Source organism: Enhydra lutris, unplaced genomic scaffold (assembly GCF_002288905.1).
Source record: "Enhydra lutris kenyoni isolate GAN:26980312 unplaced genomic scaffold, ASM228890v2 scaffoldscaffold48, whole genome shotgun sequence".
Lineage (NCBI taxonomy): Eukaryota > Metazoa > Chordata > Mammalia > Carnivora > Mustelidae > Enhydra > Enhydra lutris.
This window is the reverse complement of record NW_019154132.1, coordinates 10,318,839-10,389,979: the sequence shown is the minus strand read 5'-3', so window position 1 is coordinate 10,389,979 and position 71,141 is coordinate 10,318,839. Positions and strand designations below refer to the sequence as shown.

General features: G+C 46.2%; 1 protein-coding gene and 1 non-coding gene across 4 annotated transcripts; one reads left to right on the top strand and one right to left on the bottom strand.

The window, feature by feature from the left end:
- Nucleotides 1-21,729: 21,729 nt before the first annotated feature.
- On the bottom strand, nucleotides 21,730-21,802 carry TRNAE-CUC. The gene has a single exon. It is a non-coding gene; the product is annotated as a tRNA-Glu (tRNA).
- Nucleotides 21,803-38,212: 16,410 nt separating this feature from the next.
- LOC111156728 (transcription factor AP-2 alpha) lies at nucleotides 38,213-59,637 on the top strand. 3 transcript variants are annotated; one of them, XM_022517778.1, is made up of 8 exons: nucleotides 42,713-42,757; nucleotides 46,169-46,195; nucleotides 47,429-47,863; nucleotides 50,993-51,044; nucleotides 53,085-53,316; nucleotides 55,229-55,347; nucleotides 57,291-57,432; nucleotides 59,349-59,637. In XM_022517778.1, the coding sequence occupies exons 1-8, from the start codon at nucleotides 42,713-42,715 to the stop codon at nucleotides 59,635-59,637; spliced, it is 1,341 nt and encodes a 446-aa protein (XP_022373486.1). The 3 variants fall into 3 exon arrangements, with proteins under 3 accessions (XP_022373485.1, XP_022373486.1, XP_022373484.1); XM_022517777.1 differs by lacking the exons at nucleotides 42,713-42,757; nucleotides 46,169-46,195 and adding an exon at nucleotides 38,213-38,245; XM_022517776.1 differs by lacking the exon at nucleotides 46,169-46,195.
- Nucleotides 59,638-71,141: the final 11,504 nt, after the last annotated feature.

Here is a 71,141-nt window from a genome sequence, read left to right as displayed (position 1 = left end):
CATCAGATTGGTCTCTAGAGTTAAGAGTCTGTTTCTTGGTTTGCCCCGTCTCTTTTTTTTCCCTTTGCTCATGTGTTTTGTTTCTTAAATTCCTCATATGAATGAAATCACATAGTATTTGTCTTTCTCCGATTGACTGATTTCTCTTAGCATTATTCTCTCTGGCTCCATCCATGTCATTGCAAATGGAAATATCCCATTCTTTTTTTATGGCTGAGTAATATTCCATTGTATATAGATACCATTCTTCTTTATCCATTCATTTATCAATGGACACTTGGGCTATTTCCATATCTTGGCTATTGTAGATAATGCTGCTGTAAACACGGGGGTGCATGTATCCCTTGAATCAGCATTTTTGTGTTTTTTTTTTTTTTAAAGATTTATTTATTTATTTGAGAGAGAGACAGTGAGGGAGAGCATGAGCGAAGAGAAGGTCAGAGGGAGAAGCAGACTCCCCATGCAGCTGGGAGCCCGATGCGGGACTCGATCCCGGGACTCCGGGATCATGACCTGAGCCGAAGGCAGTTGTCCAACCAACTGAGCCACCCAGACGTCCCAGCATTTTTGTATTCTTTGTACTAAATAGCTAGTAGTCCAATTGCTGGGTCACAGGGTAGTTCTATCTGTAGCTTTTGAGGAACCGCCATACTGTTTCCCAGAGTGGCTGCACCAACCTGCATTCCCACCAACAGTGCCAGAGGGTTCTCAGGGTTGAACTTGGATTCTGTCTCTCGGTTAGCAATGTAATCTGGGGCAAGTTACTCCACTTCACTCTCAGCTCTGGCTTTTGCAAAATAGGGATAATAATAGCCATCTCTTAGGGTTAATATAAATATTAAATGACACCACAAAGACATATTTTTAAAAACATTTAGTGAAAGGCTTGGCACACAGTAGCCACTCAATACAGGATAGCTTTTAGTACTCATTATTTAATTCAACAGATATGTATTAAGTGCCTACTACGTGCAATATGGCTATCTTCAAGGAGCTTACATTCTAACAGGGGAAGAAAGACAATGAACTCATAATCAATAAATATATAGCATGCTAGATAGTAGTAAATGCTATAGAGAACAAAAACAAGACAAAGAGAATTAACTGGATCTAATTAAGGCTTGGGACACATTTGCAAAAGACCCCACAGACTACTTGCGGTAAAACATTATTATGATATTAATAACAGCTGTCATCTATTTATTTTGTTGTGTTCTCACCACGACGCTTAAAGTAAGGGTAAAATTATCCCCATTATGATGAGGAACCAGGCTCAGAAAGTTTAATTTTGTCTCAAACAACTGCCAGGACCAGGAATCAGACTCCAAGATCCAGGCTCCTTTAGCACCTCCATGTGCTGCTGTTAAGATGGAAATCCTCCCCTCGCCCAATCATTGACTTGTTGGTTCTTACACAGAACACAGGATGTCTGTGATATCCCGTGTGGCTTTTGCATGCTTTGTCCAAAACACAGGAACAGCATGTGCCTCAGGCTCATACCAAATCTCTAACAATGGGGCCATTTTAGTCATGAGGCTGTCTTTCTCTCTAAGGCAGTATATTCTTTGAGTCAACCTTTCTTAAAACATTAATGAAAATTTTATCAGTGGAGTTCCATGATCAAGTAAATTCTGGAAATACTAGGATAACAACATGAAACTGTTTAGTTGGTTTTTGACTGGGGACCTCTCCTTTAATACGATTAATTTACAAAAGGAGGTTACAATGGGCAGCGTTTCCAAAATCGACACAAGAGAGCTTTTTCAGGGCCCATCTGTCAGAGCTAGTGATCCGAAGATCACATTTTGAGAAACACCGCTCTTAGGAAATCCCATACCTGCAGATGTAGATACATTTTTTGAACTTAGGTTATGTATTTTTTAAAAACACCTTATTTATTTATTTATCAGAAAGAGCAGGCAGAGGGAGAGGAGAAGGAAGCTCCCTGCTGAGCAGGGAGCCCAATGCCGGGCTCAATCCCAGGACCCTGGGATCATGACCTGAGCTGAAGGCAGATGCTCAACCGACTTAGCCACCCAGATGCCCCTGGAAATTAGTTTAATCATGACTCTTCTTTACTCCACAAAGTTAATATATTTAATCAGTGAGGATGCTTTCCATTTCATGGGATGGAACTTTAACTCAAACTTGCTTAAACAGCAGGGGACTTTACTGATCCCTGAAATTCAGAGATCTACAGATAGGGCTAACTTTCAAGTAAGGTTTGATCCAGCAGTTCAAGCAATATAATCAAAGACACAATTTCTCCATGTTCCTCATTCTGCCTCTCATGGTGGCAGCTTCATTACCAGGCTATACTCAGGGGCAGGGGTGCACCCCAACCCATGCACTCCAGGCTTTCCCTTCATGGTAGCAAAATGGTTGCTGTAATTCCAAGCTTCTCATTTTCACTCTACAATATCCCAAGGAGAAAAAAGATTCTATCCTGGTATGTTATTTCTGGGAGACTCTCTTTCTTATGGGTCCAACTTGGGTCACTTGCTGATTCCTATACCAAATACTGTGATAAGAGGAATGAGATTTGCTGTGACACCTCTCCCTGGAACTACAGGTAGGGGTCAATCCTACCCAGACTCCAAGACGGGGAAAGGGAGGAGTGCGTTCCCCATATCCATATACAAGAATCTCAACCATTTACTAATCTTTGTCCCATATAGGATTTTTTTAAAAAGAATTTATTTATTATTTATTTGACAAAGAGAGAGAGAGAGAGAGCGCACAAGCAGGGTGAGTGGCAGGCAGAGAGAGAGGGAGAAGCAGACTTACTGCAGAACAGGAAGCCTGACATGGGGCTTGAGCCCAGGACTCTGGGATCATGACCTAAGCCAAAGGCAGATGCTTAACCAACTGAGCCACCCAGGCGCCCCCATATAGTCTTTTTAACATGAACTTTACTTAGGAAACACTATTTGACAACTAATAAGCACAAGTGTTTCCCTAAGTGCTTCATAAATACTGATTCTCATAAAATCCTTGTTCTATAGATGAGAAAATGAGCACAGAATGGTTAGGTCTCTTGCCCATGGTCACACAGCTGGTAAGAAGCTGAATGTTAGAAAGTGTCAGAATCCAAATTTGGATACAGGTAGCTTGGCTCCAGAGTCCCTGTTTTCAACCTGCTCCTCGGTTTCACCTTTGCGATTGCTTTTGCTAATACTGCTTTATTAGAGTGGGATGCTTCTAAGACTACTACCCCAGCAGATAATGAGCTTCTTGGTGGTAAGGAGCTTCTATCTATAATAACAAAGATTTGGAGCGGAACATAGTGAACTGATTCTTTTTTTAAAATTTGAGCCCCAGTAAAGTTAAAACACAGTGTGGTATCCGTTTCTGGTGGACAACATTGAGATTCGACCCTTCCTCACATCACCCAGGGCTCATCACGACGAGTCTGCTCTGAATCCCTTGCACCTTCGTGCACTGCTTATCAGTTACCTTAGAACAGAAGACACTTTCCTCAAATATATTGTTTTGTTTATGAACATTGGGTAAGTATTATGAAACAGCGTCTAGGAATGCTCGAGAAATGCCTATCAGTTGGACAAGTAGCGTTATTGTCCTGAAGACGCATCTTAGTGGACACTCGGGGTGTCTGCCCTACTCACATCTTCAGGCATTTCGAATGTTCTTGGTCAGGTGACTCTCTCTCATGGCTTCCTCTCCTGCACTTGCAAAAGCCACCAATCTACTCAGTTGCCTGTGAGGCCACCTGGCCTGAAAGCTTACTCAATAGGGTGTTCCATAATGCGTGGCTCGCCAACAAGTCAGTCTTTACCAGCAAAATACGCCCCAGCCCATTCGATCTAACCACCCCACTTTTGGAAGGCAGCTATGCTCACCACTATACCACCAACACTGCACACCACCCCACTTTTGGATGGGAAATACTCTGTAATGACAAATATTTCTAGCAGATCACAGGGAACTTACAAAATAGTGTTTGTACTATAACCTAAAACAATGCACAGTAAACTTTAAAAATATAACTTTATTCTACTCACTTCAAGAGCATGTTGAAAATTACGAACACGTGTGTGAGGTAATCTATCAGCCATGAAGTGTGTTTGTCTTACAGCAATTTGAAAAAATTGATATATGCCTGTTTTAGCAATTGAGGCATGGGTTATTTCTACATAAGCAGTCATGGGTACAACTTCTAGTCTAGCTATTAGGAAGTATAAATCAGAAACACAGAAAGATGTTCTGCCACACATTGTAGGGTAAACCAAAAACTATAAACTCAACTGATAAAGATTTTTTTAAAAACCAACAATATAGCATCATTAAAAATCAGTACCAAAATAAATGAACTTTCCCAACAATTGCTAGCCTGCTCAAGGTCCTGGAAACCTTGCTTCCAAAATTCCTCAGAGACTTAAGCTATCCCTAACCACCTCCCAATTTGAAAGTATATAATGGGCCACTTCTCATTACCCTGGTGCAGCACTTTCTGCCCATGGGTCCCGTCCCTATGCTTTAATAAAACCACCTTTTTCTACCAAAGAAAAAAAATCAGTACTAATTTTGACCCACAAAGTACCAACTTTGACTCAACTTTGACCCACAATACCCTCAGCGATAGCCTGGGCACAAATATGTCCAAGGAGGTCATGCACACAGGTGAACAAATGTCCTATTTTAGGCAAGCGAGTTCCATTTCTGGATTATGTCTCCTGTGAAGGAGGGAAAGCAGGTGAGATCAGGTTTCTGGGCTTTACTCCTGCTCTGACATCTTGTCATTTACCAAGATGAACCATCGCCCAAGGCTTCAACATTCTCTTCAAGGGAGTGGGGAATCATGGGCCTCTCTCAGGGATCACACCCCAACGTGGCACCCAAGATCCAGCCACGGTTCTCAGGTTAGTTCATACCAAGCAAGAGTTAAGAGCTGTCAGTCATCTTGAGCATGCCTAGGGGCTGCCTACTACTTACGGAAAAGGGCCAGAAGAACTTTTAAGACACATTCAGACGCACGGCAACTAAGATTCAGCAGTGGGAAAATCATTTTTTTTTTTAAACAAGTGCAGTTGTATATGAAAGACATTTTTGTAAACTACTATAAACAGACATTTTGGATGTTCCGTTCTTGATGCTGCAAAAGTTGGAGAAAAGGCAGCAAGAAGCAAAGGACAGGATACGAATCATCTGCTCGGAAAACGTAGAAACCACTGGATCGTGGCCTCCATTACTCCCGTAACACTGTCCTACTACTTACAGTTCCTACAAAATAATTCCCATTTGTTTCCCAGAACCATTACCTTTTAATAAAACTCAAAGTATAATAATTTAAATAATATGAATACAGGTAGATATAATTAATAAAATACACAGTGAATATAAACACTTTCTAACTTTCTAATGGGTTCTAGATTCAAGCCACCTGAAAAGTTCTATTTGACCAAATCATTTGGGAAGTTTTGAGACCCGCATTTAGAGTTGCAAATCAAATTTTATCTTAACGTAGCTGTTTTCCTTTGAGTCATTACTGCTATGCGTTCCATTGTGCGTCTTATAGAGAACATTCTCAGGCACTAAAATATTACTTAAAATTCTCATAAAGAAAAAAAAACCCTTCCATTTGAAGAGACATTAATTTCAGGAATAAACTAAATTCATAAACTGAAATAAAGTGTCAATGCTGGGGTTTTACCACACCTAATGAAAAAAAAATTACAGGCTTGCATGTATCATATTACGTTTAACTGGAATAAACCAATAGACACAAAACTGTGTTCCCTTAATAAGCAATTTTGACCAAAATTTGCCCCAAAAGAACAACAAAAATAGCACTCCCCGAGAACCACAAGCATTCACGGTAACTCGGGCAGATCCCCAGCGAAAACGTACCTTTTCCCACTGCTGGAATTCAAAATGTCTACGTGGAAATGTGCCCAGCAGAATTGCAAAGATGCAATCAGGACTTCTTGTTGGACTGTTGCTTCAGAATCCTCAGCAAGTTAACTTTAACTTATCGATACCGAGGTTAATCACATTTAATCACGCATGGCCCTGGTTACCATTAAGCAGGTCTATGCCAGGCATGCAAACGAAGGTTTGTGAACGTTGATGACAACCTGAGAGCCACAACTGGGTTGAGTAGGAGCAAAGAAGACCTGCCTTGAGTATCAGCAACACACACACACACACACACACAAAACACACACACTCCACTGCCATTAATATGAAAGCAAATAGTTGAACCTGACCCGCCCCACCCTCCGCACACACCCCCACATTTATACCTGTGTGTGTTGGAGGGTTCTTTTGGCTTTGAGGATGGCTCATAGGGTTCATTTTCATCCGATGTTACCTGGACCAAGATCCTGGAGGAAAGCAGCTGAGTGAGCCGGTCTTGAGCTCCGCTCGCCACGCGACCCCCCTGCCTGTGCCCTGTTCTCTGTCTCCCTTCAGAACCGACAGCAGAGACACATTATCCTCCCTCTTGGGTGAGCCTTGGCGTCTTGTTCCTCCACATCCTTGCCTTGGCTTAGAATTTTGGACCCTGCCAGGAGATCACTGACACTTTGCAGGGCACATGGGCATTTCTGCAGGGCTGTTTCACCAAAACATGCCATTAATGCATGAACAAGACTCACCGAACATTTTATTGGAAAAACAACTTTGTTGGGGTGCCTGGGTGGCTCAGGGTGTTAAGCCTCTGCCTTCAGCTCAGGTCATGATCTCAGAGTCCTGGGATGGAGCCCCACATCAGGCTCTCTGCTCAGCGGGAAGCCTGCTTCCCCACTCCGCCCTCCCAGCATGCTCTCTGCCTACTTGTGATCTCTCTTTGTCAAATAAATAAATAAAATCTTAAAAAAAGAAGAAGAAAAAAGGAAAACAACTTTGTCTAGCTGTTCTCCTGTCTGGTGTCACGAGGTCACCTCCCCAGAAAGGGATTGTGTCAGCTCTTGTCTGTCTGTTCTCCCCAGCGACCCAGCCAAGGTCACTGTCACAGCTGCTTCTGAGTGTCCCAGAAGTGAGAACCCGAAAGGAACCCTCCTCTTGTCACAAGTGCCATGGCGTGGCCGAAACCTTGACCCATGGCAGTTGTCCCGATTCAGGACTGTGCTTCCCATGTCCACTTCTGCCATCTAGAGCAAATGCCCAAGGCAGGAAGGGAAGGAGGGACAGCCAAGTGCAGACACTCCCAGAGATGGGAGGCAGACGTGAGAGACATCGCTCACCGGACTCAAGTTGGATGACGGGCACTTAATCCAGCCCCGGGGTGGAAATGTTCCCTGGAATGCGGCAGGCCTTGCCATCAAGGCATCCACGCTCTGATGTGCCCCTGGTGCTGCTGGGGGACCCCTGTGGGAGACCAGATGTGGCTCCTCCTGGCCTTCCCTGTGAATCTCAGCATGAGAAGGCATAAGATTTTCTTAAGGCTGATCAGTTTTGCCCAACGAGAGGTTGTGTGAACATCTCTGCTACTTAATCGAATGGCATATGGCCTGATTCTGGCGGGGAGGTGAGCCGTGCACAATAGGAGATCAGGGCCTTTTGAGACAATAAGACCCAGTCACTCAACCCCTGCTCCCTGAGAATCAGCTGTGGGATCTCTAGCAAGAGCTCCTGGAGCAGCTCTGAGGAAGACCCAGGTTTGGGGAAGGTCTACAGGAGGACCAAAATAGTTATCCTGATGGGTAAGATAAGGGGGACCCTAGGCTAGCCCTGGCATGGAGAGACTGATGGAAGAGGGAGCGGAAGTGGGGGTTCCATGGGGCTGTGGACACCAAAGCAAATTCTTCTGATCCCTCCTGGGATTTGGCTGTAAAAAGAGAAGTGAGCCATGTAGGGAATGGAAAGGGTTGAAGTGCTGTTTAAAGGCATGGGATGTGGGCCCCTCAGGCTCTTGAGGGTCAGCCCGCCAGCCCTGGACACAGCCTGAGCATGACCTTCATCGACATCGAAACCGTCGATTGGATGTTGCTAAACGGTTTTTCTCAAAGACTTCGCCTATTGGTACTGCTCCCAAAAATACATCGGTCTTAAAAATTTTTGCTGGCCTGAAAAGGGGAAGGTCTCTACCCTTGGTTCAGTTTGCATTCATTTGATTACTACTGGGAACCAACATAGTGCCCTGTGCTTTTAAGCTTTTCTATCTCTTTTTCTTGACCCTAGAGATTTCTAGGAGTCTAATTTAAAATTCTCAACACGTGGCCACAAAAATAGATGTTCAAGAGTGTTCTGGGGGCATTGATGGTTATAGAAACAAAAGCCAAAACATTTCAAATGTCCATACATAGGGAATGAGCTGTACAGATTATGGGATATCTGTACTCAGGAGAGCTTGAAGTCATTTGAAAGATTGGGTTCATCCAACATACATGCGTGAGTAAAAAGATATTCAAAACAGACATGTGAAAATGTGTGCATAATGTATAACAAATACATATCTCGTTTATGGTTTTAAAACGTGGGGGCACGTATTGCATGGAGCACTGGGTGTGTTGCATAAACAGTGAATCTTGGAACACTGAAAAAATAAAATAAAGTTTAAAAAACTAAAAAAATAATATGTGTTCATACATGTAAGTGCGCAGAAATTCTCAGGAGAGAAAGTAAAAGGAAGAGAAATAGTGATGGTGGTTAAGTCTGGTGAAAGGAGACTGCCCTACAGATTTCTGAACTGTTTGAGTCTTGGGTACCTGAGGGGTTCAGCGGGTTAAGCGTCTGCCTTTGGCTCAGGTCATGATCCCGGAGTCCTGGGATGGAGCCCCACATTGAGCTCTCTGCTCAGTAAGGAGCCTCTCTCTCTCTCTGCCTGCTTGTGCTGTCTCTCTCTCTCTCTCTGTGTCAAATAAATAAATGACATCTTAAAAAAATAAATAAATAGTTCAATTCTTGACAAAGAAAGACAGTTATGAATGGTGTGTGCAGTAAAAAGACAAAGGAGGTGGGGGTTGCCTTTTCCTGTAAAGCAAGCTGGTTTCGCCAAGCTGTCTGTCCACTAGAAAAAGTGCTTGCCTTAGAACCTTGAGTATTACTCTAAAGATAACAGTGTGCATTTAACAGTTTTTATTTAATTTATTTCATTTATTTTATTTATTTATTTAGAAATTTATTTATTTTTTGAGAGAGAGCATGAGCGGGAGGGGCAGAAGGAGGAAGAATCTCAAGTAGACTCCCGCTGAGTGGGGAACCTGATTTCGGGGTTCAGTGTCAGGACCCTGAGATCACAACCTGAACCAAAACCAACAGTCTGATGCTTAACTGATGGCAACCCCCCCACCCCCACTCCTTGTGTCCCAAAAGTTTATTTATTTATTTTTAAAGATTTTATTTATTTATTTGACAGACAGAGATCACAAGTAGGCAGAGAGGCAGGCAGAGAAAGAGAGAGGAGGAAGCAGGCTCCCTGCGGAGCAGAGAGCCCGATGTGGGGCTCGATCCCAGGACCCTAGGATAATGACCTGAGCTGAAGGCAGAGGCTTTAACCCACTGAGCCACCCAGGTGCCCCCCAAAAGTTTATTTTAAAACAGAGCCTTTCCAATTTTACCCCTCAAACAAGTTCCCTGGAGAACTTGTTATGATGCAGATTCCAAATCAGTAGGTCTGGGGAGGGTCCAGCTGGAGCTCCCTGGGGAGCCAGTGCTGCTGCTCTGCGGAACACTCTTGGGGTAACAGGTTTTAAGAGGGCCGTTGCTCTTGTGGGATGTCCCTCGAGTCCAGGACATCAGTTTCTCTGGCCCTCCCTCAGAATCAGAAGCATTCACCGATACAGGGGACTCTCTCTTCCTAGAGACACAGGGTGCATGACGTGGAAAATTGGCTGAGTTGCATCAAAATGCATTGGTTTGGCTGAGGACATGTTGCTTGTATCTGTCAGTGCATTTCGGTGCCAATAAACGTGTGCACGTGGGTCTCAGGTAAACATATTGATTTAAATGAAAATTCACGGGTTGGGAAACAAAAAAATAGGATTGCAGTGAAAACACATTGCATTAAGTATTTTACATAATCCCCACAAACAAATGCTGGGAAATGGATGTTTTAGTTTCAGTTGACAGCTCATTGAATTCATAGCCCGCTATTTGCTTCACTGAATATGTATGAGTTTTGATGAAAATGCGTTGCTTGGAAGAAATCAGTCAGGCTCTTCCCAGAGTCCAGTTGTAATGTCCTTCTTAATTTTATAGTGCCATACCATCTTTGCTCTTGTTATGAATACATATTATTTTTGATGTTCCATGTTGCTTATTGTGGCAGTAAATAGAACAGTAGTATCTGTTCCTCGAGTTTCTAATGGAGTGGATATAAAAATTGAACATTAAGGAATATAAATGTGACTAAAATCTACGTCAGGGTAACTAAAAGATTTTTTTTTTAAATCTCAAACCACTATTTTTTTTCTGAAATTTTCTACAGAAAAATACATTTTGACATGTTGGACTAAACCTAGAACCAATTTTGACATCATAATACTATACTTTAAGGGGAAATATTGGTAGTGTTTGGGGGGCGCCTGGGTGGCTCAGTCATTAAGCGTCTGCCTTGGGCCCAGGGTGCTGGGATGGAGCCCCCCATCGGGCTCCCTGCTCGGTGGGAAGCCTGCCTGTCCCTCTCCCACTCCCCCTGCTTGTGTTCCCTCTCTCACTGTGTCTCTCTCTGTCAAATAAATAAAATAAAATCTTAAAAAAGAAAAGAAACGCAACATTGGCAGTATTTGATCAACATATAATATAAGTACAATAAAACTGCTCTGGAGACCAATGTCCTGAACTGAGGACAGAATTATAATTTGTATCAAATGAATGCATTGAAATGAATGAACCTACATCAAAGGGAGGGCTCATAAACATGTTGCTAATTCCTGTTGCTACCTGAAGATGGACTGCTGGAGAGGGGGAAGGAGTCAGGAAGTTTTATTTATATTGTGACCATGTTCTGATACAGTATTTTAGACCCTCAAATGGATCAAAGTATAGCACGTGGTCAACCAGTTGTCTGGTGTGCAAAATTATTCTTGATTCGATGTGAGAATTAAAGGGGTGGGGGCGGTTGGGGTAAAAGTTACATGGATGCAGCTAGTTAAGATGTACTTATTTTATTCACCAAATCGAGCTTGACAAGGAACTCTTAAGTCTCAACAGGCTTCACCCAGAAGTGAGAGCATTAGTGCTTTAGGAAACAGGGGCGCCATTTTGTTGGGTCACTTACAAAATCCAATCCGGGTCAAAATTGCAGGCTCCTTGGCTGTGTGAACTCCAGCCTAACTTCTTGCAATTTGACACTCAGAGCACAGTCTCCTTCAATGATGCAGTCTACCTAAAAAAAGGCATTGTATTTTCTCTTCTCAAGGTCTAGACTTGGCTCAGACTGGTTAAGCATGTGCCTTTAGCTCAGCTCATGGTCTTCTTGAATCGAGCCCCACGTTGGGCTCCCTGTTCAGCAGGATGTCTGTGCTTCTCCCTCTCCCTCTGCCCTGCCCCCTGCTCATGCTCTCTCTTTTTCTCAAATAAATAAAATCTTAAAAAAAAAAAAATCTAGCCTTGATGGATTATTTCGAGGGGACACGTTCTGAAGTATATCAGGGTGATGTATCATGGTTTCTACAACGGACCTTCAAATGACTTAGAAAAATTATAAATCTCTCTCACACATGCATATGCATAAACACATACACATATCATCTATTATCTGTGTATCTATCTCACATCATCTGTCTATCTATCTATCTGAGAAAAAAGCAAAAATGGCAAGGTAATAAGAACTGTTAAATCTAGATGAGGGATATTTGTGTGTTTGTACACAATTTTCCAGCTTTTCTGATGATTTGAGTTTACTTTTTTTAAAAAGTTGGGGGGGAAATTGCCTTGTTTGGGTATGACAAAAAAGAAAGTGCTGAATCTAGAGTCTGTATTAATGTATTAATTAATGTATCATAAATGCTTGACACATGGTCAGTGCTAATAAATAATTTTTAAACTTAAGAAGTTCCTTCATTTGTCAAAAAGAAAAAAAAGAGAGAGGGAGAGAAGGTGGGATGGAGGGAAGGAAAAAGGGAGGGAGGGAAGGAAGAGTTCCTGACAGGGTGATTTAATTTGTGGGGTGTCAAATTTGAACTAGAAGTCAGTTAAAATAAAGAAAAATTTGAGGGGCACCTGGTGGCTCAGTGGGTTAAGCCTCTGCCTTCAGCTCAGGTCATGATCTCAGGTCCTGGGATTGAGCCCCGCGTCGGGCTCTCTCCTCAGCAAGGAGCCTGCTTCCCTTCCTCTCTCTCTGCCTGTCTCTATGCCTACTTGTGATCTCTGTCTGTGTCAAATAAATAAATAAAATCTTAAAAAAAGAAAGAAAGAAAGAAAGAAAGAAAGAAAGAAAAGTTTGAGGGGTGCCTGTGTGGCTCAGTGGGTTGAAGCTTCTGCCTTTGGCTCAGGTCATGGTCTCAGGGTCCTGGGATCAAGCCCCGCATCAAGCTCTCTACTCAGCAGGGAGCCTACCTCCCCCCTCCCCCAAACTCTGCCTGCCTCTCTGCCTACTTGTGATCTGTCTGTCAAATAAATAAATAAAATCTTTAAAAGAAAAAAAAAGAAAAGTTTGAGACTTCTGGGAGGAAAAAATCTCACCTTGATTTTGATTCACCCCATCTGTTGTCCATGGGCATACATTTCACCCTATTAAAAGGCATCCTCCTTGTCCTGCAAGCTCTCTTGGACAGTAGAATTCCACTGTGGTATTAAAGAAGCAATCTGAAGCTATTCAAAACCAAGAAAGAACACAACCTTAATCGCCCCAGACATTGAACAATATAAGAGCTTTAAGTGCTTGGCGGTCTTCATGCTGCTTATATAGGAACCTATAAAAGATAATAGACCTTCAAGTTTTTGAGAAGTAATGCATTTGGGGAAAGAATAATGGGGTGTTTACTTCATCCTCTGGGGATAAACAGAGTTTTTCTTTCTCAGATACATTCCCAAGGTTAATTTCAGAGACTTTGGGGGTGATACAAACATGGCATAGACGTAAGGACAGACTTCTAAGGATTAAAGGCCTGAGAAGGTGAATAATTTTAACTCAAAGGCCTATAAGTAAAGCCCAAGATCAGGGGCCATCCTAACGCCAGGAAGTAGTTCATTTGGAGGACTGACACAAGAAGACCTAGGTGAGTTGAGAGGAAAATACAGAATTAAAAAAAAAAAAAAGATAGATGAAGCATTGTTATTCTTATTTTCTATTTCCCAAGATATCAGCCCCACTATTTGATCCATTCGTTGCCAGGATTATTTATTTTATTTCATATTATTACTATTATTTTAAGTATTAAATTTTTTTTTAAAGATTTTACTTGTTCATTTGAGAGAGAGAGAGAGTGTGTGTGGGGGAGGAGCAGAAGGAGAGAATCCCAAGCAGACTTTGCGCTGAGCGGGGAGCCCAACGCAGGGCTCGATTCCAGGACCTCGAGATCATGACCTGAGCTGAAAGGGAAAGTCAGATGCTTAACCAACTGCGCCTCCCAGATGCTCCTACTTTATTCCTTTTTTTAGTTGAAGTAATCGCTACACCCAACATGGGGTTTACACTCACAGCTCCAAGATCAAGAGCCTGACCAAGACGGCCAGACACCCCCACTTCCCTATTTTAGAATGAGCCCCTCCCCCCTTAACTTTGATGATGATGAGCTCCAGTTCAGGCCGGAACATGCTTCAAGGACTCCAGCGGTGCCATCTTTCCATATGTGTGGAGTGTCTTGTCCTGTTGGCTCTCAATCCTGCCTGCACGGTCAGACTTCATCACAGTCCCAATCCCACAGATTCTGACTGTGTTGTTCCGGTGGGGGGCTTCACCTTTAATTCTCTTTTTTTGTTTCATCAATACTATATAAAACTCTCCTAAGGATTCCCATGTACACCCCGGGTCTAGAATCCCTGGATTAGGCACTTTTCCTGGGCCCCGACCTCATGGAAAGAAGTATGAACTTTGAGGGAACACAGCCAGTCCCTCTCTGGGATTTTCAAATCCCAGGGCCACCTAGGCCTAAAGTGAATTCTAGAATGTCAGTTCTCTTAGGAAAGCCTACGAATGGATCACTCCTCTCTCCCAAACTCTCTGGGTGTTGAGGGGCCCATGAAGCAGAATATACCAGTTTTTAGCAGAACCGATCATAACCATGCCCCAAATCTCTGATATAATGTGTTTTCCCAAAAGAAGAAGTAATATATGTTTTCTCAAGATTTTTTAGTGTGTGCTTCACGATTGAAGAAAGATCTAAATTGTTAAGGAAAAAAGCACTAATCTTAGATATCACTTCAAATTCCCTTTTTGGTCCCCTTCCTCCTTCAAGACATTTGATAGAGTGAGTGTTGAGACTTAACAATTTCAGACATTTACTTATTCTTTGGTTTATGTGTGTTTTCCCTCATGGGGTTTTCTGTAAAATTCATGTTAGGATCATCCTTCTTTTATAGTTTACACAGTCACTGGTTTAGGAATGTCTCCTTCATTCATTCATTCAAAAAGACTTTTTAGGGGCGTCTGGGTGGCTCAGTGGGTTAAAGCCTCTGCCTTCAGCTCAGGTCATGATCCCGGGGTCCTGAGATCAAGCCCTGCATCGGGCTCTCCGCTCAGTGGGGAGCCTGCTTCCTCCTCTCTCTCTGCCTGCCTCTCTGCCTACTTGTGATCTCTGTCTGTCAAATAAATAAATAAAACCTTTAAAAAGAAAAAGACTTTTTAGGGGCGCTTGTGGCTCAGTCATTAAGCCTCTGCCCTCAGCTCATGTCATGATCCCAGGATCCTGGGATCGAGCCCCACATTGAGCTCCCTCCTCAGTGGGAGGCCTGCTTCTCCTTCTCCCACTCTCCCTGCTTCTGCTCCCTCTCTCGCTGTGTCTCCTCTGTCAAATAAATAAATAAAATCTTAAAAAAAATACTAAGTATCTCAACACTCTCTACTCTTTGGGTGAATATTTCTGTGCACTTTGTAGTGGGGAGAAAAGAGTTCCATTGACTAATGGAAGCTCTAAGCCACTGCCCACTGCTAGAGGACACCTTCATTACTAATTCTACATCTTTTTTATTTTTTTGGACAAATAATTGATATACCATTAGGCTAAACTGTACAATATAATGCTTCAGTATTTGTATGTATTATAAAATGATCACCACAATAAATCTGGTTAATGTCTATCACCATACATAGTTACAAATGTTTTCTCACTGGGATGAGAACTTTTAAGATCTAGTCTCTTAGCAACTTTCAAATATACAATACAGTGTTATTAACTATAGTCACCAGGCTGTACATTGTATTCCCAGAACTTATTTGTTTTATAACTGGGAGTCTGTAACTTTTGACTACCTAGATTTTTTTTTAAAGATTTTATTTATTTATTAGAGAGAGAGAGAGAGAGAATAGGGGCAGAGGGACAGGGAGAAGCAGACTCCCCACTGAGCAGGGAGCCCGATGCAGGACTCGATCCCAGGATCCTGGGACCATGACCTGAGCTGAAGGCAGACGCTTAACCGACTGAGCCACCCAGGTGCCCTGACTATACAGATTGTTAAACCTGTTCCCCAGTGACGATGGATATTCCTCTAGGAATGGAATGCAGTTCTATTTTTCCTTAGCACTGCTAGCTTTCTTCCTCTAAGCTTCTTGGCTCAGTCAGAGAGATTTCCCTTAAAGGAATGTCTTTCTTTCTTTCTTTCTTTCTTTCTTTCTTTCTTTCTTTCTTTCTTCTTTTCTAAAGATTTATTTATTTATGAAAGAGAGAGCAAGCACGAGTACGGGGAGGGCAGAGGGAGAGGATCCCAGCAGACTCCCCACTCATGCAGAGCCAGACTGGGGCTCGATCTCACTACTACTGAGATCATGACCTGAGCAGAAATCACGAGGGGACACTTAACCCACTGAGCCACCCAGGTTCCCCAAGGGAATGTCTTTCTTTCTATCTCAGGGCCTTAGGCTGATGGTCTTTCCCATGAACCCAGAGATAACCTTGCTCTGTGATACCATGCTGTGTTGCTGGCTCCAACCATACGCCATGCTCCCTCTCTCTTTCAGTGGGGATGGCAGCAGCTTCTCTGGGAATCTATGCCTTGTCATTTCAGCTCCGTTTTCACATGCCCTACCTTCAATCAGATCTTAAGATTTATCTCCAAATTGCGGAATGAGAGGGTTTATCTTGTGTTAAAAGAATTTCAAGCATTGGCAAGCAAAGGGGGTAAAGGGCCAGTCCGGGCAATGAGCTGATGCTTTGGGCAAACCCCTCAAGGTCCCGAAATCTTCCTCTTAGAGCAAGGAGAATGTCAGCATTCTAATGCGTTCAACTGATCTGGGCATTCCATGCAGGTTACCTGATTCCAAAGTTCGAACGTGTATTTTTCATTTGTAAATGCAATGGCGTAGGTGTCAGAGTGCAGGTATATCATAAAGGAAAAGATGGGAGTGCTAAAGGACAATGATTTCATTTCCCCCCACTGAGTTGGTATTTCTCTCCGTTCTTGCAAACTCTTATCAAACCTCATCTAGGCTGAAATACACGTGTGCTAGCCCGATAGTCATATGAAGGGCGGGGGGGTGAGTCAACTGAAACCAGACTCCAGCTCTTTTCTTCCCAGTGGGCATAATGAAAACACAGTCATATTTCTCCCAGTCTTTTCTTCCACTAAAGGGATTTCATCTCTCCTCTCCACTTTATTCCTTCTGGGAACATTCTAGCTAGCAAAGTAGGTTCAATGTAAAATCTCAAAGTCAAATGTTTCTTTTCTTTCTTTCTTTCTTTTTTTTTTTTTTACTGAGCTATAATTGACATATAACATTGTGTAAGTTTGAGGAGTGCAATGCATTGGTTTGAGACATTTGTCTATTGCAATATCAATCCTACATAGCTTTGATGGACACCTTTTTGCATTCAAATTTTTCTTATAGAAGAAATGAACATCCTAGAAAATTCAAAAGGTACAAAATGGTCAGGTGCAAAAATGATCTCCATTCCTGGAGTTTCTTTCAGTCAGTTCAGGTCTTTGCAAAGACAACATTGTTGCTAGGTACTTTTGTATTTCTAGATAGTCTGTTTCCAAGCAAATACATATACATGTTATTTATGCCCCTTCTTCTTACAACAGTACCCCAAGTTTAGTTGGGGCTGCTCATCGCTATCCAGCTGAAAAACTACATTTAACAGCCTTTCTTTTAGCCAGTAATGTTGACCATGTAACTCAGTTCTAGATACTGGAATGGAAGCCCAGGTGTATGTCAGACTTCTCACAAGATTTCTTTCTGCGGGCTGGATGGTGTCCTTGATGACTAGATCTTGAAACAGCCCACTCAGAATGGCAGATCAATGCAATTAGAGAAAGCTGAGTGGCTCAGGTGGTTAAGAGACCACCTTTGGCTCAGTTCATGATTTCCAGGTCCTGGGATCGAGCCCTGCATCTGGCTCCCAGCTCACTGGGGAATCTCCTTTTCCCTCTCCCTCTGTTCTCCCCCTGCTTATGCTCTCTTTCTCTCTTTTTCAAATGAATAAATGAAATCTTTTTTTTTTTTTTTTGAATAAATGAAATCTTAAAAAAAAAAAAAAAGCTCATCCTGACGTTCATCAAATCTTGTAAGCTATGACCTGCCTACGTCCGGATTTCCTCCTATTGGTAAGAGAAGTCACTTAAACCTTTATTATGAGGTTATTATTTGAAGCAAAATACAATTCTTTTTTTTCTAAAGATTTTATTTATTTATTTGAGAGAGAGAGATAGCACAAAGGGAGCAGGAGAGGAAGAAGCAGGCTCCCCTCTGAGCAGGAAACCCGATGCAGGACTCGATCACAGGACTGTGGGACCCAGGATGGGGATCTGAACCAAAGGCAGATGCTCAACTGACTGAACCACCCAGGCGCCCCCAAATACAATTCCTGACAGATGTGTACTTTACTTTTTCTTTTAACACTATGATCTTGGAGATTCATCCATTTCAGCGCAGAGAAGTGCCTCCGCCTGGTAACATAACAGTATTCCTTTATGTAACTATATCATAAGTTCTTAAAGCATCTTAGTTACAATTTAGATTGTTTCCAATCTTTGCTATAAGAAAAAATGATACACCATTATCTACCCATCATTGCACATACTCCAAAAGCAAAGATTTTCCGTCTATGCCTTCCTGATCACAGCTTACTTTTGTCATGTTCAGAATGGATCCTGAAAGTAGGAAAAGACCAAATCTGTCATGTTAGAATACTTATGTATTTCTTTTAGTGGGATTAAACTGAGAACAAAATCATCCAATTTTACACTCATTAGAAAGAGAAAAATGAGCAAGTCACACCATATAAGGTATGAATAAATTAAATCCAACAAATGAGCTTTGAGAAAATTCCAGTAGATGGCAGTATTGGCCAACTTTTTTTCTTAAAGTTCATTTTTTCAAGATGCTAATGAAACCTTGTTTGGGCAAGTTAGATTCTTTCTTCTTCTTCTTCTTCTTCTTTTTAAAATATTTTATTTATTTATTTGACAGAGATCACAAGTAGGCAGAGAGGCAGGCAGAGAGAGGAGGAAGCAGGCTCCCTAGGATCATGACCTGAGCCTAAGGCAGAGGCTTTAACCCACTGAGCCACCCAGGCGCCCAAGTTAGATTATTTCTTAAATTTCTAAATAAGAATTGAGTTAACTGTATGGTGACTAACATAACATAAAATAAGAATTGAATTGAATTAAATAAGAAATTAGTTAAAAATAAGAAAAACCTTTAAGTGTTAATGACATAACAATACTAGAGTAAGTGAGATATGAAATAACTTTTTTTAAGTTTATTTATTTTTAAGTAATCTTTACACTCAACATGGGGCTTAAACTCATGACCCTATGATCAAGAGTTGCGTTCCCTTTTGACTGAGCCAGCCAGAGGCCCCAGGAAGTAATATTTTTGAGTACTAAGAAGTGTTAAGGGCTTTGTAATGGACCCAAATGTACTTGCCCATCCCCCAATCCATGTGTTGAAGTTCCTACCCCAATGTGACTGCATTTGGAGATAGGGCCTGTAGGCAGATAATTAAGGCTAAGTGAGGCCATAAGGATGGGCCCTAATCCACTAGGACTTGTGTTCCTAGAAGAAGGGGAAGAGATCTTTCTCTGTAGGAGAACAGAGGAAAGGCCATTGGAGGATGTATCAAGAAGGCATCAGTATACAGGCCAGGTCAGAGCTCTCATCAGAAATCAACCCTGGCTTAGGTGCCTGGGTGGCTCAGTTGGTTAAGTGTCTTGGTCTTCAGCTCGGATCATGTTCCTGGAGTCCCAGGATCAGGTGCCACATCGGAGTCCCTGCTCAGTGGGGAGTCTGCTTCTTTCTCTGACCCTCCTCCCTCTCATGCTCTCTCTCTCTCACATAAATAAATAAAATCTTAAAAAAGGAAGAAAGAAGGAAAGAAAGAAAGGAAGGAAGGAAGGAAAGAAAAGAAATCAACTTCGAAACACCTTGATCTTAGACTTCCATCTTCCAGAATTATGAGAAAATAAATTTTTGTTATTTAAGCCACACAGACTGTACTGGGTTTTTTGTTGGTTTTTTTTTTTTTCCTGCAGACTGTGTCCTACCCCCTAGTCTCTAGAATTTTTTATGGCGGCAAGAGCATATCAATACACCCTTACTTAGCATCACCTTTTTATTTTTAATTTTTATTAGTTGTATGCATTTTATTTATTTTTATTTTTTATTCATTTAAATCAAGTTAGTCAACATACAATACATCATTAGTTTTTTTTTTTTTTTAAGGTTTATTTCTATATTTGTCAGAGCGAGCAAGCAACCAAGCAAGGAGGTAGAGGGAAAAGCAGGCACCCTGCTGAGCAAGGAGCTGGACACGGGACTGGGGACTCGATCCCATGACCCAGGGGAAATGACCCGAGTCAAAGGCAGTTGCTTAACCGAACGAGCCACCCAGGTGTCCCAGTACAACTGCATATAACACCCAGTGATTATCTTTTCAGGTTCTTACCACTCTGAGGTAGGAATTATTCTACCTCTTTACCAGTGAGAACACTAAGGGATGAGTAAATAGCTTAACAGGAGCCCCATGTTATGTAGTGAATCTGGCTAAAACCAGGGACTTTTCTGATTGGAAAGTCTCTGGGCTTTCTACCGCAGGCAGTGACTTCTCTGTGACTACAGCCAGGGGTCTACCTTCTGCTCAAACTATCAGCAGCATCTGATAGAGCAGTTCACTCCCTCTTCAGAAAATGTGGTTTCCAGAGTCCACGCGCCATGGCGTTCCTCTTCCTTCTTTGGTGGTTCCTTTCTCAGGTGTGCTTATTGGGCCCCGCACCTCCTTGACACTACACGTTGGAGAACCCCAGAGCTCCGTCTTGGGCCTCCTCCTGTTTATCTGAAAGCATTGCCCAGGTGATCTCAAGCAGGCTCATGGTAATTGCTCCAGCCTCCAAACTGGTTTTCCTGCTTCTACACTTGTCTCCCTATGGTGACACAGCAGTCAAGGCATCCCCGTTAAAACATGAGTCAGATCGTGTCGTTCTTTGGCACAAACCCCTTCAAAGTCTCTTCTCTACCTCAAAAGGAAAAGCTAAGGTCATTAGAGTGTCTCAGAAGGCCCTTTGCCAGGAGCACCTCCAGCTCCTAGGCCTCCAACATTTCACAATTTCTCTCTGGCCTGATCAGTTACTATTCTTTCCTTTGTCCAGTCTCTCCAACCACATAAGCCAGTCACGTTTCTGCCTCGGGGCCTTTGCACTTGCTGATTTCCCTGGTGATGCAGATGTAACCTTATCCTTGGGGGCATCCCTATCTAAAATGCATATCATGCACTCTCCCAGTACTTCCTAACTACCCTTCTTCATTTAGATTTCCTTTAGCCCATACCATTGCCTAGCATACTATATATTTTAGTTATTTATCTGGTTTATTGCTGGGTTTCTCTCTTTAGAAAATAAATTCTACAAAGGCAAAGATTTCTGTCCTTTATTTTCACTGTCCTACCCCCACAATCTACAATAGGGCATGGTACACGGAAGAGACTCAATGAGTATATGCTGAATAATTGAAAAGACCAGACCATGTTGCCCCACCCAGAGTAATTGCTAAGAACGAGAAAGGTTATAGTATAAAGAATCCGAACAGCTGTCTACATCTCACACAGAGACAACAAGAAAAAATTTGATGTGAGCCACTAACATGAAGGATTCTACAGAATTAAAAAAAAAAAAACTACCAGATATTGAAAATCCTTAAGTATTGCAATAAGCTCTAAAGAAAAACAACCAAGTATCTGAAGACATCGGAAAATAGAATAGTTTCCAAATTCGCTGATATTTCCCTTTGCTCTGTGTAAAGGCAAGAGGAAGAATTGACTAGCTTCTCTTCCAGGCCCACGCACCCCGAACTGTGTGGATAGGGATAAATGTAGTCTTCTTTTTTTTTTTTAAGATTTTATTTATTTATTATTAGCAATCTTACATGCAAAGAGGATTTGACAGACAACAAATAGCTTTGTAAGACTAATTCTGATTTTATTTTATTATTTTTTTTAAAGAGTTTATTTATTTATTTAACAGACAGAGATCACAAGTAGGCAGAGAGGCAGGCAGAGAGAGAGGAGGAAGCAGGCTCCCCGCTGAGCAAAGAGCCCGATGCGGGGCTCGATCCCAGGACTGGGATCATGACCTGAGCCAAAGGCAGAGGCTTTAACCCACGGAGCCACCCAGGCGCCCCTGATTTTGTTTTTTTATTCACGATTTTTTTTAAGTTTATTTAAACAATCTTCCCACCCAGCATGGGGCTTGAACTCATGACCCTGAGATCGAGAGCCACACGCTCTACCAACTGAGCCAGCCAGGCGCCCTGACTATTTCTGTTTTTATAAAAAATACAACAGCAGAATTGCCTATAAAGATTATTATACATAATACATTCATAGGCTTGCATGAATCAGTTCCCTTGAGGAAATGTCATAATTTTTATTATGTCCCTGAGTATTATTGGCATGTGTTTACACAGCTCTCTTCAGTGGAGCTAATAGTGGGATGAAGTAGCAGAACTTACCTGGATTTTGTAAGTTAGGATAAAGAGAGAGATACCACAGGCAAAAATGTTTTGCCTAGTAACAGATAATCTAAAATAGGACTGAGGGGCGCCTGGGTGGCAGTGGGTTAAAGCCTCTGCCTTCAAGCTCAGGTCATGATCTCGGGGTCCTGGGATCGAGCCCCACATCCGGCTCTCTGCTCAGCAGGGAGCCGGGTCTCCCTACCCCTCCGCTGCCTCTCTGCTTACTTGTGATCTTGTCAAATAAATAAATAAAATCTTGAAAAAAAAAATAGGACCGCCTCACGGGGCACCTGGGTGACTCAGTAGGTTAAGGATCTGACTCTTGATCTCAGTTCAGTTCTTTTTATTTTTCTTTTTTTAAAAAAAAATTACTTATTTGACAGAGAGAGCACAAGCAGGGGGAGCAGCAGAGGGAGACAGAGAAGCAGGCTGCCTGCTGAGCAGGGAGCCCGATGCAGGACTGGATCCCAGGACCTGAGCCGAAGGCAGACGCTTAACCAGCTGAGCCACCCAGGTACTCCTCGGCTCTGTTCTTGATCTCTGGGTCCTGGGATTGAGCCCTGCATTGGGCTCCATGCGGGGCACAGACCCTCCTTAAAAAACAAACAAACGAGGAGTGCCTGGGTGGCTCAGTGGGTTAAAGCCTCTGCCTTCAGCTCCAGTCATGATCTCAGGGTCCTGGGATTGAGCCCCACATTGGGCTCTCTGCTCAGCAGGGAGCCTGCTTCCTCCTCTCCCTCTGCCTGCCTCTCTGCCTACTTGTGATCTCTTTCTGTCAAATAAATAAATAAAATCTTTAAAAAAAAAGAATAAATAAAATGAAACAGGATCAACTTTCATCTGTCCTGAACTGTTTAACCTCACTTTCCTCTGAAGGGGACTAAATGCATTAGACGATGTTTCTTAGTTGTACGTTTCCCTTCCAGAAAAGAGATCTCTAGGCTGCTGTTTGGGAACTCAGCTGACAGACACGTGAATCTGACTCAAGGGGCTTTTAGATCTGGAAGGAGCCTCAGAGATCATCTTGCTTTACAAGTCAGGAGATGTGACCTCAAGACATGGAGCCACTTGCCCAATGACATACAGGTAGCTTGTCACAAGGGTGACATTGGAGTCCCATTCTTTCAACGCCAGTCTGAGTCCCTTTCCCTCATTCCATGCTGCTCAGAAAACCCCCACATTCCTACCCACTGCAAACTGAGCATGGCCCTACCTGTGACAGTAGCCCTTTTTAGAAGGCTAGGTACTCTATTTTTAAACAGGTCCTACAGCTTTGGGAAACAATGGGCATAGCACAGGAATGGGGCTGGCGTTTGAGAAGCATTGCAAAAATGACAAAGCCTTCGCAATAATGAGTGGACTGCAATCAGACCCAGCACTTGGCTCCTCCACCAAACTGAACTTGGGCTCTGAAGGTCATTACTTCACACCTGTCTCTCTGCCCTTTGCTCCAAGGACACATATTACACTGGTGGCTCTCAGAAGATTCTTCTGGTTATATTGCTAATAATGTCTATAACTATCATTGGTTTCTTGGTACAGAGGGAGAAGTGGAATAACAGAATCATTATTTAGATAAGAACACATGAATATTGGGACGCCTGGGTTGCTCGGTCAGTTAAGCATCTGTCTTCAGCTCAGGTCATGATCCCAGGTGGGATCGAGCCCCACATTCAGTTCCCTGCTCAGCGGGGAGCCTGCTTCTCCCTCTGCCTGCTGCCCCCCTTGTTTGTGCTCTCTGTCTGACAAATAAATAAATTAAATCTTTAAAAAAATGAATATTTCCTACACCCTAAGTCTGTTTTCTGTTCAGTTATATATTAAGCCACCTGGTAATGGAGAGAATGTTTGAAAATCTGCCTATGTTTAACCTGAAATGTTACATTTTAATGCCTTTGGGGCTTTGGATTTTTTAAATTTCACATTGTGATAGATGGTAATCCGACTAAAAGTAATACCTCCCTTATACATATGCACTTGTTGAAGTCAGGGTACACGTGCATATAATTCACATAGCAAGACACATGTTTTACAATATGCCAGTAATGCTTAGGAAACACAAGAATGTGAGACCAGAATCAAGTTCCTCCAAGCAACGGAGGGTAGAAACATTTACCACATTGTTTTGTGAGGCATAGTATGCTAGCACGTGAATATTCTAGCGCTAATATATGATATTCAAAGGAGGGCTCATAAATCTGAATATGACTTAGAACCTTGTGCCCTAGGGACGTAGCGACTGCATTAATGTTTCATGTGTGCACAGAAGAAGACACACAAAAAAGTCAAAGGGCTTCACAGTACATCACGTGGTGATGTGTATGTTAATGATGAACATGAAAACCAAAGCCAAAAGTAAAAAAAAAAAAGGAGGCCAGATTCTTTCAAAGAAAAACAGATTTGAGTATAGGAGTTTGCAAACACTTTGGTCATTAAAGCCAAGCAATTGATAAGAAACAATCAGCAAATCTTGGGGCGCCTGGGTGGCTCAATCAGTTGAGCATCTGACTCTTGATTTCAGTTTATGTCATGATCTTGGGGTCCTGAGACTGGGCCCTGGTCGGGGCTCAGTGACGAGTCTGCTTGAGATTCTCTCTCTCCCTCTTTCTCTGGCCCTCCCCCTGCTCATGCTTGCTTTCTCTCTTTCTCAAAAATAAATAAATAAATCTTAAGAAAAAAAAATGAATGGAAACAATTGGGAAACCTTGATATCCTGGTATCATTTTAATGATTTACATATTCAAGGTAAGTGGTAATGAAGTTTATACCACTAATAATTACTTGGAAGAGGATAGTAGTAAATGGCAGTTGTACACATTATGATAGTTTAGGGATTGTGTCTGAACTGTAAGAAAAATGTCTTTATCTTTAGGCTTAATCTTATCCAGGTGAATAAGAAAGTTTCTACTTGTAGGTTATCTCTGCCCCAGTTTTGGTTTTGTATTTGCAAATGAATAGACTGCTTTAGTTTGAAGACAGAACTGAAAGGAAGAACATTCTGAAATTATATCGTCACACATTGTACTATGTTAAGATATACATACCCATTACAGAATCCTACTTATAAAACATCCCTATACAATATTAGCAGAATTCCATGAACTCCCAGGATTTCCATGTGCATTGTTCAAGGAACCTCATTTAAAATAAGTGTGCCTGCTTTTTAAAAAAAAATATCAGGGTATCAGGATGATGACTAAATTAAATGTCTTCTACCCTAAATTAAATGTCTTCTACTCACGTACATATTAAGTCCTGAGGTAGGACAGCTATGGGGTTAGTTAATTTAGCAGTTTAACAAGATCATTAAAGACTGGAATTATTTCAGTCTTTCCACTCAGCTGTTCCTTGCAGGTGGGAGCTTCCTTCATGGTCACAAAGTGGCTGCAGCAGCTCCAGACATCACATTCCTTCTACCCTCAGATGGTAATAACCAAAACCTAGAAGGGAAAATAAAGACATAACCTCATCTTCTGTTCCTTTCTAAGAGTGAGGAAAACTATCCCAGATGCCCCACTGCAATCAGACTTCCTCTTATAAGGCTGAAAATTGCATCATGTGTTCATTCCTAAACTAACTGCCAGAGAAGTGAACGGAATGATCATCACTGGGTTAGGTGATTCTCAATCCAGGTTGCACACTAGCATCACTTGGAGAGTTTTCAAAAACAGTCAAGCTTGGGCGCCTGGGTGGCTCAGTGGGTTAAGCCGCTGCCTTCGGCTCAGGTCATGATCTCAGGGTCCTGGGATCGAGTCCCGCATCGGGCTCTCTGCTCAGCAGGGAGCCTGCTTCCCTCTCTCTCTCTTTCTCTCTGCCTGCCTCTCTGTCTACTTGTGATCTCTCTGTCAAATAAATACATAAAATCTTAAAAAACAAACAAACAAACAAAAAACAGTCAAGCTCTAGACCAAGTAACCAGAATCTCTGGGGGGGAGACTGGGAGTCAGTATTTTTATAGAGCTTCTCAGAAAATTCTGATTAACAGTGAGCAGTGATCACATCTCTTAGAATGGCTAATATAAAAAAGACAGGAAATAACAAGTGTTGACAAGGATGTGAAGAAAGGGGAATCTTCGTGCACTATTGATGGGAATGTAACTTGGCAGAGCCATCATGGAAAACAGTATGGAAGTGCCACAAAAAATTAAAAATAGAACTACCATAGGATCCAGCAATACTTCTGAGTATTTATCCAAAGAAAAATTATGCTAGCTCAAAAAGATATATGAACCCCTATGTTCATTACAGCATTTAAAAAAAGATTTTATTTATTTATTTGACAGACAGAGATCACAAGTAGGCAGAGAGGCAGGCAGAGGGAGAGGGGGACACTGGCTCCCTGCTGAGCAGAGAGCCTGATGCGGGACTTGATCCTAGGACCCTGCGATCATGACCTGAGCTGAAGGCAGAACCTTAACCCACTGAGCCACCCAGGCACCCCTACAGCATTTTCTACAATAGCGAAGATATGGAAACAGCCTCGTGTTCATCAGTTGATGAATGGATTTAAAAAAAAACTGTGGTATGTGTATATGTATACACCCACACACAGGAATATTATTCAGCTGCAAAAAGGAGGAAATCTTGCCATTTGTGACAACATGGATGGACCTTAAGAATAGGCGCTAAGTGAAATAAATCAAAGAAAGACAAATACCATAGAATCCCACTTACATGTGGAATCTGAAAAAAAAAAAAAACCCTCCAAAAAAAAAAAAAAAAAACTGGGTTTCTAGATACAGAGAACAGATTGGTGGTTGTCAGAGTGAAGCTGAGGGTTGGGAAAATGGGTAAAGGGGTCAAAAGTTACAAAATTCCACTTATAAAAGCAATAAGTCATGGTGATATAATGTACAGCATGGCAACTGGGGTTAGTTAATACTGTATTGCTTCCTTGAAAATTGCTAACAGAGTAGAACTTAAAAGTTGTCATTGCAAGAAAAAAATTTTAATTATGCATGTGATGACTATTAGCTAGGCTCATTGTGGTCATCACTTCACAATACATACAAATATCAAACCATTATATTGTGCTGAAACTAATCTATGTCATTTGCACCTCCATAATAATAATACTAAAACAAAAACTTCTGAATAAAAAAAAAAGAAGGCAGTGAGAGTTAGTGAGTAGCCTAATTCTTAGATGAACCAAGATTCATCCCCTTGGGTAAGGGAGGGACCCAGCCTTTCCTGAAACACGTGGTGGCCTGATAACTAAGTCAAATCAGGGTTCTGTTACCAAGGAAATAGGGAGAGAATAGTTTTGTGAAGTTTACCATGGGTTTGCATAGAAGATTTATGAACAGCTAAAGCTGTAGAAGCACCTGTTATTAATACGTACTATAAACCGTGAAGATGATTTTCAGTTTTTAAATCACAAGCAGTCGGCTTCATAATTGTTGGTCATTAAAGAAAATGAATTCTTTCTTGTCTCCTTAGGCTCGGAGATACTCAGACATTGAGAAGCAGGTTTGTCAAGATGACAGAGGACCAAGGTAATGGATTCCAGTGATGAAACAGGAAATTCATTCATGAGTTTTGGGCACATCTCCAAGTTAACTACCTAGCCAGAAATGGAATCACTAGGTTTTCCTACTTCTGTTTTATTATCCTCAATGAGAATGACCAAATATGAGGCTAGACGGGACCTTAAAGAAAATCTGGCTCCCATCGTACCCCGTCCTGCCAACCAGCCACCCATGTTAATATTTTAAAAAGCAAAGGCATAAAGAAGTTATGCAATTCCTAGAGATTACATCAGAAGTCTGCTGCAAAAGTAAGATCTTTTCTCTACCTTTCTCCAGCCCTGCCTTTGGTGCTTCTTCCTACAATGATTTCAGCATTTCTCTGATTGTAGTTCTGTATATCAAAATTGAATGCTGTCTAGGAGATGCTAAATAAATGGGATTTCGCCTTAACACTCAGTTTTCTAAAGGAACACATGGGGGCAGCAAATGTTTAGGAAAAAGGTCCAGATCTAACATGTAAAAGATTGTGTGTGTGTGTGTGTGTGTGTGTGTGTATTTGGAAAATGTTTGGAAAAGAGATTTTCAGAGACAGTGGTAGTCACGGTGATTCAATTTTGCTTCCAAATGTGCCACCGCTAAGAGATTATCAAAAGCACTCTTTATAAATAGAATGTCTTCTTCAGAATGTTTGTTAATATTAAAGAATTTATTAAAGAAGTTAACAAGATTTTATGTCACATGAACTTATTAGTTGAACTTGCTGGTGAAGATTTCCTTCAGCTGCTATTATAACCCATTTTCATTGTTATGATTACTGATGAATCAACATTCTCTTTTGGTAGATACTTCAATTTTTTACTTTCCTACTCATTTAATGTTTTCTTCTTATTTTTGTTTGTTTCTTGTCGCTCTGTAATAATTCTTCCCAAATAGTGACTCTAGAAGTATTAGTCCCGCTTTCCTGCCATCACTTATTACTAGAAGTGGGCTGCTAATACTAGAATTGTGTACTCTAAAATATCAAGCAAGTGTCTAGACAATGATGAGACATTGCAGGCATAGTTAGACTAGAAGTGTTTTACATTTTCTGGTTTTCTTGTAGCTTTCGGTAGAGGTTGACTGTTTGGTGGGAAACAGTCACCAGTGCAACATCAACATTAAATCCAAGAGCCGTCTCTCTAGCACCACCAGAATCAAGGCCTTGGTCATTTCTATCAACCCTGAACATTCCCCATCTGCAATTAACAATGGGTACATAGGTCATATTTAATCTCAACTCCTTTAAAGCGGGTTCGATGCTTAGGTTTACAAACATTTAGTTAAAAGGGTATTGGAATCAGGCCTTTAATCCCGAGCACAGTCTAGGACACAGTGTCATGGACTAACTCAGTGGGGGAACAGGTGTAGCGAGGGAAAGGCCACCCGTCTGGACACCTAGTCCTGACTCCCTTGGCTACCAACAAGCTGAATGGTGTTGGGCTCAGAACCTGTACCAGTACTAGGCTCAGAACACTCTTTGTGGTGAAGGGCATTATAATGATTCTTTCTCCCTTGGGATAAAACTAGGGAAAGCATCTTGAATTCCCGCTCTTTGGGAGGTTTGAACAAGGCTGCTGTTGAAAATCACATCAGATTGTTCCTAGCTAGTGTTGGCATTGAGATACGCCAGGGCCAAGGAAATTTACTGTTTAAAGAATTTTTGCTCTGTTAGTTTCTCTTTCTAGCAGGAAATGAAAAAGAAAAAAAATGCTAAAAATCTTGTCAATATCCTGGGAGGTGGGGTTGTGTGTAAATATTTGAACACAATAAGAATATGTAAACTGGATATGTATTTTTTTACATGTTTTACTTAATCTGAATTTTATATAAAGGTGTTTGTGCGCTCCAACAATGAAAGGAGAGAATATGTATTTAAACAGTTTTTAAGTTTTACTTTATTCATACACTTGAGAGTTTCCTCTAGCTATAGTTTTAAAATCAGAAAAAAAAAATTGGGGCCCCTGGGTGGCTCAGTCGGTTAAGTGTCTGCCTTTGGCTCAGGTCATGATCCCCGGTCCTGGGTTCCAGCCCTGGATCCTCCTCCCTGCTGGGGGGGGGGGGCTGCTTCTCCCTCTCCCACTACCCCTGCTTGTGTTTGCTCTCTCTCTCTCTCTCCTACAAATAAATAAATATCTTTTTAAAAAAGAAGATTTAAAAAATTTTAAGATAACTGGAAATTAAAATCAGTCAACTGCTATTGTCTGTTCAAAAAAGTGTCTCAGACGATTTTTCCTTCAAAAGTTCCTGAAGCAAATGAAAATGAGTTTTTCAAAATGAGAAATCAAATATTTAAACTGAAGACCACAGTTAACTTAGTATCCCATAACTTTGGTATTTTAAATAGTAATTCTCAGAGAGGGAAGGTCAAGTCAGAAAGGGAACTGTGTGTATAAATTGTCAGGTTCTGGTGTTTGTTTGCAATCGCTTCCCAAGAAAAAACTTCCTTTCCATTTTCCTCAGCACTGCACTTCAAAGGACAATTGTATAATTCTTATATCCACAACATAAGGGCTGAAATTATCCAATTAGGAAGGTTGTGCCATTTACATTGTAAGATTTAGAAAAAATACACTTTGAGATGTGTGCCGTGTCGATTTTCTAAAAACCTCACATGCTTGATCTGGCCTTGTTCAATTATCAACTTAAATTTCCAATGCAACTTGCCATGTAGAAATAAATACAGTAGAACACAATACCATTTGAACAATGCCTCCCTCCAAGTTTCCAGAGCCGTTTTAAGCATCCTTTTATTTTGGGGGGGGGGAAAAAGACTTCCAAAAATATATTTTTTCTTTAGACTCAAGAAGCAAGACACACACATCTTTGATTTTGGAACATGTAATTGGAAATCCAGAGATAGCTGGCCTGTTCCTTGGAGATCCCTGATAGTCTTGCACGGCCTCAAAACGCACAGCAGAGCACCCCCACTGTGGGCAAGTCTTCCGGCAGCGCGTGAAAAGCAGTAAGTCTCCATTATTAGGAAACTGCATGAGATCCCAACATGGAAGTCGGACAGGTTTTCATGGCAACCGAAGTTTGCTCTTTTAAAGTCTGTGGTCGCGTGAAAAAAAGCAGTGGAATCTGGCGTGTGCCAGATTGAGCCCACCATCAGGAGCTTCCTTGAGGAAGGCAGAAAGGCCAAGCTCCCGATCTCCACTTTTTGGAAAAGAAGGCCTTACCTCGTGTTTCTAAATTGAAGGGGCAAATCCTTGAGAAAAGCTCAGAGCGCGCAGTGCAGTCGGTTCTGCCACTAGGCAGCTAAGACAAACTGAAAGTAAACGGAGCCTCGCCGGAGTCCAGCCACGACGGCAGACCCCTCCGGGCAGCGGGAAATGGGCGAGCGTTTAAGCGCCCGCACAGAGGGAACCGGGACCGAGCGCTCGGACAGCCCCGGCTTTGCATGCGAAAAGTTTTGAGGCTTCCTTCCCAGACTTTCAGGAGACGTGCCTCAATTTAGGAGACTCTCTGTCTCCACCAGACTCTCAATTGTGAATGGGAGGGAGCCCGATCGGCTCCCCCCACCCCCCGCCGCGGCCCGCCCGGGTTTGGCGCCAGAACGCCCTCCAGACCAAAGCCCGTGCGCAGCGGGGACGGTCCGCCCGGCGGGGGCGCCCACCTCCCGGCGCGGCGCCCCCTCCTCCCGCCGCCGCCGCCGCCGCCGGGTCCGGCCTCCAAGCCACACACTCCCTCCGCCCCCGGCCCCCGCACCCCGGAGAAGACCCGTTCGGCAGCCGAAAGTTGGGCGGGGGGTGCTGGGAGCGCGGCTTGCCAGCGGCCCGGGCGCGATCCTCCGCGCCGCCTGGGAGCACTCCCACCTGTTTGCCCAGATGCCGCCCTAAGGATAGACACTGGGAGCCCGGATGGTGACCAGGCCCTGACCGAGGCGCTGCAGGGCACCCGGGCGCGCACCTTTTTCTAGATTGCGTGACCCGAGGGGCAGCTGCGTGGGAAGCCCCGAGGGCAGGGCGCGCTCCCCGCGGTGCCAGCCGGCAACCGGGACCCAGCCGCGCCGGCGGCCTGCAGCAGGGAAAGGCGCCGAGCCGCTCCGCCCAGCCAACCTAGCGCCCTTTAGGTACAGATCCGGCAAGCTTGCCCTAGGAACCGGGCCCGGGATGTCCGAGAGGGCGCGGCGACTAGGTGCGCAAACGATCCGCAAACTTAACCCGACCGATTTGGGGCAAGATGGAGAGGAGGGAGACTGCACGCCGGCAGTGCCGGAAGAAGTCGGAGAATGGAGGAGAGTTGTGATCGGACTTAAGATTCCCGGGACAAGTCCCAGACACGTGGCCTGGGCGAGTGAGACAGAGGTGCCTAGCAGGGTTCCAGGAGTTGCGGGTGGGGGAGGGGCGACGGGGAGAGAAAGGGTAGAGAAAGAAAGACTCAGAAAGAAAAAGAAGCCCAGAGCTCAGAGGTTGAGTAAAAAGTTCCATCTGACCCCAAGTCAAACCCAGGTGTCGTTCTAAAGTGTAACCCGCGAAAGCGGCCGACGCCACCTAGAGAGGCGGGGAAACACTGAGTTTGCAGGGGGTTGTTTAGCAGTGACGTCGAACTTGTTCCTAAGTTGGTTAATTCTAATGCTGGGAAGTTGCTGGAAGATTGACACGTCTCCGCACCTCAGCCGAGACAAGCCCTGTGTTGCCAAAGGATGGACAGGTAAAACCCAGGGGTCGCAGTTTTTCGCTAAGACAAAGACGAATAGCGGCGGCTTGCAAACTCCGCCTCGGTTAGAGGCATACATTTCCCCAGGTGAGTGGTTCCCAAATTTGAGCGCGCACCAGCATGGCTGGGAGGGCTGTTTCCAATACTGATTGGTGGGCCTCACCTTCAGAGTTTTCAGCAGAGCTAAAGTGGTGCCTAAGAATTTGCATTTCTATTAAGTTCCCATATGATGCTCACCTCGCTGTCCTATAGACCACCCTTTGAGAACCACTGCCCTAAGCCATTAGTTCTCAAATTTGGCTGCACAGTGCGGTCACCTGGGATACTTTTAAAAATATTTATACTTGGGTCCTAATCTCCAAAATTCTGATTCCATTGATTTGGGAGCCACTCGGGTACCAGGATGTTCACATTCTTTAGGTGATTCTAATTTCCAACAAAGGTTGGACACAACTGCCCTAAGTCACTTATTGTCCCAAGATTACACAATAACTTTTGTGCGGGGAGAGGGGACAAGGACTTTCCCCCATCCTGTTCTTGGCGATTCTGCCAGCATTAGATCTAGCGCCCCAGTCTTGGGAAAGACAAGTCCCCCGCCTTACAGATGTTTTGCACAGTGATGCAAGCATGACGTGGACTCTCTGTTTTCAACTGTATAGGAATTACAAAGGACGAAACAATTCCCCCGAGGTTTTAAAAATACAAATGATAATTTCTCATTGATAATTCTGCATGCCCCAGCTCAGAATATCCCATTAGGAGCCAAAGTGATCTCTCTGGGTTAGTGATTGCAAGTGTCATGGAGCCCAAGAATCCCAAATCTAGGCTAGATCACAGGCACTTGGATACAAATTCACCAGGTGCTGTCCTGGTACATTAATGTTGATTGCAGGGGAAATTGCACCCTTGACTAGGAGAGTGGGCGTGGGGGGAGCCGTACTGGATTTGAGGATCACCTATGCCATGCCCAAACTCTGGTTGTATTATGAAGTCTTGAATTACTGACAGCTAGACTAGAAAAGTCTTCACAATGGAAAGGAAATGGGGAGGGTGGGAAAGCCAGCTCTCTTTGCCCTTCAAAGGGTGACACAAGGGGCAGAGACACCTGTGCCCCAGAGGAAGCCCCCAGAGGTACTCTGCTGGGCATAGGTTTGATTGCGGGAAGGATTTCTCATTTCACTCTAGACAAGGCAAGGGATGAAGATAACCCAAAGAGACTGGACACTCACGGGGATTGCTTATAACTTCCCAATAATTTTGCACCCGTCCCGCAATTTCCAGACCATTTGGTCTGTATTGCCAGAGCGGCCTTAACCATATCCTCCTCAGCAACCAGTATGGGTGGGGGAGGGGGGACACCATGGGAGTTAAAGGGAACAAAACCCTCCGCCACTGGTTAGGAATTACTGAAGACTGCTAGTGAACCCTGCACTGCCCCCACAGGGAAGGAGATCAAGAGGGACCTCGCAGTTTCCAAGAACTCACTTTTCTCTCCTCTGTGCTCATCTGTGGGGAGTGGGGTGGGAGTCGAGCATCTTTGAAGACCCTAGAAAAGTAGGCATCCGGTGGGAAAGCTACAAATGAGTGGATTCCAAAGACGAAGAGAGTGATCAGGCACTCTGCCCTACCCAGTCCTGCACCGGGCTCCCCATCACACCCCGGAGCCAGAGCTGGGGCTACCCTCAGTCTTTCCCCGCTTGGAGGGACGCTGCCTGTCCAAGAGATTTACTCTGGAAGAGTTGGGCGAATCCCCTTTTCCTTTGCTGTCCCCGCATCCCCCGCCCCACGCGCGCATGCACACACACACACACACACACACACACACACACACACACACTCCTCGCGGTTCTTCGCTAGGGTTTCCCTCCGGGGCAGATTACTTTATGACAGGGTGTGATAAGTGGTGATTTTGTTCCTCTTTTGATGGCAGGATTGCTTTGTAAACAGAAGCGCAAACTCGTTCCGATAGTGGTTCCGCACCAGCGAGCGGCGGCAGCCCTGGCACAGCGGGCGGCGGAGGCTGCGGCTGCACCTGTCGCCTGGGGCCTGGTGGAACCTGGGCCACGCGTGAAGGGGGTCACGGTCCTTTGACCTCCAGGGCACCTTTAAGTTTTTGGCCTCTGGGCCTCCTGTCTTTGCACCCCTCGGGCCTTCTGTACCCAATGCTCCAAGAACTCCCAGTTCAAAGTGCCTGCCTGGGAGGCACCTAGGTGAGCGCAGCTCAGGGACGCGGTGTGTTCCTTCTGCACTCTCTCTGGGCAACTTCGGTGAGAGGTCTGGCTTCCTCTGCGGTTACTGGTAACTCTAATCCTTTGCTCTAATCCAGTTGGAGAGTTGAGAGGGCTTTTGTGTGCTGAAGGAATCGCTGGAGGGTCCTGGCGTGGCAAGTCACCTCATAGCTCCCCTCACTTTTCCCCCGGAAGAGTCAAACCTTTCCCTTCCCTGCTCTGATCCTGGGGTCCACTTTACCACTGAGAGGGGCCCATGAATGACCCAGAAGTTGAAGGTTCTGTCAGGTTCAAGGGCCAGAAAGATGAACTTCTGTAGGGGAAGAAGCTCCAGGTGCAGCGAGTTGTCATTCAATCTGTCGCAGTAATTCCAGACTCCTCTAAGGGAAAAGCAAGCTGAGGCCACCACAGGTGTGAAATTCTGAGTTAACCCATTGCTCAGACTTGAGTTTAAATTTCCAAGTGCCTTAAGGAGCCTCCACTGGGCGGGGTGGGAAACGCTGGGGAGGGGCACTTGATGCGGAGTGAAAAAACGAAAAGGTGAGGTAAGTCCAGAAAGTTCTGGGGTGGGGAGGAATGCGGTTGGAGCACAGCTCTACCCTAAGGGAGAGATTGCTCCCGCTGCAACTTTGGGGCTCCTGGAGCTGGGAGGCGGGTTACAGGATATGAAAAATTCCACCCGGATACCTCTGGGCACCGGGGTCCGCAGAGAGCCTGAGGTGAGCATTACATGAAACTGGGAGATTGGCGCCAGCTGACACCAAGTTTTCCAGCCTGTCCCCGCAGCTTTGGCTGCCTGCACTGAGCAGCGCACAGAAAAGTTTGCGGTTGGGTCGAGAAGTCCCAGGACCTGTTAGCTGCGGAACCTACTTTTTGGAGGCAGGGTCGGTAGAGGGGAGGAGGATTCCTGCTGATCTCCTTTCCCTTGACCCAGCAAGAAAAAAAGGAACAAGAAAAAAAAAAGTCTCACTTTTCTCTGGTTCGCAGGAGGCCTGAGGCCACAGTTCTGGAGACTGCTAGGTGCTGACGTGGGTCACCAAGTGCAGCCAGTGGTCTTGGGACTGCCCTGGTACTGGGTGCATCTGACCCGAGTCTGGGTGCTGGGTGAAGTTGGGAGGTGCCACCCCGCCTGCCCCCCAAGGCTCCCATCTGGAGGCAGAGTCAGACTGGTGTTGGCTTCGGGAGAGGTCGAGGGGGGAAAGGCCCGGAGTGGAGAATGGGTATCTGGGGAACAAGGGGGAGGGTCCACACATGAAGAAGAGGGTTTTATGGAAGAAGTCGCTGGAGGCGCCGTTGACCACAGTGTCTGAATGCAGTGTGCCAGTGGAGGGCCAATGGAGTTGACTGCATCTTGAACTGAACCAGCCTCAGGGACTCTGAGGGTGGGGGATGGGCGGAGTAGACGGTCCTTGACCAGGCTCCGCTGCTTTCCTTGAGAGCACAACGTGGGATAGTGCTGTGCTGAGCGCTTTTCTCTGGTGAATTCTCACAACAAATTACCCATTTTACAAATGAGTAAAACTGAGGTTCAAACGAGCTCAGTAACTTCGCTCAGCCAGTAAATGTAAATGGCTGCGCGGAGTCTGGACCCCGAGTGGTCGTTCTCCAAAGCGAAATGCTTGCTCCCGGCTGCTTCCGGAGTCTTCCTTCTCAGTCCCCTCCCCACCCGGACTCCAGCCCCAGTCATCCGAACAGAAACCCTCATGCCCAAGGCCTAGGCTACTTCGATTCCAAATCTTCTTGTCCATTCCCATGCAACCCAGCGCAGCGGCGTGGCTTCGCGCTTAACCGCGCTGGTAGCTTTGCCTTCTCTTTCCCGCACACGCCCTGCCCCCCCCCCCCCCGCCCCTAAAAGCTACCAGAGTTGGAGACGGTCCTCTTTGCGCCCCACCCCAGCCCCAGCCCCAGCCCACGCTCGCCGGACCTTCCCGAGCTCGGCCGGGCCCCGCCAGCGGGTCTCAGGTCCCTCCAGCTCTTGTGCCACCAGTGCGCGCGAGCAGTGAGGCTGCCGCGGCCGGGAACGGTGTTCATTTTGTAAGAGAGCACAGCGCCCCCCGCCGGAATCTCCGGGACGCGCCTCCCGCGTCTGTCTGGGGACTTTAAAGAATTCGACGTTCAGCGACCTGCTCTGACAGTGTGGAGAAAGCCGGGAAAGTGAAGTGGAGATACTACGGGTTAAAAAGGCCATAATTTTAATTATTTAAAGTTCTCGCAAGGAGAAAAAAAAAAAGCACTCACAAACACACACCAAACTTGTTGAGCAAGGTTCTAAGGCAGGTCCAAGAAAGTTTCAAATCCACAAGAGAATAGGTACAGGGATGAGAGTCCCTCAGCCCAGGGACGACTCAAATGCCTAGGCGACACGGAGACTCCTTGAGAGTCACCAACCACACCATCTCTGTGCATGCCAGGAGGGTACAAGGCCAGTGGGGCAGGTATGGAGGCTCGAGCTCAGAGCTAGAAAGGGGCAGTTTGAATATGGGGACACGTCTTCACTCCTCAGCTTCTGAGCTGACCTCTTACACATTTTGCCTGACGTGTCGTGGTCGATTTGAAGCTGGTTATTTGTTCCTCTTAGTCCCCGCGACGGCAGCCAGCCGGGGAGGGTAAACGGCCCTGCCTCAGAGCCTGTCCCAGGGGTTACAGGCCCAAGCCCCGGATTCTCCGATCTCGTCGCTGTCGGGATGGGGCGGGCAGGGTCTCGGGGGAGCGCGGCCCGAGGCTAAGCTCCTCACCCAGGCCTCCCTCCCAACCAGGTGTGGTTCCTGATGCGGAGGTGAGCTCCTCGGGAGCCCCAAATCCTGTGGCTTCCTTTAAATCTCCCTTCTAATTAGAAGCAGCGGTGAAATCACTTGAGTGATTTTATCTGTCATGGGAAAGCAAACCCCAGCCCAAACCTCAGTTGCCCATCCCAGAACCACCAACGCCCCCATTCTCCTTTAAAGACTTATTATTGGAAAAGATAAAGAGCAGGGAACTCATAGAGGAGTGGGGGAGGGGGCCACCTTAAATAGAAGTGTAAGTGTATGAGTGTGCAAGAGTGTGTGTTTGTGTGTCTGCGGTGGGAGGAGACTAAACTAGAAGCCAGAAATGAAACAGAATCGCGAACGTTTCCACTTACTGGGAAACATTTTGATCTGGGATTGGACGCTGAACCCCCTGGGGGTTGCGGACTCGGATCCGCGAGGGCCCGGACTGTCCTGAATCTCCCGGGCTAGTGGGGAGGCCCGCCCTAGGGTCTGGCAGAACCGCATGCGTGCAAGTGTGCGGGACCTATTGGGTCGGGCCCAGTCTCCGGACCTTGCTCTTTTCCCCTCCCCACCTCCAATTCTCCCCACCTCGGGGTGGAGACTCCCAGCCCCAAAGTTCCGAGGAGGGGAGGAGAGTCTGGGGAAGAGCGCGTCGTAGATGCCCCCATTGCTTGAGTGCGAAAACACACCCACTCACACTCGCATCGAGCCTTGCACACCCCAGCAAGCAGTCTGCCTCTGTTCCCCGGTCAGAAACTGACCGGGAAAGCGGGTTGGGGCTGTTGGGAAAAGCTGGAGCTGATGGCGAGATTGCCGCGGCTATAAATCCATCACTTCCCAGGTCAGCTCTGCGAGGCGCTGGGACTAGAGCTGGCGGAGTGAATTCCTGGGCTAGCGCGCATGCGTCGGCAGGTAGCAACCCAGCTCTTTATGACCAGGTGAGATGTTGGTGAGCAGGTAAAAAAGGAGGATTTGTCTAAGCGATTCCAGGGAGCGGGCCCGGCCGAGCCCTACAGCCCATGCCCGGCGGGGATCCATCGCCTGGAGCGCCGAGCCGCGATGTCCATACTTGCCAAAATGGGGGACTGGCAGGTACGGGGGTTTGCCTTGGCTGGGGCTGATGTGGGCGGGGGTGGAGGGGGGGGGGGGGGGCCGGGGGGGGGGAGGCGGAGAGGAAGAGCCTTGGCCCTGGGCAGGAGAGTCGTAAGCGAGGCGCGCCTGGCAGCGCCCAGGAGAGTTCCCAGGAGAGAAAGGGCAGAAAAAACAGGCGCTGCCGGCGGGTCCGGAGCGGAGGAAAGTCCGGCACACGCTCCACAGGTGGCCCCGGGGGTCACCTGTGGTGTGCGCTGAGGCCTTTCACGCCCCCCCTCCTCACCCGGTGGAAACAAGGGAGGATGACTAATTCGAGAGGGGGAAGGGCGCGGGGCGGGGGTTGCAGTGCGTGGTAAGGAAGGTTCACTACTCTGTACGCCTTCGTTCTTGCCCTAGACCCCAGGGCGACGCATGAGGTGGGGTTCTGGTGCACCTGTCTCTCTTTCTGTCTCCAATTTGGGGGGCCTAGTGGGTGTGGAGAATGGAAAGGGGTCCGGATGGACGGGGCGCGCCCGCGAGAATGTTCTTTGGGGGAAATACTTAAAAGAGTTTGCACAAAGTTTAGCCTCTCTCTCGGTCCGAGTTGTGAAGCCAGTTTCCGCCTCTTGGGCTACAGACTGGGGTGACTGGATAAGGGGTGAATGGTGGGTGATAAGGGAGGTCCAAAATTTGCAGAAACCGAAGTCTGCCAAACTCCGCCGGCTAGGCCTCGGATACCTCAAGGCCAAATGGGCCCTTGATCCTGCTCTTCTTGAGTCCTGACCCAACCCGGGCCACAGGAGCATTCTTCCGGCTCTCTCCTAACTTCCAGACATTTCCCCTGTGGAAACCAAGGCAGCTCTGCACAAGCTGGTGAGGGTAGCAGACTCTCTCCTCTTTCCCCGATTTCATCATGGGAACCGTGGGGCCCTATTCCCCTCCCTCCACCTCCCACCGAACCTCCTGGCCAAGGGAGGCCTGGTTAGGGCAAGATTCTGTGCGCCTAAAAGGCTGCAGGGTAATTTGAACCGAAGGTGGGGAACTTCCCAGAGAGAAGTCAAGGCTCTGCCCTTTTCAGGGGTGAGTTCTTTTTCTTTTTTCAGATTCATGCCATTAGAAATAAAGTTCAGAGAAGTCTCGTCTTTTCTATATTCTCTGGAGTTGGGGAAAGGAAATAGTCCTGCAATTTTTACTTCTCTCCTTCTATTTATTATTTTTATTAACCCTGAGCTCTTTTATACCTCTCCTCCCAATTAAACCTCACAAAAATGCAATTTCATCTCCCAAATTAGACTGACTTTGTGGTTTAAGGATGCAAGACCCACACCAAACACAAACGTTGGGAATCCACACCTTTCCCTTCCTTGCCCCAGTGGGCCTCAGGGTCCTTCTTCCTTCTTTTCTATGGAGGGTGTAGACCGGGGGAGGTCTTGGGCTGAGGTCCTTGCAGTTTTCTCCACAAACCCGGTGGACCTCCCAGCCAAACTCCTCGGGTCTGAGAAGGCACCAGTAGCTCAGGATCATCCTGGGTCTGAGCCTCCAGAGGGCCTACCATTCGGGTGCAGTGAGAATATGGCCCAAAGGGGAAAGGAGTGAACCCTGGGCCTGGCTCCTGCGGGCTCACAGTTTGGCAAGTGGTGGGAAGCCTGCCTCTCGGGTGGGGCACGTGGATTTGGGGCCTGGAGGGGCTGGATCCTTCAGGCTTGGCCTTTTGGGCCCTCGGGTCCCACTGAGTGGTGAGGACTAGAGAAGAGTCATTCAGACCCCTTGCTGTCTCTTTGTTTCTGCCAGTGTCTCTCCTCACACTGATACTCATTTTTCCCTCCAATGGCCTCTTCATGCCCCCACTTCAGGCCTGGACCCCCCACCTCTGGCCCCAGGCCTGGCGCTATTGCCCTGGGGTGCTGGTGGGGACAGAGCATTGACATGCAATGAAGAGACTTGTCGTGGTAATGACGTTCCCACAAACGCGGCTCCGCTGGCTCCAGGATCTACTGGGGCGCTCGCCTGGGCCTTTCTTCAAGGCCCAGAACTCCGGCGGTGGCGCAGAGCCCATAGGCCCTGATCTGCACCTCAAAGGCACCCTCGGCGGGAATACAACAACAGTTTAGCAAGCCCTAGAGGGTGCGGAGCCAGAAATCTGCAGGGCGCTGGTCAGCAAGGGGGAGATGGGTGGAGAAGATAAAGGGCCTTGAATGCCTTCCCCAGCCCACAATCTGAAAGAAAGTGAAACTTGGAAGTTTCCTTAAGCACAGTGCGGCGACGTCCGAGGGTGTAAAAATCCCACGCTCCTAGGCCTAGGATTTGGCCTACAGCTCATGCTCTGAGGCTGTGTCCGCTGGCTGGGAAGGTGTAAATGCTTGCGGCGGCCCACCTCCCAACTTCAAGCCACTGCGTTGGGCGGCGGGCCCTGGGGCAGCCCCTCAGGGTGAGTGGTGCGAGTGCTGGAAGTTAACCGTTTTCCGGGTGGAGCGTGGCGCTTAACCTCGGGCTGTGTTCAGCCAGAGAACTGTGATAGTGTGCAGGTGGGGAAAAGGAGTGCAGGGCAGGGCCGGGGGAGGGTGTCCCTCATGCTCTAAATCCCCCTTCCAGCTTGAGCCATTTCTCTAACTTTTGGGAGGGCCTCTGGCCTACTCTGCCTGGCTTGGGGAATTTGCAGCAGCCATCCGGAAGGAGAAATTGCCCTCAGCAAAAGGGGGAGGGGAGAGGGAGGTGGTCCTCCCTCCTCTTGCCTTCCTTCCACCTGTTAAGAAAATCTTGGATTTGCAACACCCTTTACCCCCCCGCAAGGACACACTTTGGAGACCTGGGAGGCCTGGAGATTTGCAAAAGACAGGCCTAGATGGAATCAGAAGTCGTTCCTAGAGCAACTCTGAGGCAGACCTACTGTTGGTGAATTTGCAGTATTCAAGAGAGAGAAAGACACACAAAAACTTTTTTATGGAGGACAAATGAGAAGTTTGACCAGAAAAATTAATTACTCTGTATTTCAAAGGATTACATCACGTCTTTCTTTTTAATTTCTTCTTTAAAACAATTCGCCAAAACAGAAGGAAAACATCTATAAAGCCCCGCTGGGGCGAGCCGGTCCCTGTGTGGAGCCGGGAAAGCCTGGACTGGCCAACCTGGACCAGGGGGTGGCCCCGGGGCCTCGGGGTTCCGCGTCAGCCGGGCACTGCGCCGCAAGCGCGCCCGCTTTAGTAACATCACCAAATCATGAAGGAACTCTCCCTGCTTTAATTAAAAAGGGGGATCTTGGGAAAACTGGAGCAGATTAGCACAGCGAAGAGTTGGTTCCCAGCGACTTATTTTGATGCATGCATGACACGAAGCACACATGTCGGTATTTCCGCACAACTCCAGGAGCGGCTGTGAGTCTCCGTAGGAGTTCTGTATTTTGTCCACATTGCACCTACGAAACCCTTAGCCCCAACACCACGTTGAATTATCAGTCAGCCCTAGCTTCATACAAATGAGAGGAAAATCATTTAACCCCTGGAGCTGTCAACTAACCTCTTCGGGGTACAATTTTTATTTTACACGCGGCAATTAAAGGATCGCAAACCCCAGCCGAGCGACTGGAGCTGTTTGGCAAAATTCTCAACCTGGGGGTGGGGTGGGGGGATGGAGGGGGTAAGCGCAAAGCCAATAAAACTCCCAGGGCGCTGCGGCCCGAGGTGGTGGCTGCCGCGAGCGGAGGCGATCTCTTGTTGGGCAGAAATCCTGGAGTGACTTTGCCGGTCTTGGTTTGATGATTATAGTTAATTGCGAAAGGGATAATAATTTCTAATAAAATTGGACGGGGCCGAAAGGACAGCGCGGTTAGCGCAGGCAGGGGTGAGGGAGAGGTGGTGAAAGCCGAGCCCCAGGCGCCGCCGCTTGGACCCTGCACGGTGCCGGGTTTTTGCGGAAGGCTTCTCCCTCGAGAAGGAGACAGAGAGGAGGAGGAGAGGGGCGGAATGGCGCGGCGGCGGCGACCGGAGGTGGCTGGGACCGGGGCGCGCGGCTGGTCTCAGGGGAGATTCCTCGGCTCACAGGCAGGCGTGCGCTCTAGAAGCAAGTTCGCCGCTCCGAGAGGCCTTTATACCTGGGTCGGAGCGGCCGGCCGCAGATTGCGGTGCTGGCGAGCAATTGGACTATTGTTGATATGCTAATGAGGCGATTAGGCTGTTGGTAAAGAACTGGAAAAGGGAAAAGTTTCTACCATTAGAGGGAGATCTCCGAGCGCACACGGGAGCTCTTTCCCTTCTCGCCTCCTCCCTCCTCCTCACCCTCCTCCTCCTCGCCCTCCTCCTCCTCCTTTTTGCCCTCCTCCTCCTCCTCCTCGCCCTCGCCCTCCTCCTCCTCCTCCTCCTCCTCCTCCTCGACCTCCTCCTCCTCCTCCTGCGCTCACCGCCGGCAGCCGACACTTTGCGCTTACCCAGAGAGTAGCTCCACTTGGGTGCGAGGCGGAGAAGGGGGCAAATCCGTTCACGCCGATCCATGAAAATGCTTTGGAAACTGACGGATAATATCAAGTACGAGGACTGCGAGGTAAGCGCGGCGTTGGTTATCCTTGCGGCCACAGGCTCCGAGCTCTACCTTCCCGCTCCTCCTCCTTTCCTCGCAGCCAGCTGCGAAATGCGGGTGGGACAAACTTTCCCCAACGCAGCGCCCGCCTCTCCAATTCGCCCGAAGAACTCAAGGGAGAAGCTGGAGAGGAAGGATGTGGACGCTGTCTTCTTTCATTTTCCTCCTTGGAAGCTCGTGTCCCACTTTCCCCCCTTCTATTTTCCGGCCAGCTTTGGGACTGCTTAAGAGTGGAAAGAGGAGTCTGGGTTTTTGAGGCAGTTGCTGGCAATTGGGCATGCGTCTGTGCACCCTGCGTGTGTCTTGAGCGAGATTCTGGGAGCCCGAGTCACCAGGAAGAGAAAGGAAAGAGAAAAACCCATTTCCCTCCTAAGTCCTCTCGGATCTTTCATATTCCTTCTTTTATTTATTCATTTTTTCCCCTTCCTTCCTATCTTCCCCTCCCCCTTTCTAAAAAAGAAGGGTCTTTTCTGTTTGGAGAAGGCGCCCGCACACTTCGCTCAGAGCTATGTTGCACCTCCCAGTTATCGGGTTCAGTCTGGAAGCGCCCCTCTCCCAAATTGCTGCGGGGCTCGCTCTGGGTATCTGTATTACTGAAGAAGTTCTAAGCACCTTCTCCCTTTGAGGGATACTTTGAGAGCATCCCTGGGGCGGAGGTGGGAGGGCTGCACCGCGTGGAGCCGCCTAGTTGCCGGGTCCTCAAGCTGCGGGCCCTGAAGCCGCCGGGCGGTCGGCTGAGTGACCGTGGGAATCCTGGCCCGGCTGCACACGACCTCCGGTGCGCGGAGCCCGCGGCGCCGGTGGAACGCGCCTCTTTGGAGCCCATTTTAAAACCCAGGGTCTCCGGAGCTCGGCGTCTTAGGGCAGCCGGGGAAGCCCCAGCACCACTGGCCCGCCCGCGGGAGGCGCTGGGAACCGGCCTGGCTGCTGCAGCCCCGAACTCCTTCACAACCCCGGCTGAAACAAGCGGAGGAGTCACAGGAGGGGGAGGGGGCCGAGGCCGATGATTACCTAAATAGGTGGTAGTCCCGGCTTTCGATATTTTTTTCTTCTCTGTTCCTTTCTTTCTCTTTGGCATTTGGAGCTGGAAATGTCTGGAGCAGAGGTCTGTGCGGGCGCAGCAGCGTGGGTCTCGTCTTCACTTGAAATCAGAACCCGGGTTTGTGTGAACGGTCTGTCACTGGTTCCCTTCCCCCTCTCCTCCCCGTCGACTATTTTAAAATCTTTCTCCTTTCCCGGGCTCTTCCTTTTCGCCTTCCCCTCACCCCTTGGGGCACAGGGTGACATCCCGCGGGGACGGGCTCTTCTCTGGGGGCTCCTGCTGTGCGCCGTGCGGGGCGCAGAGACCCCAGGGCACACTAGCCGCTTTGTTTTCAGGCCCGTGGCGGGGTGGGGGGGGGAGGGCGGGGAGCGGGGGTGCTCTGCGAACTGGTCCGAGTTAGCTCCTCAGTCTCCGCAGGTGAATTGTCGCCGCTAGGGCTGTGGCCCAAGGCTCGAGCATTTCACCTTCGCGGAGGCCGAACCCCAGCTCTGGGTGCCAAGCCCTCGGCGTGCGGGGTTGGAACCTCTGCACGGCGGTGGGCGCCTATGAGACCTAGGTGGGAGGCAAAGAACTTGAGGGACCCTGTGGGGGCGCGTGTGAATGTGTGTGTAAGTGAGGCAACGAGAGAGAGAGAGAGAGAGAGAGAGAGAGAACACAGTGAGGGCTGTTTCAACAACTTTGACTGCGGTGGGCGAGCGCCGGAGCAGGGATTTCGGGTTTCCGAGCCGGCTCAGGGCTGTCTAATTATGTCGGGGCTCTGCAGGGACACGCAGGAGGCGAGGTGCCGCTTGTTCTGACAACCCAGCGGGCGGACTGGCAGCGACGGCAGCCTTGCCGCGCTGGGAGAGAGCGAGCCGTGTCAGCGGATGGGGGGGGTGGGTGTTGGGCGGGAGTGGCCCAGCCAGTCGGACGGGTTTGCGCCGGGAGCCGGGAGCCCGTGCCAGCGGCGCCCGGGCTGGGCCGCTTAGCGTCTCTGCGCGCCCCGGACCGCGTCCCGGCTCTCCCTCTCCGAGCCCCTGCCGCGAGAGCTGAGGGCGGGGCGGCAGCTGCCGCAGAGCGAACGGCCCGGGCTGTCCGAGGGAAGCTTGAGCGGCGGCCGAGGCGAGGGCCAGTGAAGCGGGCGGGCTGGCGGGTCCCGGGCGGGGCGCCGGGCCATGGAAGAGCGGCGCGGAGGCGGGCAGCCGAATCCCGAGTCCCAGGCCCGGCTGCGGAGCGGAGGAGTCCGCGGCCGGAGAGGGCCGGGCAGCACCTCCCGCGCGGAGAGCCCGATGAATGCTCGGACGCGGTCCCCGGCAGCTCCTGCCCGCGACGCGCGGCCCCCACGGTATCCCGAGGTCTGCCCCAGCCTTTTAGGTCTGATTGTCCTCGCTCGCTTCCTCTCCCCCTCCCCCTCCCCCTCGGCCTCCCCCTCCGTGCGCTCCGGCTCGGCCCCCTCCCCCTCCTTCCCTCCCTCCCTCTTTCCCTCCCTTCCTCCTCTCGGGCTCTCCCTCCTTCCCTCCCTCCCCGCTCCCCACTCTGGGCTCCACTCTCTCACCCACACTTTCTTTCTCACACACGCACGCAGACACATTCTCCCTCTCTGCGCTCTCTCCCTCGGTTTCCCTCGCTCCCTCTTTCTCTTTCACTTTTGCATGCCCTGCAACCTTTTAAAATGTTGCCCCTTCCCTGTGATTCGCCAGACGCCGCGCCGCGGCCCCCCGCGCGCTCGCCCGCTCCCTCTCTCGCCCGCTTTTTGTCTCTCGCGCTCCCTCTCCCCACCTCCGATTTGCTACACTGAGGCTCCCGTCAATGGACTGCATTGAGAGCCGGCTCCGGCGCGAGTTGCCTCTCCGCTTCACGCTCGATTTCCAGGCATTCTTCCCTTATTAAGTATTCGTGTAATATTAATAGTCATGAATATCTGCTATTAGGAGGCTCCAGGAACGCTGCCCAGCGCGGTTATTAGAAGCTCAAGCGAAGCCGCCGCTAAGAAAAGAGGGGAGACACGGATTAAGGAACACGCACATACACACAGACACACACACACTTTTTTCTTTTTCCTTTTTTTGGGGTTTTTCATTTTTTAAGGAACTTTGAATCATAACCGATCACGGCAGGATAGAGACCGTGGGTTCGACCAGCTGAAGGCGCCGCTCGAATCGGTGGTTCAAGTTCGGATGGACCAGAGCGGGGCTCCAGCGCTCGGGGGAGTGTCTGCGCCGTGACTGGAGTCCTGGGTGGCGCGGGGCTCTCGGCTCCTTTTGTGTGGGGCGCGCTCGGGCGGCGGGGCAGCCGGGCTCTCCAGGCTTGCTTGTTTTTTTCCACCCTGACTCGTTACCCCAGACTCTTCGCAGATGTTAGTTCACAGTTTTTCAGCTATGGTGAGTCCCATCCCCACCCCCATCCCTGTTTCCTTAGGAATTCTCTTCTGGAAACCTGGTGCTGCGGAGCTGCCCCAACCTCGGGTTTCGCCCTCAGGTTTCCTTCAGGGCACCCTTTTTCCATTTGCATTTCGCTCTTTCCCTCTTTTCTCTCGCTCTTTTCATTCTTTAATCGAATGCATTACCCCCCGCCCCCGCTCGACCTCTCCCGGCGCGCAGACCTACCTCGCCGCTACTTCCCCAGGCGTGTTCCTAGCCACGTTCATCCTTATTTCTTTGCGTCTTCACTTGTTCCCGAGGTGTTCTCAACGTTTGATGCTTAATCCATATGCAGGAAAAACGCTGCCCGGTGTGTCCCCTGCCCTCGGGGCCGGGGCTGAACCTCCCAGGGTTCGCACCCCCTGGAATCAACTCTGTTCGCTTGTTTGGCAAGCGAATTGCAATAGAGGAACATAAAGTCTGGCGTTTCTTCTGTCCTTTGGGGCTGGGGTGCAAGGGGCGGGAGCCTCCGCGCCGGGTTGCACCTCTCTCTTTTAAACCCAATAAGGCTGAATCTTTCTATTTTAAACCTTGACTTGACGTCCCCCCTCTCCCCATCCATATTGTAAATCGACCCTATTGAGAAAAATGCTCCTGAGAAAGCGGAAAAGACAGAACCCCATCCTGCAGTTAAAACCTTCTTTAAGCTGGTAATTTAAAGGTGTGCTTTCGTTACAGCCCCTCTACGAAATGTTTCTATTTAAATAGTCATGAAAGTGGTAATAGTCTTTGAACGTGTATGATTTTTTTTCCCCTCCAAATAAATGGAACAGAGTAAACCATAACGCAGTGGCAGGCAGGTTCAAATCCGGGGGAAAAAGAAAAGGCCGCTTCTACTGTTCAATATTTAGCAGGAATTTTAATTTTCCTTAAGGGAGGTTTCATGCTGCAGCTTAATGGGCTGTATTCTGGGATGCCTTTTTCTGTCCCCCCCCCCCACTTTGAAAGAAACGCCTAAACAGAGCCTCTCATGCCCCCACATTTGCACGAACTAATTCTCTGCGTTTTTGGAAGAAGCCCGTTTCACTTCTGGGGTACCGAAATGAACAACTCAGAGCTCATTTCTTTCGGCGGCCTGCCGACGGGAATGAACGGTTTCCCACGCAGTCTTGCGGAGTGGATTTAGAGTGGACAGATGTAACTCGACGCCTGATTTCTTGTTCTCCCCCCCTCCCTTCTTCTTCTCCCTCTCAGGACCGCCACGACGGCACCAGCAACGGGACGGCGCGGTTGCCCCAGCTGGGCACTGTAGGTCAATCTCCCTACACGAGCGCCCCGCCGCTGTCCCACACCCCCAATGCCGACTTCCAGCCCCCCTACTTCCCCCCGCCCTACCAGCCTATCTACCCCCAGTCGCAAGATCCTTATTCCCACGTCAACGACCCCTACAGCCTGAACCCCTTGCACGCCCAGCCGCAGCCGCAGCACCCGGGCTGGCCCGGCCAGAGGCAGAGCCAGGAGTCTGGGCTCCTGCACACGCACCGGGGGCTGCCCCACCAGCTTTCGGGCCTGGATCCTCGCAGGGACTACCGGCGGCACGAAGACCTCCTGCACGGCCCACACGGGCTTAGCTCAGGACTCGGAGACCTCCCGATCCACTCCTTACCTCACGCCATCGAGGACGTCCCGGTAAGAGGCCGCACGGGCGGCGCGAGGGAGAACGCAGCCCCTGTTCACCCACCCCCAGAGAAGATTAATCAGGACACACAGACTGTGGCCCGGGGTTTCCCTCAATGGCATTTACTTCTTCAAAATTCCATTTTATTTTTTGGGCGGACACTTGGAGAACCCACATAAACGACCGAATTAAAAAATTAAAAAGTAGTTGAGAGTTATAGCCCTAGAACAATGGTTCCTGGAGCTCCTTCAAACAATGCCTGCATTACCATTTCCACCGACACAGAAATAAATCAGATGAATGTCACCATTAACAATATCTGCCCCTCTCCAGGACAGTAAACTGTTTCGATTGGGAGAGGATCTAATTCCACCGCTGCGTCTGGCGTGGGGGATTTATCCCTGTCCTGGAAAAGATGTTAAATTCAACCAAAAGAACTCATTAAATACCCTAGGAGTTTAAAATAAAGTGTGAACAACATATTAAGAAAATTATTTCTACCGGATTTCATAAGCACTAGTGATGTCTAAAAGTTCTGTGTGTAGCTTACCCTGATTAAAGAATAGTTAAGTAGCAAATCGGAGCAGAGGGACATTAAAATGAAGCCTTCTTCTCCTCCTAGGGGTGCTAAGTGCTGACCTCATAAATCATTAGCTGGGTTCCCAACTCCTATCAGAACCTGCTACACCCTAGATTAAATTAAATGTTTTGAGATTATTGGGCAATACATTATTTGAGTTCTAATCCAGTTATCGATAAATGCAGTTTAAAACGATTTCTGAATAAGCATGGTATTAGCACATTTACTGTTTACAGTGTAAACCAGGCTATTGATAATTTGAAAATACTTTCTGAAATTAAATTTAAACCAGCATCTCTGTTTCAATTCTACGTATTTATGGTTTCCTCACAACCCTCCTGAAATGGAATTAGAATGAGCCAATAATTTTATTAAAGCTGTAAAGGCTCTGTTAATGCTGCTTTTCTTTGGAGAGGAAATGTATCTGGATGTGATTTTTACTAAAATGCTATTTCAAATTAGTGCATCAAATATTGCAGCAATATGTCCGTTGACAGTTTAATGATTACTGCATTAGATTGCAAAGAAAATGGTCAGATGAACTTACCTGCTTGCTTGGTGAATTTAAAACATTATTTAAGTTACATAGGAAAATAGAAAATTTATTACAGCTCTCATTTGGCCCAGTTAATCACTGAAATTTGTTGGTTATATTCAGCAGCCTTGCATGGAACGAAGGAAAGCAGGCACTTGATCCGTTGTGGGGTTTAGAAAGCATTGTGTGTATGTCTGTGTTCATAAATGTTTTTGGAAACTGACATTAAACAGTGCATTTCTTGGGAAGTAAAATAAGAGGAGCAGTAGTTGAGAAAAAGCAATTAAAAAACAAACCTGGAAGTTGTGATCATTTCAGTTCCCCTTCCCAAAGAGTCTCTGAATCCTTTTTCTAACCTGCTCTTTGGACATATTTGAATTGCAAAATGCACTGCAGCCCTTTGGAATTACTGTGAATTAGAATTGCTCTACTTTGCAAAAATTCCAAAGTGGCTGGTGTGAATTCTTAACACCTGTATAGTCACTTTTTGTGGTGAAATTAGTCAGTAGGAGAAATTAACCGAAAGATAAATAAAAACAAGGAAACCCAGTTGCTGCTCTTCCCCACCCTCCCCCACCTATTAAGAAAAAAATTCTTTCAAAGGAATTTGGGTCAGGAAAAGGGTTGTTTTCAATTTTCCCATTGCTGCAACAGTTAACCTTTAATAAGAATGACTGCTAGATATTTAAGAAAATCAAATTGATGGTGAAAATTATTTAATCATTAATATCTCAGTGGGGTTTTAAACTTAACAGTCTTCCCTGTATGGACAAGGTCTAGAAATAACACAAATAAAAGTATTATGCCACACTACATTTACTTTATGGGTTTAGGGTGCATGCATAAAGGGATCATATTTCCCCATATAGTTAAAACACAAGAACTGCAGCAGTAGTCATTTCTGAACATTTCTCAATTTAATTATACTTAAATCCAGAAGCACTTTAGGCAAGTTACAAATGAGAGCATTGAGTATAATAAAACCTGTAATAAAGCAACTTAGTACCATCCACCCGGAATCATTGCGATCAGACACAATTAACAGGAGCATAAATCCAAGACAGAATGGAAAATGTTCGAATCAGTATTATTGTTGGACAAAGACTAGAGAAGGAAGTAATAGTTTTTTAAATGGTAATGCCTGTGTTTGTTAACGATTGCGAAATCTTCTATCTCAGCAGCCCTGGTGCTAATTTGTAAACACAGCCAGACATTATATTGCCTGTCAGTTTCTGCATTAGAAAACATGATTTCATTTTACTTTCTAATCACGTTTTGACTCTAGCACACACACGTATACCCATCCATCTGTAAAAAAAAAAAAAAAAAAAAAGAGAGAGAGAGAGAGAGAGAGAGAAGGAAAAAAAAAAAAAACCCACACCAACAAACCCGCTGTTGGACAACAGGGGGAAAAAATACCCTCAGAGGTTTTTGCTTTTGTTTTAATCGTTTTCATATTTGTTTCTCACACCCAGTTTAGGCTGTAATCGTCTTTAAAAATTATTTTTAGTTTTCCATAAGTGAAGGTGTGTATACGCCTTTGCTTTTTATCACATTACCTAAAACGCTTACAACACTCCCCTGTTACTCCCGCCTCTGTCATTTCTATTGTGTTTCCCTAGCTTTTGCTGCCTCAACACTGGAACCGCTAAAGTCCGAAGCCGCTGAGGCGCCAAACTAAAGCTAGGTGCATTTTTAAAGGTTAAACTGACTTTGTGAGAAAGATTAGGTGCTCCAAAACTTGGTTTAATTTCCAAAGAAAGTTTTATTCCCCACCCCCATCTCCTTCAAACATGGATTATTTGCTGGGGGAGGAGAAATTGGCCGTGGGTGTGCAGTGAAACCTCTTGAGTTCCAAAGCCTCAAATTCCAATAAGCCAAGAAGAGATGTTTATATATAAATGTCACTATACAGGAGGGGGAAATTTTGATTCTACACCTTCCCCTCCCCCCATCTTGCACAGAATATTCATTTCCTTTTGTTTTGATTACACACTTACATCCATGTGTATCCTTTTGTTGCAGCATGTAGAAGACCCGGGTATTAACATCCCAGATCAAACTGTAATTAAGAAAGGTAAGCCATTTCCTTCTACATTCCAGGCATGTCCTTACAGGCATAGTGCTATTTAAAAGAACTCTCAGAGCTGTATTTATTTTTTTCAAATAGGATTTCCTAAAGGCTCAGAATTAGCAAATAGATGGCATAGAACAGCCATGCTTTAAATGATCGGCTTTCAGTATGTTAGTAATGGCAACAGGCTACCTTTGTTCATGATCTGACCATTTAATTTAGTTTAATGATATCTAGACAGACACATGAAATCTGTAATAGTTGAACTGATTTGGAAGTGGCATTTCAATTTTGAAATGGTTTAATAGTTTAGTTAATCCGTTGTGTAAGTGGCCATGAGTATTAAGAAGTGTATAATGCTAAAATAGTGCAAATAATTCAACATCAGTATGAGAGTTGTGTCTTTTGTACCACTCCTTAGCAGAGGAAGAAAAAAACTTTCATGTTCTTCAATTTAATTTCTCATTAGCTGTTTAAGGGTTTTTAAACTTTGTGAATTAGGTTAACAAAAATTTGGCTTTTGGTTAAAATTAGCATCTTGAAGATGTCAGGATTATTAGCATAATTGTTCAGAGCAGAAAATGTTTTTAAAAAGTGTCAAGTGATTTGGATGGATTTGTAATTTGTATTGTGTTTAGTGAGTAGAAATAAAGTTTACTGGATTAAATGCTATTCACAGCAGCTTTTTTTTGTTGTTGTTATAGTAGCAATGTTACATTGCAGGATTCTAGGCACCACCAGAGGATGATGCTATATAAAACTGTTCTCATTTCTAACCCCAATCAGTATATTGTTAGCTAGTTTAAAGTTTCATTTTTGCATCTGTGAAGTCTTTGTCACGTCAAATTAGATGTGCAAGGGATAAATCTTAAGAGATGCTCTTTCCAAGTCGACATGATAATTGGCTCTTTTATTAGTAATCTCTCAAGAGTTCGTTTAACTCCTATTGTCTCTATTAGCCTCCCCAGAGCTATTAATGTCACAAGTGATCTATCCAAAACCTAGAGCCCCCCCACCTCCCCATACATCTAGAATATCCCCATTAAGGAGGGAGGAGTACTGAGGAGAATGTATGCATATTATTATATATGTCTCCTTGTGGAGTTTTAAAATACAAATGCATACAGTACGTAAATGGTTGTGAATGCATCTGAATTATACTGGTGTTGAGAAATGTAACATGGTAGTACACTTTTTCCTGGTCTTGAATTTTTTTCTATGGTGGGGCCGACAAGGAAGAGCTTGTGATTTTGCCTAGTAAGAGTATATCCTCTCCACTTGCCAATGAAGACACTCAAGCAGACAAGGATATTAACTCTTTGCTCAACAGAAGGGCATTGATAGAGCCTATGGTAGGCCTGTTTATCTTTCTTCTCTCCCAGTTCAAAATGGGACTGTGGAATGCATTTCTAAACGGTCCTTTTTAAAACTAAACATAGGAAAGGGCCTATTTATCAAAAGGATGGGGCACTTGCCGTGTGTGTGACCAGAGAATCCACCACCTCCCAGCTTGGTGCCTTAGCTGAAATGTTCACATACAGGCCACTTCAGCCATCTAAACTCTCTGCTGATCTTTGTAACAATTTCTCCCCAACACTGAACTCCCCACCCCACAAAACCTCCAAAGTACACGTAGCTTGCTCTCGGTGTGCAAACGTAATCCCCTCCCCTGCACCCTCTGCCCGTACTGCAGCACCTCTCCTCGGATGAGAGCCCTGAGGGTCACAATTTCACTACCATTTCTAGACAGCACCCTGACGGCTAACAGGAAAGGGTCGAGGCAGAAGCACAGTCCAAGCTGGTGGGGCGAGGTGGGGGCGCCTCCCGGCCGCCGGGCGGGGTGCGCCGAGGGGATGAGGCTTGATCCCCAGAACGGGAATACAGCAGGGAGTAGGACAGAAGGTGGGGTAAAGGAACCACAGGATTTTTCAGGGCTGGAAGGAAAGTGGGGGTTGCGGCGCAAGCCGGGGCGAGAGCCGGGGTCGGACAGGACTTGGGAGGGACCCCGACGCCCACACGCAGCTTCCCCGTCTGTCTCCGCAGGCCCCGTGTCCCTGTCCAAGTCCAACAGCAACGCCGTCTCCGCCATCCCCATAAACAAGGACAACCTCTTCGGCGGCGTCGTGAACCCCAACGAAGTCTTCTGTTCAGTTCCGGGTCGTCTCTCGCTCCTCAGCTCCACCTCGAAGTACAAGGTCACGGTGGCGGAAGTACAGCGGCGCCTCTCACCGCCGGAGTGTCTCAACGCTTCGCTGCTGGGCGGAGTGCTGCGGAGGTGAGGCCCGGCACCGCCCTACCCGCCCCGCCCCGCGGCCCGGGGAAACACTGCGCCTGCGCTTGGGCGGCGACGCAGACGGGCCTCGCGCCACGGCCCTCCCTTCGCGGGAAAAGAAAGGGGCGGGGAGAAGGGCGTAAAACGGGGTGGGTGGGAGCTAGGGGCGGGATGAGGCGGCGCGCGCCTGCGCTCTCCGCAGCCTTCTCGCGCGCTCGACGTTCCGGCGCGCGCTCGGTTTCGTCGCCGCAGCGCGCTCCCCGGGCCCTCCGCCCCCAACCCAACTGCTCGCGCGCACGCGCAGCTCACTGCACCGCGGGTTCAGTCCCGGCTGCTACAGCGGCGGGGCGCCGTGCAGCCGCTTTTTCCCTCCTCGCGTACACCTTGCACGCCCTGGAAAACTTCCTCTCAGGCGCCTTACTTTGCCTTACCTCCGTGTAGGGTCTCCGAAGGTAACCCACCGTCCCTTGAATAGGGTTTTAAGTAGAAGACATTGGCTTTCTCTTGAGTCCGCCGCCCAGCCACCCCACCCCACCCCACCCCGCGTCACCGTCACCTCTGGCCAGACGGCGATTCCCGGTGCCTAAGGCGCTCACATTAGTGGTTCCCAGGTACTGCTGCCGCGACGTGCTCCAGGCAGCACGCATGACACGTGTACGTGCATTATGTGTAGTCGTTACCCACCAGTCATGTTACATACGTGGCTAGGGATACACGTCTCAGCCCTGTGAGGTCGGAATGTTTCATTTCCTAGATAAGATTTGATAAGGGTCTGCGAGGTGAAGCACCTTCCCTCAGGGCAGGTTTCTCCCTGCTTTGGGCTTCCCCCTCTTAGGGTTCCACCCAACTTTGTGAGTGGTGGGTGTTGGGTTGAACTTTCCCAGATGATCTTTTTTCCTTTCCTTTTTTTTTCCCTTTTTTTTTAAAGTAGACCAAGAACTTCACAGTTTGCCCCTTATTTATTTATTCATCAGTGGACCCATAGTCCCGCTCTGATGGGCATGTTCCACACAAAGCGTATAAAACCATTTTTGGAAGGTTTCAGACATCAGCTTTTCCAGTTGTTTTCTTCCTCCTTCACAGTCATTTTGGCTTCCTTTTGTAATCTTTCCCTGACAGATCTGAAACCGCCCTCTGCTTTTTCCTCCCCTTCCCCCACCCCCAGTATTGGAGACTGTTTACCTAGGGGAGTATAATCTAATCCACACAATTAAAGAGCACTTGAGTAGGGAATAAAATCTGAAATTAATTAATTTGCTGTTTTATTTAAACAATTTATCTTAACCACTTTCTGATTATGGGAGTCTATGTAGACATCTATTTAGAACCACCTCCATTGTCTCTGAAATCAGTGAAATTTTTAAAGGCCAATACCGGCTTTTGACATTTCCAGTTAGGCTACTGACATAGCATGTAAACAGTTGGTAAAATGAATTTCCCATTGGGCTTAAAGCCAGAGCAGGAAACGTGAGAGTGATGATAACTTTGGTTACTCTGAACAGCCTAACATCGGTTCTAGCAAAGACAATTTAAAGACCCCATTGGGATTTGTGTGATTGTAACAACAGGGAAAATACACAGTAATCAGTTGAACTCAAAAATACCTCAAACCCCAGAGATGAGAACCGTGTTTGTTTGTTTGTGGTTCTTCTTTAGAGAGTTGGGGAATCAAAACCTTCCAACCTGCCACCAGGGCTGCAGGAATAACTGAACACAGGGGGTGCCCTACAGTTTAGCCTTTGTCTCCCATGAGCTTTCCCTACCATTCCTTCCTAGGTTTCCCTCCCTTAAGTATCTTGGGGCCATGATTCTCAATTTTAAAAAAGCACATGTTAGGTTGTCAGAGTGACTATAATGTGACTCAGAGCCACCCAATGTTTTCTAAATCCCTTTCTTGCATGTATTTGTGAAACAGGGCGAAGTCTAAAAATGGAGGAAGATCTTTAAGAGAAAAACTGGACAAAATAGGATTAAATCTGCCAGCAGGGAGACGTAAAGCTGCCAATGTCACCCTGCTCACGTCACTAGTAGAGGGTAAGCGAGTCCACTTGCTAACAAGAAGGGAACTGTCTTCTGGGAAAATGGATAATACTCTGTGGCCAGATGTTTGGTTGTATTTTGTGTCAGTTGGGCAGTTTCATTTTTTTTTTTTTTTTCTGGCGAATATAGCTGGAAGGGAACAGAATCCTGGCACATCAAAAAACTATTTGCACTTACTCCTGTCCTCCTTTCTTCTTCCCCTTTGCCATAAAATTCCACCTTCCTGAACCCAATTCTGACCTAAACAAAGTGAAAATTTAAGAACTGCATATTCTCTCCAAGTTCCTGTCTCCTCCACAGAGCTCAGCAGTAAATCACTTAAGCTATTCTGACATCTGCGTTTGAGAAATGCGTGACCATTACTTCCTGAATTAATTTGGGAATCTTTGACCTGCATCCTGATTTAAGACCGTCCTGAAAGCTCAGGGTTATATGCCCTTTTAGTTTTTGTTTTCCAAACATATGCTCCCTTATCTCTTACTTAATTGTGCTTCTCTAGTGGAGGGGAAGAAAAGTGAACAATCTTAGATTTTGAATTGTTGGGCTAGGAAAGAAAAAAGAAACACAAGCCTTGCTGAAAGTTCCTCATGGCAGTTTTTAACACACACACACACACACACACACACACACACACACAAAGCTTCCAACCCCTTTAAAACAAAAGCTACCCCTGTTCTCACTCTGTGCCCTAGATACACTGTCATCAGAATCCACTCACATTCCTACTTCCTCTGGATTCCTTTTAAGTTCTTCTGATAGTAAATTGGCTTAAGTTTAGATGTGTTAGAAGGAATGTCTAAGCTGTCTTGCGTTTTCCTTTGTGTTATGTTGGAAATGTCTCCTGCCAGTGGAAAAAGAAAGACACTTAAATGATCAGGTAGATATCAAAACTACCATTTATATTTAAAGAAGGCATTTTGTCTTCTTTACGCCTTACAGTTGAGGAGATAGATCACAGTGGAATTTGGGTTCCAGCTTTATAAAGAACTGTAGTAAAGTTTAAAATCATGCACTTGAGGAGGACTCCCAGGAGGCAATCTGTGAACAGTGTTAAAGATGGTAATATAACTGTTAAACAATAAGCAGTTCTTCGGGGCCAGAAGCTCAACAACAGTAGCTTTGCATTAAAAATACCATGAGTACATACAGAACCCACTATGCATACCCCAGAAGAATTAAGCGCAAAGGAAATGGTTGAAGTGGCTTTGGGTGTCGTGTGAGAGTGTGCATGAGTTTGGGGGTTGAGTCCTGTTCCAGGGAGGCAGTTTCTGGAGAACTGTTATTGTTTGTGATCCGCTCCATTTTATGGAAACAAGCTCTGCAGAGAGGGCTTTGATGCTCTAATTGGCGCATGCGTTCTTCCGGAGCTGGAGCTAATGGCAGGAAGCCCTGCAGTAAAAACCAACTGGTTCAGGAAATTAAAACCAAAGATTCGAAAATCAGCAACACAGACAGACTCAGTGGAGTGACCCTCAAATCCTCTTGGTTAATCGGTTTGGATGAACAGATAATTATATGCGATCAAGTTAAAATGTAAACCTTTAGTTGTTCCCCTCGCAGAAAAACTCAGTGAGTAATTATGAATATCATTTATGAATGTGTTGATAGGTGCGAGGTTGGAATACAAGGAACATTTTAAAAGAGAAGTTGGGGAAATGTCATCAGGGATCAGGGTGGGTGGGGGATGGGACCGGAGGGTGGTGGATGGGATTTACATTTTCAAGTCATATTGGCTTTACTGGGACAAGTGGCCATTTTTCCTGATAAATTCATCTGCCAGATCCTACAGAGAAGGAAATAAAATGCCTGAAACGAGAAAACAAGTAGTTTGTGTTTTCTTAAACATCTGGGTTAAGAAAATAAGAGTGTTGGGAGGAAAATCTGACCTCAACTCTTTTCATTCTCTTGCGCTCACCTCCCCTCTCACCTCCTGCCAGGAGAAGCAGTCCACCTAGCCCGGGACTTTGGGTACGTGTGTGAAACTGAATTTCCTGCCAAAGCAGTAGCTGAATTTCTCAACCGACAACATTCCGATCCCAATGAGCAAGTGACAAGAAAAAACATGCTTCTGGCTACAAAGTAAGGCATTTACCTTACCTCTCCGGGGTCTCTGTCTTACTGTCAAGAGAAACAACCAGAATTGTTTCTGGTCACACTTTTCTCCTCTCTTCGTTTGGTGTTAATCAGCTTTGTTGTCATAAATAATTGAAATTACCAACACAGTCTTAGAATCCGTACTCAACCTTAAAGGGGAAATGTAGGTGGGATTCTTGGTGTGCTCCTATTCTTGTCCTCTCTTCTGCTCACCCTTTTAAGTTAAAACAAAAAAAGTGTGTATGGGGGTGGAGTATGGTAGGGGTTTGTTGGAAGCTGAGTGTGGATTGGTGACTATGTTGTTTTAGAAAGACCAGCATTGAGTCTGTAAACGGGTAAAACAGGCTTGCTTGTATCAGTTTTTGTCTCCTATCAATATGTTCTCCGAGAGCAAGGATTAAGCAGTGGCCTGCAAAATGTGCAAGCCAGAAGTTGTCCTAGTTTCAGCCTTAATCCCTTATCCCATTTCTTGCCTTTCTTTCACCTCCCTCCTGGAAAGTCTCTCTCTCTGTCTCTGTCTCTCTTGCAAGCACACAAACACACACACAGCCCACAAGTTTTAGCCTACAGGCGAGATGTCAAATAGGTTTCAGAATGGCCCAAGTTATATTCCCATCAGTGCTTGGGCTGAATAGGCTTCTCCAGGTGGTGTGTGAAAAGAAAATGACTGTTTTGATATGTTTTCTGGAAATTAAAAGGCTTGTTTGGAAGCCCTTAATTATCAAAGTTGATGTCACAGGAGGGCTTGGAACCAGAGGGCAGAGGCTGAGGCCTCAGGTGGGGCAGTGTTGTCCTGGAGACATCAGCTGGCCTTGGAGAAGGCAGCCTGCCAGTGCTCCCCCATTCTCCCTCTTCCCCACCTGCCTCATACCAATACCCCCATCCCCTCCAGACTGATGCTGCCCCAGGAAGACCCCACCTAGGCCTTGCTTCCCAGATTCACAGACAGCTTCCAGTGTACAGGCCTCTGCTGTCTGTATTTCCGACTTCTCAAGACCCTTTCTGAGATTTCAACTTTTTCTCTTCCCTTAGCTTCCTAAGCACACCTGTGTTCACAATTTTCCCTCGAAATGGGGAAATTGAAATTGAAGCATCGATTTCTTCTCAGAAATCAGTCTGAGGGGCACCTGGGTGGCTCAGTTGGGTAAGCGTCCCACTCTGGATTTTAGCTCAGGTCACGATCTCAGGGTCTTGAGATCTGTCCCTGCCTCTCAGACTGGGGCTTGGAGCCTGCTTGAGCTCCCTCTGCCCCTCTTCCTCCCCAGCACTCTGTCTCTCTCTGAGCTAGCTGTCAGTATCAGTCTGCATGTCCCCAAGTAACCGATTTTTTGTGCATTTATTTAAAAGCAAAACAATCCCAAGAAAAGTTTGCCTTTCTGTCTGCATCCGCCTGATTTGTAGGATTTCATCCCACCAACTGAGGTCTCTCTAGAACAGAGCAGGAAGCAGGTCTCTCTGATATTTTGAACAGGACAACTGATGGCTGCATGCTATTGGCTATTGGGAAATGCTTTTGTTTCGGACTCCTCATCCCTCTCCTCCTCCTTTGTTTCTCTTCTAAACATGTGCAATGTTTCTCTGTGTCAGGGGTGTTTGGTGTGAGTGAGAAAGAAGGGGGCTAGCCGTTAGGTGTAGCTGGGAACGACAGAGGGAGAATTTGTGAAGGTAGGAAGGGCCACATTCAGTGGAAATGGAGGGGTGACTGGGTCTTCCGTCTTGTGCCCCCCCCCAAGTCTGTCTCTGGGGCCTTGGGTCAGGTCAGGGTTCACTGGATTCCGGTGGAGGTAACTGCAGGGAGAAAGGTTTTCTCTTTGCTGCTCACGCTGCCCACAGGGGAGCCTCAACTCTCTCTCTCCCCGCTCCCCACCTCCCTCTTTCTCTCTGCTTCACTTGTGCTGCAGACAGATATGCAAAGAGTTCACTGACCTGCTGGCTCAGGACCGATCTCCCCTGGGGAACTCGCGGCCGAACCCCATCCTGGAGCCTGGCATCCAGAGCTGCTTGACCCACTTCAACCTCATCTCCCACGGCTTCGGCAGCCCAGCGGTGTGCGCCGCGGTCACAGCCCTGCAGAACTATCTCACCGAGGCCCTCAAGGCCATGGACAAAATGTACCTCAGCAACAACCCCAACAGCCACACGGACAACAGCGCCAAAAGCAGTGACAAAGAGGAGAAACACAGAAAGTGAGGCTGTCCTCCCTGCCCTGCCTCTCCCGCCTCACCAGTCCGGCGAGCCCACCCACCCAGTCTCCAGCCCCCTCCTGCGCAGGCAGGTGACAGCTCCGGGACCAGCGCCCTGCACCCCCTCCCCACTGCTGCTATTGCTGATGCTGCCGCCACCACCGCCACCACCTTCAGTCCCCCAGACGTTGGGGGACTCTCTGCCGTCATCAGGCCAGCACCTGCTGACTGGGCCCCCAGCCTCGAAGTCCCTCGTCGGCACCAACTCCCCTTTGCCCTCCTGTGGAGCCTAAGAGAACAGAACAGGCCGTGGAGCCAGCAAAGAAAAGTTCTGTCCAAGTTTGTGAACGATTTTTAAAAAAAAAAAAACAAAAACACAAAAAACCCAACAACTCAACAACCACCACCACCACAAAAAAGCTAAAAACATTTTTTCTAAAAAAAAAAAAAAATAAATAATAATAATAACATAAAAATTAAAAAAAAAAATACTATATGCGCTTCATGGGACTGAATCACCACCTTCCCTTACATACTTCAGATTGTAGCCATACCTTAAAAAAAAAAGGCGTAAAGGAAAATGACATTTTTATCAGTATTGTGAATAAACTTGAACACAAATACACGAAGTTCCATGTCATGTCTTCAGTTGTAGAAGTTTTTTCCTCTCCAAGGTAAAGCGACCAACTTGAACTTTCTCTGGCAACACGATTCACAGTTATATAAGGGAATCCGTGTTCACGTCTCTGTATATATTTATTTATGTGTAATTTAATGGGAATTGTAAATATGGTGAGTCTGTTTTAAGCCTCTCTTTTTTTTTTTTTTTTTAATTTATCTGGTGATCTCGTTTACCTCTTGTTTAGTGGGTTTTGAATCTTCCCTATTAGTTCTTCATGTGGTTCATGGTACTTATTTAGAAATTCAAGGTTTGGGGGACTTCTTTTCCCCCCTCTGGGATTCATGAATTTAGCCCTGTTGTAGCATGTGAAAGACGACAATGAGACAGCTGAACAGAATTTTTAAAAGTAAAATAAAATTTTATATATAATTAGTACTACATTTAGCATTTCATTGAACTGAAAGAAAAAAGTTGATATCGGACCCTGGAAAGATTTTTAAACTTGAGTGGTTTGATAACCCTTCTATGTATTGTGGGGAGAAAAAAAAAAAAGTTTATTTTATTTCACTGTCCTCCCTTGAAAGCATCATTTGAGCAATAAATGAGTATTGTCTTTAAACCAAGGGTAAGGGATTCCCCCCACCCCCACACTCTGTCTCTCTCTTTCTCGCTCTCTCTTTTTGTTCAAAGAACTTCAAACATTTGGGACCACCTGGTATTCTGTATCTTCACTGGCCATTTTGGAAGCAGTTCGAGTTGTATTGTATTGAGTTGTGCTGGCGTAGTTTCCATGCCTGTCAATGTATCATAGTCCTTTGTTGCCCAGATAAATAAATATTTGATACGCTTTATGTCGATTTTTTTTTATTCAGTGGCTGTCTTTACCCAGGCGTATTTTTGTTCTTGGCCGTATTTTTTATTCAGTATGGTTACAGTAATTGAGTTTAACTCTCCCTTGGCAATTGCTCCTCACAATAAGCAGCTGAACCCGCTGTTTCCCTCAAGTATAATAAAAACTTACTTTCAACTTGGAGTTCAGAGCAGGGTATCATTTCGATATTCCACGGAGTCTGTATTCAGACAAATGACACAATAAAACCCAATGTATTCTTTTGGATAAAATATTGTTTGTACTGCTAAAGGAACGACATACTATCTTTTCCTTACTAGAAACATTAATTTTATTATTAAAAATAAAGTTTTATTTTATTTATGTTGATCCTTTAGGTTTTCATTTGTGTTCTGGAAACCACCATATAAAACCTTCAGAACCAAACGTTAAGGATGACAAGGAAGATGGAGAACAGAACAGAAGACCCTCCCCCGCCCCCCCACCCCCACCTCCAACTACTTTGGAACCTGTCTTAGAGGATAACTGAAATTTGAATTGTTAGTTCATTAGCACAAAGGAAATACCCACTTAAACCTTTACTTGCTAGCTCAGGCTTCTCTGTGCCTGAGACATGTAAATGAGCAAAATCTAGCTCTGGTATTCTGGAAAGAGAAAAGGAATGGTGGCAGAAATGCATGAAGAGGAGAGAAAGAGAGGGTACCTTGTCTCCCATTTATTTTAGTATTTTCTTTAGGGATGAGTTCACCACTATGCTCTTCTTAGGATCTCCTGAGATAGCAGAGATGAGTGGGCAATTATGTGGATTCCCAGAATCTTTTCTGCCCGCCCTCCCTAAATGTTGACCCACCCTTTTCTATCACGGAGGGGCTCCTCCTAGGACCTTTTAGAAATACAAACCGTGGTCTGAGGTGGGATGGAGAGGATGGGGGAGGGCTGTGCGTCCTGCCTCTCCAGACTTTCCTATCTGTCTTCCACAGTAACGGGGCTGTGTGCTCAGCTCTTAGAGCAGGAAGGACTTCCTGTACGTAAAAATGGCGAATTTAGTGCTTTTATAAAGTCTGATTTGGAAAGACTTTGCTTTGGAAGTGAGGGAGATTTTAAATGGTTTTTAAGAAGAAAATGGGGGTAGTTAACTGGAAGGTTTATAGGAAAGGTCATAGAAAAAGTGTCTAGGTATACACACTGGAGGAAATTTAGCATTTGTTCATCCAGTTTGACATTCCGAAGGACTAAGGAAGCACAGCATTAGACAGTGTCCATTTTGCAGCCTTTTGCTTTCTAATCTCCTTATGGGAGGCTGTGTGAAATCAATCTCGACAGACGAACGAGAATTGGTGGAGTCTAAATTCTATTTTCCAAAGCCAGAGAATTCACAACAATGGTGGGTTTAAAAAAAAAAATTTTTTTTTTTTTCAAATGGAAAGTGTATCCTTAGAAAGCCACGCGGCAACTGTTTTTTAAAGTGGTTATTTATTATTTCCTAGAGAGACTGGTTAACTGGAACCGTAGATGTAACAAAATAATGAGGCGAATGAACCCTAACTGTACATACTCTTGACAGAAATGAAATGCACACAGCATCGTAGCAGGTGAAGTGAAGCATTGTCTATCAGGGCTGTTTTTCTTGGCTGCATCTCAGATTGTGTGGGGGATCCTAACCTCAGGCACAATAGCATTCATAAACAGCCATACATTGCTGCTCTTTCTCCAACGACACATAAATACTCATTTTAAAACGAAAACAATCTTATTAAATACCATTCATTCATATCTGGATTTACAGATGCCTGTTATGTTGGAAAACCTGAACCCAATATAATCCTTGCATCCTGAGAAAGAGAGAAAGGAAATAGTGGGTTAGAACATTACAAGGTCATAATAAACAATGGTTTCCAAATGCACAGAATTAGTTATTTTTATTCTGTAGTTGGACATTTTGAGAAGTAGGATACTGTGACTTTTTTTTTCTTTCTTTTTTAACAAAAATTTAAAAGAAGTTATATATTTTAAGGGGTAGGGAGGAGTAGAGGGGTTATTATTAAAATTTTTTATGGGACTAATTGAAGACTATATAGATTTTTTACTTTATCTGTTGTGACCAATGTGTATTTTTTAAATCACATGATGATTCTTGACAGGTCACATGTTTATATACTAACAACAGTGATTCTCTTTGGATTAACTCAAATTAGGATACATACTTGAATTATAAGGATGCTCGCTAGGCTATGCTAATTACCACACCCAATTTTTATAAAAACACAATGCTCCTTTATTACCCCTTCTATTCTCCAACACCCTTTAAAAATCACAATCCAATCCATTCCTCCCCAAAATCGAGTATTAATATAATTTGAGTTCTTGATGGAACTACCATCAGGACTGCAATGCCCCGCAGCTGAAATAATATTTAAAATAGAAAGGATTTGACATTTGAGAAGTCAGTGGCTTGAAATACCCAGTTGTACTTAGCTAATTCAGTCCTTAACCTCTGGTTTCAAATAAATCAATTACAGTCGATTCCACTTCAGTTCAGAAGTGCACAGGGTTTTAGTTAATTGAATACATTTTATTCACTTGCTAGGAATATTCATTTATCAAAATTCCAAATTTAATGTACATTTCTTTACAACTCAGGTTATATTAGGCTGCACAATCAGATCAAGTTTGCCCTGGTTTCCCCAAATCCTGCTAAAAATCTGAATTCTACCAGTCTTTATGAAACAGGGTCTCCCCGTTTCTTTCTCAATCAAAAGTAAATTCATCCTAATTTAATGGCAGGCAGGAGAGCTACTTTCCCCCACAAAGAAAAAAGTCCTATGTGGTCATCAACCTTGCGTTAAGTTTAAATAGGTTAAGAACAGAGCTGGATTAATTAAGTTTTAAAAAAGTATTGACCTGAAATTAAAAAAAAAAATGACGCATGGTTTTCATTAGAGCTTAACTTTGTTCCAGCTGACAGGTATGACAGCATTTTGTGGCCTTAAAGCCGCAGGCTCCTTTTCTTAACCCTCTCTCTTCCTCTTCCTCCTCCCTCCGGCTTTTGGAGAAGTGCTTGGACAAACAGCGAAATTGTTAACTGAAAGCAGTGTGGTTGAATGTGCCCAAATGAAGTTGTGCTTTAAACAGATTTTGATGTATGCAGTGTTTTATATTTATTGTTTATAGCATCCTGCTGGCAGCAGAGTACTGTTTGGAAAAGAAAGGGGTTAATTAGCGTCATTATCAATCACTAATGCTTGCCTAACGTGTCCAAAGAATAATCAAGTTAGAGGACGGCATGAAGCCAACAGCTGCTTCATCCCAGTTACAGATCTCCTAAGCCACTCAGTTATAGGGTTGGGGGCGGGTGGGAGGGAGGAGAAGTGAGGGGAAGAATCCTCATTGCTTGGGTAAAAGGGCCATAAAAACCGGGTCAACTCGCTGGAGATCCAAGAGGCGGAAAGTACGACATAAATAACCAGCGTTTTCATTCTTTGAGTTACAGGTACAGAGATGTCAGCGGTCCTGAGGCCAGAGGACTGAAATTTGTTCTTTAATGTGCTTGATTATCCAAGTTGGACATTTGAAGAAACACATCTATGTTTCCCCATCGCTTAGTGTCATATGGTAAAAAAGAAATCTAAAATGCAAGGAGAGAAAATACCCCCCACACCACAGACAAATCCAAGTCAACTGTTCGCCTCACCCAACCACCCATCCGAGAAGAATGAAACCACACAACACACCAGGTAACAGCAGTTCTCACACCCCTGCATCCCCTCTTAGGATGCTCAGGGGTATTTTTCCTTGTGAATGTCAATGAACAATTCTTTTCTATACTAACCTTGATTGCTGTGCAGATAGCCATCTCAGTTTCCAACAGTTACTACTTACTACTCTTAAGGATACTGTCCTCCTTGTGAATACTCTGTGGGAGAGAAACTGAAAAAGTTTGACCCTGTTATGGGTTCCTCTCAGAAGCTTGTCTGTAGATACGTTATTTGCCAAGTTAACCCTGAGTTAGAACTGAAAATCTCATTAATGATCAGAATTTACTCAACTGTGTTTCTGAAGGCAGGGATGAATTAGTCCGAGGTGGAGTATTTATAAACAGAGAGCAGTTGTATGATTGAACATGACATTGATTTCTTTCTACCAAAGCAGTAGCCCAAACTCATCTGTGCCCACGTGGATATAGATGAGAAACATTCTCAATCAAATCACCAACACAATTTAATTCTCCCTCCAAAGAAGTAACTGGGGTTTCCCACTGAGGACAGCAGGATGGTTATCCAGAGTGGGAAGAGAGAAGGATATTGGGAGGGAAGCCTAAGTAATTCATGTATATGAGAGGTTCCTGGGTTTGAAAAATAATATTCTGCCCCTTAGGATCATGACTGCAAAAGCACAGGAGGGAATGAAGGAGATTTGAGGTTAAACCCCGGGGTGGGGGGTGGGGGCTACAACTAACTTTAAATGTTATTCATGTGTAAAACTGTGTTGTTTCTTTTTTTTTTTAAGGTTTTATTTATTTATTTGACAGAGAGAGATCACAAGTAGGCAGAGAGGCAGGCAGAGAGAGAGAGAGAGAGAGAGAGAGAGAGGAGGAAGCAGGCTCCCCACTGAGCAGAGAGCCCGATGTGGGGCTTGATCCCAGGACCCTGGAATCACGACCTGAGCTGAAGGCAGAGGCTTTAACCCACTGAGCCACCCAGGCACCCCAACTGTGTTGTTTCTTTTTCATCTTTGATGCCTGAAAAGAACAGCATAGCCAATTCTGCTTTCACACAGAGATGTATTTCTCAACAAAAAAAGCAACACTTAGGATATTACTGGAGAAATCTATGTTAGAGGAAAAGCAAGTGCAGGTGACATGAACTTTCAATAGTGGAGATACTTAATGGTATTTATAACATGGACCCTCCTTCTTTCCTTCCTTCCTTCCTCTCTCCCTCCCTCCTCTCTTCCTTCCTTTTCTCTCTGTTTCTCAGTTTTTAATGTGAAACCGAGTCTGATCATCTTTGGGGAAACTCCACAGAATTACTTTGACTTTCCATACTAACTTCCCCTTAGAGGTGGGAATATTTTCAACAGCAGGACCAGGTGTTTTTTTTTTTTGTTGTTGTTGTTCTTTGTTTTTGTTTTTGTTTTTGTTTTTGTGGCCCAGTTCTATGCTCTGCTTTCGCTGCTGGTGATTTTTCTATGGAAATTAAGATTATATACACTAAATTCCAGTTACAATCCTAAACCCAAGCCTCAAACAGAAGTGGAGTCTCCTGGTCCAGCCTCTCCCTGCACCACCATGCCCTGCTGTCCCATTATCCACCCTAAATCTCAAATTTTGCAAGTCAGGAAGCCTGGGCCCCTGTTTCTGCCCCTGAGCTCTCTCTTGAATTGTTCTCGTTCATCACCCTTTTAGAATCTAGTCTCTCCTGGGGAAATATACACATCTATGTACACAGATTTATTTATATTTTTATTTGAACTGTTTGGTCAAACTAAATTTAGCTAATATAGCTTAAAATATTTTTTTCCCCCTAAGGCGCTGAGTTAATGCTAGGATCAAATTTCCGTCTGCTTTGTCAGCTACCAAATCCTATTTCAGAATTCCCCCCCCACCCCCGTCTTTTTTGGAGCCCCCAAGTCTGGGCTGTGCCTTTGTCCACAGCATGGAGTCGGTCCTCAGCGCCAGATCTCAACTCCGGGCGCCAGGACCCCAGCCTAGGAGGAAGCGGCACGATCCGCACCCCCTCCATATACCCCGCCAGATCCACCCAGATCCCGCCCGCCGGCCTGGGCGCCACCCTAGCTAAATTCGCCCCCGAATACCGTCGTGTGCCTCTTTGGATCGGAAGCAAAGTGCAACTTGATTTTGAAAGCCTGGCGTTAGAGGTGGGAGGCGGGAGTGGTGACGGTGGAACGGGAGACAGTGGTTCGAGCCCAGCCTGGGGTTAGATGGAGGCGGGGTTGGGGACCGTAGGGAGCCGGGAGGGCAGCCCGGGATGGGGTGTGGGCAGCCTGGGCGGCGGCGACCGACCCTTGCGACTAGGTTAGACCCAGTTAAGCTGCTGTAAAACCCTGAGAAAGAGTTTTGGGACCTGCCTGAGCCTCCTGCCTCCCTGCGCGCGCTCACCGGTGCAGTGAGAGCGAGTCGGGAGGCTCCGGGTCAGAGTTTTAAGGGCCTTTTTCACAGGAGCGGTGCTTTAATTAATGATCGGAGGCAGGATCTCGGAAACCTTCTGCCTCCACGACTCCCGGGGCGGCGCGCAGTTTTTGCATCCCTGGCCTGGGTCTCTAAGCAGCTAAGACTGCTTGGGACTTCGACCCCAGGCACCTTTACCCTTTCTTTCTGACCAGGCCTCCCCAAGCTTCTTTCCACATCTCAACCCATTTCACCAAACACCTCACTGTCGGACACCTCTCCCGAGGCCTTGCCTTCATCTAGACCCACCAGGACGCGGAGAACCTGTGTCGCGCGCTCAGCGCCTCCTGCCCTCCCGCGACATTGACTATTAGCCACCTGAATCTTTAAAAAGAGTCATTAAGACCTTGTTTTATTGCAACAATTTGGTTGACCTTCCAACACCCGTTTGAGCGAACATCCTGGACTGAACTACTGAAATTTCATGGAGGAGCGTTTCGGTGACCTCCTCTGGGTCTCCGCACCCAAGCCTGGACGTCCCATTAGGATGACCCGAGATAAAAGCCTTGGGTGGCGCTTCTCGCCAATCCCAGGCCCACTGGCACTTCTGGGATTCCCTCCCCCCATCCCTTTCCCCCTCCTCCCAGCCCTCTCCTCCTCCTCCTTTTCCTCCTCCTCTCTTTGTAAAAATGCGCTCCGACTTTCCTGGGCGGGGGCGGGGAGACTGGCTGGGCTGGGCTGGGCTGGGGAGGGGGGCTTCGCAGATAGTTGATATTCCGGGTCCAGCCGCTCTTCGCGCTCCCATTCTCTAAGCTCAGCCGGGGGGAAGTGTCGCCCCGGGCCAAACATATGCTTCTTTCCAGCGCGCTAATCCACCTTCAGCGCGGAGGCATAATTGCTCGGGTGTCCATGGATTCTCGGCGCTTTGTCCCTCGCTGGCTCCCATCAGCCCTGGCACACGCCATTTCAATCAAATCTTTTCAGAAAACTGTCTCCTTTTATCAAGTCCCAGCCCCTGCGAACGACGGGAGCATTTAACAAAACACCCTGCGTGTTCCGCCCGTCTTCCTGGGCCCAGGCGGAGCCGGGAGCTGCGAGGATTACAACTTTTCATTGAGTTCGGCCTCTGAGAAGGCAGAGAGAGGAAAAGGGAGGAAAGGAGTGAGGGAGGGAGGGACCGAAGCGGGCAGAGAGAGGGAAAGAAAGAAAGAGAGAGGGAAAGAAAGAAAGAAAGAGAGAGAGAGAGAGAGAGAGAGAGAGTGAGAGAAGGAAAAATAAAAGAAAAGAAAGAGAAAAAGAGAAAGGTAACATCAGCATCCCAGACCTAAACGGGTCTCTTTCTAAAGCCCTGGTGTCAGGTGTATTGGATAGGAAAGGTCAGAGGTCACCCTCAAAGAGAAAACATGTTTCATCTTAGTTATTTTTTTCCTTGAAATTACAGAAATCGACTGCCTCTGTGGAGTGTTGGGGCAGTGTAGTGGGAGAAAAAGACAGGCAAAAACAAGCTCAGCAAAAATAGGCAGAGGGAAGGATCCTGTCTAAAGGATATTACTGGTAGTCTGTTTATCACACAGCTTTGACAAAAAAAGATCCCCAGCACCGATTCCCTTGGACACATCCAACCTCTCTTTTGTTGCCAGTGACAGGCACAAATATAAGTTGAATCTGAAGATCTCTGCCTTATGGTAATATCCTCTTGGTGAATATGCAAGTCTTACGTCTCCTGATTTGATAGTTGGGCTGGATTTCTAGCTTCGGGAGCAAAAAGCTTACATTGATTAGGCAAAAAAGAAAGAGGGAATGACAGAGTGAAAAGATGAACTCTGGAAAAGACCTTAGAAGCAGATAGACAAAATATTTTTGATGCTGTAGAAAAAAAATAATGAAGCCAAATGCAAAAGACGAAGCTTGGAATTTGATTTTGTGTAGCAATTATTATGCAAATATACACAAACAGAAGACATTGTAGTTCTATTATAGGAACACAGCTTTGCTGCTTGTTTATAAAATGAGAACGTCAGAGTAATGAACAGTTTTCTTCAAATCTCAAATCACCCTATATTAGGTGGATTTCAGGGACTTAGGTAGTTTTCCTTTTGCAACAATTTATTTCATGATGATCAAGGAGGAGAAAGGCAGTGTAAAGGGACATGCCCTGTGTTCTACGGTCTTAGAATACAGTGCACTTTATGGCATGAAACACCATGGGGCTTTCTGGTGATTCCCCTTACTTGGCACAAGCCCAGGCTAAGGAAGCACTTCATAAAGTACTTGAAAGGGTTATATTCTCTCCATACATACAGCCCGTCAATGCCAACACCACTAGCCTTGACCCATATTTGGAGTCAAATGAATCCTTGAGGTCCCCTGGATTAACCAAGCAGATAAGCCATATTTGTTGTTGATGTCAAGGTCCAGGTGTTTATTTTGTCAGACCTTCATCACCACAGTTTTAATAGGAAATGTGCTGTCTTACGTCCTCTGAAATGTTCAGCCTGTGGGATGGGGAAGTGATAGGTCTCTGGGCAGAAAGCTGTCCTGACTCATCCTGGAAACTGGAAAATGAGACCCATCTCTTAGCTAAGTAGCTTTATATCTTGAGAGCAAAAAATTACTTTCTTATGGTTATGTGAACCATTGAAGTATGGTTAAAATCTTTCAAAACCTAAACCATGAGGATTGTCAGTGGGAAAGAGATGAAAAGGGATTTTTAAGTTCTTGTTCATGGGCTTATATCATGATCTTTTGGTAATTATACAACAAAAAGAAGACAGTAACAGCAAGACCTCCTCCGTCCCTCTTGTCAACCCTGCAGTAAGACTGGGGGTTGGGAAGGGAATGCAGAAGGAATCTTGGGGAGGAGGAAGAAGTTAAATATGATAGATCAGGATGGCAAGGAGTGGGAGAACCCCCTAATGGTGCTCAGTGAGCATCACTATTGGATGTTTTATTTATCACACACACACACACACACACACACACACACACACACACACCTCACTAGCGGGTTGAATGGAAGGACCCAAAATAATAGGTCCCAGGTAGGAAACTGTTTTCTGGAATACCAGGGAACATGGGGAGTGATGAGTCCTGACTTTGGATATTTCTCCAAGCCAGAAGGGTCTTGGAGATCCCCATGAAGTTCTCCAGAGGTTGGGAGTTGAGCAGGTTTCTCCTCTTTCATCTCAAGACACAAGCTGGTGGCTCCAGTATTCAAGGTCACCTGAATCAAGGTGGCATGGCAAGGAGACCCATTCTGATGATGAATTCCAGGGGACTTCTAACCATCCTGGGACTGTGCCCATAAAAGCTTCAGGAATAGCAGAACGGAGGAAAGTTCGGATGAGGAAAATCTAAAATTCAGTCACCAGTTAATAATGAGACCTGTCTTAGAGAGGGGTTTCTTTTTCAAACACTTAAAGAGACACTGATCTCTCTAAACCCCACCTACACCACTGCCATCTAACTCTGTTTCAAGGCCAAGAAGCATCTTGCTTGTAAGATGGGGAGAGGGCTGGCAGGAATGTCTGGACTGGGACCACCCCTCCAGCAACATGACTTGATTGGGGGGGGGGTGGGGGGTATCTACCTGCACGTGTCTGAAGAGGCCTTTTGCTACTAATCAGTCAGGAGGTCTGAGAGAAAGGCTGGAGCTGACTGAGCAGGGGTTGCCACAGAGAATCTTGGGGCTGGAAAGTCTGTTACTATACTCTCCAGTAGAACTCCCAACCACATTAAGAGAAGCAAGTCACTGGTCTGTGACCGTACAATGCTAGAGGTACTTAGGAAAATGATCTCAGTGGGTCTTAGTGAGTTTGGAGAAAGCTCTCCCAAGGAGAGGAATCTAGAAAAAAACAAAAGTTTAGGGAATCCTGTTGAATTTCCCTCCCACACCATCTTCTTCCCCCTTTC

What these genes read in the sequence shown, in the direction of transcription:
- LOC111156728 (XM_022517778.1), top strand. Translation starts at nt 42,713, where the DNA reads ATGCTTTGGAAACTGACGGATAATATCAAGTACGAGGACTGCGAG. An exon ending in TCAAGTACGAGGACTGCGAG is followed by an intron (nt 42,758 to 46,168) that starts GTAAGCGCGGCG and finishes GACTCTTCGCAG; the next exon opens with ATGTTAGTTCACAGTTTTTC. An exon ending in GCTCACGTCACTAGTAGAGG is followed by an intron (nt 55,348 to 57,290) that starts GTAAGCGAGTCC and finishes ACCTCCTGCCAG; the next exon opens with GAGAAGCAGTCCACCTAGCC.